A 72,089-nucleotide genomic window follows, 5' to 3' on the forward strand; every position below is an offset into this window, starting at 1 on the left:
AGACATGGTGCTGTCTGACATAGACATGGTGCTGACATAGACATGGTGCTGACACCGACATGGTGCTCTCTGACACAGACATGGTGCTGACACAGACATGGTGCTGTCTGACACCGACATGGTGCTGACACAGACATGGTGCTAACACAGACATGGTGCTGTCTGACACAAACATGGTGCTGTCAAAGACATGGTGCTGACACCAACATGGTGCTGACACCGACATGGTGCTGACATAGACATGGTGCTGACACAGACATGGTGCTGTCTGACACAAACATGGTGCTGTCAAAGATATGGTGCTGACACCAACATGGTGCTGACACCAACATGGTGCTGACATAGACATGGTTCTGTCTGTAAAAGACATGGTGCTGACATAGACATGGTGCTGACACAGACATGGTGCTGTCTGACATAGACATGGTGCTGTCTGACATAGACATGGTGCTGACACCGACATGTTGCTGACACAGACATGGTGCTGACACCGACATGGTGCTGACATAGACATGGTGCTGTCTGACATAGACATGGTCCTGACACCGACATGGTGCAGACACCGACATGGTGCTGACACAGACATGGTACTGTCTGACACAGACATGGTGCTGACATAGACATGGTGCTGACTGACACAGACATGGTGCTGTCTGACACAGACATGGTGCTGACATAGACATGGTGCTGTCTGACCCAGACATGGTGCTGTCTGACATAGACATGGTGCTGACTGACACAGACATGGTGCTGACTGACACAGACATGGTGTTGACATAGACATGGTGCTATCTGATACAGACATGGTGCTGTCTGACACAGACATGGTGCTGACTGACACAGACATGGTGCTGTCGTACACAGACATGGTGCTGACTGACACAGACATGGTGCTGACTGACACAGACATGGTGTTGTCTGACACAGACATGGTGCTGACTGACACAGACATGGTGCTGTCTGACACAGGCATGGTGCTGACTGACACAGACATGGTGCTGACACAGACATGGTGCTGACTGACACAGACATGGTGCAGTCTGACACAGACATGGTTCTGACATAGACATGGTGCTGTCTGACACAGACATGGTGCTGTCTGACACAGACATGGTGCTGACTGACACAGACATGCTGCTGTCTGACACAGACATGGTGCTGACTGACACAGACATGGTGCTGACACAGACATGGTGCTGACACAGACATGGTGCTGACTGACACAGACATGGTGCTGTCTGACACAGACATGGTGCTGACTGACACAGACATGGTCCTGACACAGACATGGTGCTGACTGACACAGACATGGTGCTGTCTGACACAGACATGGTGCTGACTGACACAGACATGGTGCTGACTGACACAGACATGTTGCTGTCTAACACAGACATGGTGCTGACTGACACCAACATGATGCTGACTGACACAGAAATGGTGCTGTCTGACACAGACATGGTGCTGACTGACACAGACATGGTGCTGACTGACACAGACATGGTGCTGATGACACAGACATGGTGCTGAATGACACAGACATGGTGCTGTCTGACACAGACATGGTGCTGACATAGACATGGTGCTGTCTGACACAGACATGGTGCTGACTGACACAGACATGGTGCTGACAAAGACATGGTGCTGACACCAACATGGTGCTCTCTGACACAGACATGGTGCTGACACAGACATGGTGCTGTCTGACACCGACATGGTGCTGACACAGACATGGTGCTGACACAGACATGGTGCTGTCTGACACAAACATGGTGCTGTCAAAGACATGGTGCTGACACAGACATGGTGCTGTCTGACACAGACATAGTGCTGACACAGACATGGTGCTGTCTGACATAGACATGGTGCTGTCTGACATAGACATGGTGCTGTCTGACATAGACATGGTGCTCCCTGACACAGACATGGTGCTGTCTGACACAGACATGGTGCTGACTGACACAGACATGGTGCTGTCTGACACAGACATGGTGCTGACTGACACAAACATGGTGCTGACACCGACATGGTGCTCTCTGACACAGACATGGTGCTGACACAGACATAGTGCTGTCTGACACAGACATGGTGATGACATAGACATGGTGCTGTCACAGACATGGTGCTGTCTGACATAGACATGGTGCTGACATAGACATGGTGCTGTCTGACACAGACATGGTGCTGTCTGAAACAGACATGGTGATGACATAGACATGGTGCTGACATAGACACAGAATTAGTGCTGTCTGACACAGACATGGTGATGACATAGACATGGTGCTGACTGACACAGACATAGTGCTGTCTGACACAGACATGGTGCTGATATAGTCATGGTGCTGACACAGACATGGTGCTGTCTGACATAGACATGGTGCTGTCTGAAACAGACATGGTGCTGTCTGACATAGACATGGTGCTGACTGACACAGACATAGTGCTGTCTGACACAGACATGGTGCTGTCTGACACAGACATGGTGCTGACTGACACAGACATGGTGCTGTCTGACATAGACATGGTGCTGTCTGACACAGACATAGTGCTGTCTGACATAGACATGGTGCTGTCTGACATAGACATGGTGCTGTCTGACACAGACATGGTGCTGTCTGACACCGACATGGTGCTGACACCGACATGGTGCTGTCTGACATAGACATGGTGCTGTCTGACATAGACATGGTGCTGACACCGACATGGTGCTGACACAGACATGGTGCTGTCTGACACAGACATGGTGCTGACATAGACATGGTGCTGTCTGACATAGACATGGTGCTGTCTGACACAGACATGGTGCTGACTGACACAGACATGGTGCTGTCTGACACAGGCATGGTGCTGACTGACACAGACATGGTGCTGTCTGACACAGACATGGTACTGACTGACACAGACATGGTGCTGACTGACACAGACATGGTGCTGACACAGACATGGTGCTGACTGACACAGACATGGTGCTGTCTGACACAGACATGGTGCTGACATAGACATGGTGCTGTCTGACACCGACATGGTGCTGACACAGACATGGTGCTGACACAGACATGGTGCTGACACCGACATGGTGCTCTCTGACACAGACATGGTGCTGACACAGACATGGTGCTGTCTGACACCGACATGGTGCTGACACAGACATGGTGCTAACACAGACATGGTGCTGTCTGACACAAACATGGTGCTGTCAAAGACATGGTGCTGACACCAACATGGTGCTGACACCGACATGGTGCTTACATAGACATGGTGCTCTCTGACACAGACATGGTGCTGACACAGACATGGTGCTGTCTGACACCGACATGGTGCTGACACAGACATGGTGCTGACACAGACATGGTGCTGTCTGACACAAACATGGTGCTGTCAAAGATATGGTGCTGACACCAACATGGTGCTGACACCAACATGGTGCTGACATAGACATGGTTCTGTCTGTAAAAGACATGGTGCTGACATAGACATGGTGCTGACACAGACATGGTGCTGTCTGACATAGACATGGTGCTGTCTGACATAGACATGGTGCTGACACCGACATGGTGCTGACACAGACATGGTGCTGACACCGACATGGTGCTGACATAGACATGGTGCTGTCTGACATAGACATGGTGCTGACACCGACATGGTGCAGACACCGACATGGTGCTGACACAGACATGGTACTGTCTGACACAGACATGGTGCTGACATAGACATGGTGCTGACTGACACAGACATGGTGCTGTCTGACACAGACATGGTGCTGACATAGACATGGTGCTGTCTGACCCAGACATGGTGCTGTCTGACATAGACATGGTGCTGACTGACACAGACATGGTGCTGACTGACACAGACATGGTGTTGACATAGACATGGTGCTATCTGATACAGACATGGTGCTGTCTGACACAGACATGGTGCTGACTGACACAGACATGGTGCTGTCGTACACAGACATGGTGCTGACTGACACAGACATGGTGCTGACTGACACAGACATGGTGTTGTCTGACACAGACATGGTGCTGACACAGACATGGTGCTGTCTGACACAAACATGGTGCTGTCAAAGACATGGTGGTGACACCAACATGGTGCTGACACCGACATGGTGCTGACATAGACATGGTGCTCTCTGACACAGACATGGTGCTGTCTGACACCGACATGGTGCTGACACAGACATGGTGCTGACATAGACATGGTGCTGTCTGACATAGACATGGTGCTGACACCGACATGATGCTGAGACAGACATGGTGCTGACACCGACATGGTGCTGACATAGACATGGTTCTGTCTGACATAGACATGGTGCTGACACCGACATGGTGCTGACACCGACATGGTGCTGACACAGACATGGTACTGTCTGACACAGACATGGTGCTGACATAGACATGGTGCTGACTGACACAGACATGGTGCTGTCTGACACAGACATGGTGCTGTCTGACATAGACATGGTGCTGACTGACACAGACATGGTGCTGACAGACACAGACATGGTGCTGTCTTACACAGACATGGTGCTGACTGACACAGACATGGTGCTGACTGACACAGACATGGTGCTGTCTGACACAGACATGGTGCTGACATAGACATGGTACTGACTGACAGAGACATGGTGCTGACACAGACATGGTGCTGACACCAACATGGTGCTGTCTGACATAGACATGGTGCTGTCTGACATAGACATGGTGCTGACACCGACATGGTGCTGACACCGACATGGTGCTGACACCGACATGTTGCATTCTGACATAGACATGATGCTGACAAAGACATGGTGCTAACACAGACATGGTGCTGTCTGACACAAACATGGTGCTGTCAAAGACATGGTGCTGACACCAACATGGTGCTGACACCGACATGGTGCTGACATAGACATGGTGCTCTCTGACACAGACATGGTGCTGACACAGACATGGTGCTGTCTGACACCGACATGGTGCTGACACAGACATGGTGCTGACATAGACATGGTGCTGTCTGACATAGACATGGTGCTGACACCGACATGATGCTGAGACAGACATGGTGCTGACACCGACATGGTGCTGACATAGACATGGTGCTGTCTGACATAGACATGGTGCTGACACCGACATGGTGCTGACACCGACATGGTGCTGACACAGACATGGTACTGTCTGACACAGACATGGTGCTGACATAGACATAGTGCTGACTGACACAGACATGGTGCTGTCTGACATAGACATGGTGCTGACATAGACATGGTGCTGTCTGACATAGACATGGTGCTGTCTGACACAGACATGGTGCTGTCTGGCATAGACATGGTGTTGTCTGACACAGACATGGTGCTGACAGACACAGACATGGTGCTGTCTGACACAGGCATGGTGCTGACTGACACAGACATGGTGCTGTCTGACACAGACATGGTGCTGACATAGACATGGTACTGACTGACACAGACATTGTACTGACTGACACAGACATGGTGCTGACACAGACATGGTGCTGACTGACACAGACATGGTGCTGTCTGACACAGACATGGTGCTGACATAGACATGGTGCTGTCTGACACCGACATGGTGCTGACACAGACATGGTGCTGACACAGACATGGTGCTGACACCGACATGGTGCTCTCTGACACAGACATGGTGCTGACACAGACATGGTGCTGTCTGACACCGACATGGTGCTGACAAAGACATGGTGCTGACACAGACATGGTGCTGTCTGACACAAACATGGTGCTGTCAAAGACATGGTGCTGACACCAACATGGTGCTGACACCGACATGGTGCTGACATAGACATGGTGCTCTCTGACACAGACATGGTGCTGACACAGACATGGTGCTGTCTGACACAAACATGGTGCTGTCAAAGACATGGTGCTGACACCAACATGGTGCTGCAACCAACATGGTGCTGACATAGACATGGTGCTGTCTGTCAAAGACATGGTGCTGACATAGACATGGTGCTGACACAGACATGGTGCTGTCTGACATAGACATGGTGCTGTCTGACACCAACATGTTGCTGACACAGACTTGGTGCTGACACCGACATGGTGCTGACATAGACATGGTGCTGTCTGACATAGACATGGTGCTGACACCGACATGGTGCTGACACCGACATGGTGCTGACACAGACATGGTACTGACTGACACAGACATGGTGCTGTCTGACACAGACATGGTGCTGACATAGACATGGTGCTGTCTGACACAGACATGGTGCTGTCTGACATAGACATGGTGCTGACTGACACAGACATGGTGCTGACTGACACAGACATGGTGCTGGCACAGACATGGTGCTGACTGACACAGACATGGTGCTGTCTGACACAGACATGGTGCTGACATAGACATGGTGCTGTCTGACACCGACATGGTGCTGACACAGACATGGTGCTGACACAGACATGGTGCTGACACCGACATGGTGCTCTCTGACACAGACATGGTGCTGACACAGACATGGTGCTGTCTGACACCGACATGGTGCTGACACAGACATGGTGCTGACACAGACATGGTGCTGTCTGACACAAACATGGTGCTGTCAAAGACATGGTGCTGACACCAACATGGTGCTGACACCGACATGGTGCTGACATAGACATGGTGCTCTCTGACACAGACATGGTGCTGACACAGACATGGTGCTGTCTGACACAAACATGGTGCTGTCAAAGACATGGTGCTGACACCAACATGGTGCTGACACCAACATGGTGCTGACATAGACATGGTGCTGTCTGTCAAAGACATGGTGCTGACATAGACATGGTGCTGAGACAGACATGGTGCTGTCTGACATAGACATGGTGCTGACACCGACATGGTGCTGACACAGACATGGTGCTGACACCGACATGGTGCTGACATAGACATGGTGCTGTCTGACATAGACATGGTGCTGACACCGACATGGTGCTGACACCGACATGGTGCTGACACAGACATGGTGCTGTCTGACACAGACATGGTGCTGACATAGACATGGTGCTGTCTGACACAGACATGGTGCTGACTGACACAGACATGGTGCTGACTGACACAGACATGGTGCTGTCTGACATAGACATGGTGCTGACTGACACAGACATGGTGCTGACTGACACAGACATGGTGCTGACACAGACATGGTGCTATCTGATACAGACATGGTGCTGTCTGACACAGACATGGTGCTGACTGACACAGACATGGTGCTGTCTTACACAGACATGGTGCTGACTGACACAGACATGGTGCTGACTGACACAGACATGGTGCTGTCTGACACAGACATGGTGCTGACACAGACATGGTGCTGACACCGACATGGTGCTGTCTGACATAGACATGGTGCTGTCTGACATAGACATGGTGCTGACACCGACATGGTGCTGACACCGACATGGTGCTGACACCGACATGTTGCATTCTGGCATAGACATGATGCTGACACAGACATGGTGCTGTCTGACACAAACATGGTGCTGTCAAAGACATGGTGCTGAGACCAACATGGTGCTGACACCGACATGGTGCTGTCTGACATAGACATGGTGCTGACATAGACATGGTGCTGACACCGACATGGTGCTGTCTGACACAGACATAGTGCTGTCTGATACAGACATGGTGCTGTCTGACATAGACATGGTGCTGACTGACACAGACATGGTGCTGTCTGACAAAGACATGGTGCTGACACAGACATGGTGCTGTCTGACACAGACATGGTGCTGTCTGACACAGACATGGTGCTGTCATAGACATGGTGCTGACACAGACATGGTGCTGTCTGACACACACATGGTGCTGTCTGACACAGACATGGTGCTATCTGACACAGACATGGTGCTGTCTGACACAGACATGGTGCTGTCTGACAAAGACATAGTGCTGTCTGATACAGACATGGTGCTGTCTGACACAGACATGGTGCTGTCTGACATAGACATGGTGCTGTCTGACACAGACATGGTGCTGTCTGACACAGACATGGTGCTGACTGACACAAACATGATGCTGACTGACACAGACATGGTGCTGTCTGACACAGACCTGGTGCTGACATAGACATGGTGCTGTCTGACACCGACATGGTCCTGAAGATCAGAATGCCGTGAACCTGTAGATTACATGTTAAATGATAACTAAATGAACATGCACAATATCAACATGTGTCAAATATGTCAATTGAAAACATTGCATGTTAAAAGCACTGTGTGTGTGTATGGTATGTAACCATTTGAAAGGCCATTTTTATTTTAATTCCCCAAATAATAATTTAAAGTTGAATGAACATATGAGACAAGTTGAGTAAACACATCATTTTAAATTGACAGTTTTCTCAAGTTGGAGCCAGACATTTTTCTTAGCTTGAAAAGTTGAATAAACCATAAAAAGATGTGGAACCAGTTACGTAATCATGACTAGCTGAAATGTGTAGATTATTTTTACAGTGTTCCATTACTACACACAAAAAGAGAAAGAGAGACACAAGCAAGCTTGGACAGGACAACTGAGCTGCCCTGCTAATAGAAATATGCTCCTTCAGATTCCAAATTCCACTGCCTGTCTCTGCCCAACCCGCTCCTTACACACACACACACACACACACACACACACACACACACACACACACACACACACACACACACACACACACCACACACACACACACACACACACAATGCCTGAGGATTACTATTTCAGAGGAGGATTCTGCTTCCAGTAAGGGTAGTAATCAAGCTTCATGTTTCATCACTTTTAATGTGGAAAAACAGTGAGCCAGTTGATTGGTGTCTGTCTGTCTGTCTGTCTGTCTGTCTGTCTGTCTGTCTGTCTGTCTGTCTGTCTGTCTGTCTGTCTGTCTGTCTGTCTGTCTGTCTGTCTGTCTGTCTGTCTGTCTGTCTGTCTGTCTGTCTGTCTGTCTGTCTGTCTGTCTGTCTGTCTGTCTGTCTGTCTGTCTGTCTGTCTGTCTGTCTGTGTGTGTGTGTGTGTGTGTGTGTGTGTGTGTGTGTGTGTGTGTGTGAGGATAAAAACTATCACAGGTTATGAGGATAGGATAGGCTTTATAGAGTGAGAGGTTGAGAGAGTCACACACACAGACCCAGGGTCTCTCCTGTACTGAAGCCTGACATTGTGTCTAGAGGTAGATTTATCATAGATCAGTAAATCAAATCAAATCAAATTGTATTTGCCGCATGCGCCGAATACAACAGGTGTAGACCTTACAGTGAAATGCTTACTTACAGCCCTCACCGACAATGATTTAAGAAGTTTTAAGAAAAAAAAGTGATAAATTAAAAATAGATAAGTAAAAAAATAGGAAAGAAAAGTAACAAATAATTAAACAGCAGCAATAAAATAACAATAGGGAGGCTATATACAGGGGGTACCGGTACAGAGTCAATGTGCGGGGGTACCGGTTAGTCAAGGTAATTGAGGTGAGATTTACATGTAGGTAGAATTATTAAAGTGACTATGTATAGAAAATAAACAGAGATTAGCAGCAGCGTAACAGAAGGGTCTGGGTAGCCATTTGATTAGATGTTCAGGAGTCTTATGGCTTGGGGGTAGAAGCTTGCCGTGTGGTAGCAGAGAGAACAGACTATGACTAGGGTTACTGGAGTCTTTGACAATTTTTAGGGCCTTCCTTTGACACCGCCTGGTATAGAGGTCCTGGATGGCAGGAAGCTTGGCCCAAGTGATGTACTGGGCCGTACGCACTACCCTCTGTAGTGCCTTGCGGTCGGAGGCTGAGCAGTTGCCATACCAGCCAGTGATGCAACCAGTCAGGATGCTCTCGATGGTGCAGCTGTAGAACCTTTTGAGGATCTGAGGACACATGCCAAGTCTTTTCAGTCTCCTGAGGAGGACTAGGCTTTGTCGAGCCCTCTTCACAACTGTCTTAGTGTGTTTGGACCATGATAGTTTGTTGGTGGATACCAAGGAACTTGAAGCTCTCAACATGCTCCACTGCAGCCCTGTCGATGAGAATAGGGCATGCTCGGTCCTTCTTTTCCTGTAGTCCACAATCATCTCCTTTGTCTTGATCATGTTGAGGGAGAGGTTGTTGTCCTGGCACCACACGGTCTGGTCTCTGACCTCCTCCCTATTGGCAGTCACCCCTAAGTGAAAATGTCCAAATTGGGCCCAATTAGCCATTTTCCCTCCCCGGTGTCATGTGACTCGTTAGGGTTACAAGGTCTCAGGTGTGAATGGGGAGCAGGTGTGTTAAATTTGGTGTCATCGCTCTCACACTCCCTCATACTGACTGGTCACTGGAAGTTCAACATGGCACCTCATGGCAAAGAACTCTCTGAGGATCTAAAAAAAAGAATTGTTGCTCTATGTAAAGATGGCCTGGGCTATAAGAAGATTGCCAAGACCCTGAAACTGAGCTGCAGCACGGTGGCCAAGACCATGCAACGGTTTAACAGGACAGGTTCCACTCAGAACAGGCCTCGCCATGGTCGACCAAAGAAGTTGAGTGCACGTGCTCAGCGTCATATCCAGAGGTTGTCTTTGGGAAATAGACGTATGAGTGCTGCCAGCATTGCTGCAGAGGTTGAAGGGGTGGGGTTCAGCCTGTCAGTGCTCAGACCATACGCCGCACACTGCATCAAATTGGTCTGCATGGCTGTCGTCCCAGAAGGAAGCCTCTTCTAAAGATGATGCACAAGAAAGCCCGCAAACAGTTTGCTGAAGACAAGCAGACTAAGGACATGGATTACTGGAACCATGTCCTGTGGTCTGATGAGACCAAGATGTGTGTGGCTCAGTTGGTAGAGCATGGTGTTTGCAACGCCAGGGTTGTGGGTTCTATTCCCACGGGGGACCAGTACAAAAAAAAAATGTATGCATTCACTACTGTAAGTTGCTCTGGATAAGAGTGTCTGCTAAATGACTAAAATGTAAAATAAACGTATTTGGTTCAGATGGTGTCAAGCGTGTGTGGCGGCAACCAGGTGAGGAGTACAAAGACAAGTGTGTCTTGCCTACAGTCTAGCATGGTGGTGGGAGTGTCATGGTCTGGGGCTGCATGAGTGCTGCCGGCACTGGGGAGCTACAGTTCATTGAGGGAACCATGAATGCCAAAATGTACTGTGACATACTGAAGCAGAGCATGATCCCCTCCCTTCGGAGACTGGGCCGCAGGGCAGTATTCCAACATGATAACGACCCCAAACACACCTCCAAGACGACCACTGCCTTGCTAAAGAAGCTGAGGGTAAAGGTGATGGACTGGCCAAGCATGTCTCCAGACCTAAACCCTATTGAGCATCTGTGGGGCATCCTCAAACGGAAGGTGGAGGAGTGCAAGGTCTCTAACATCCACCAGCTCCGTGATGTCGTCATGGAGGAGTGGAAGAGGACTCCAGTGGCAACCTGTGAAGCTCTGGTGAACTCCATGCCCAAGAGGGTTAAGGCAGTGCTGTAAAATGATGGTGGCCACACAAAATATTGACACTTTGGGCCCAATTTGGATATTTTCACTTAGGGGTGTACTCACTTTTGTTGCCAGCGGTTTAGACATTAATGGCTGTGTGTTGTGTTATTTTGAGGGGACAGCAAATTTACACTGTTATACAAGCTGTACACTCATTACTTTACATTGTAGCAAAGTGTAATTTCTTCAGTCTTGTCACATGAAAAGATACACTCAAATATTTACAAAAATGTGAGGGGTGTACTCACTTTTGTGATATACTGTACATAGGCCGCCAACCCTAGTCTTACCAGAGGCCGCTTCTTCTATCTTGCCGAAAAAGCTTAAAATCCGCCAGCTGTATGTTATTTATGTCATTGTTCAGCCATGACTCGGTGAAACATAAGATATTACATTTTTTAATGTCCTGTTGGTAGGATATACGTGATCGTAGTTTGTCTATTTTAGTTTCGATTGATTGTACGTTGGCTAATAGGACCGTTGGTAAAGGTAGATTACCCTCTTGGCGACGGATCCTTACAAGGCACCCGGACCGTCGTCCACGATACCTCCGTCTATTTCTCTTGCGAATGACGGGGATGAGGGCCTTGTCAGGCATCGGAAATAAATCATTTCCGTCTGAATCGTTGAAGAAAAGTATTCCTCCAGTCTTTCTCTCCTGCCTTTCATCCCTCTCCCTCCTCTAGTTGTCCTGCCTCTCTCTCTCCTACCTTTCATCTCTCTCTCCTACCTTTCATCTCTCTCTCTCTCTCCTACCTTTCATCTCTCTCTCTCTCCTACCTTTCATCTCTCTCTCTCCTACCTTTCATCCCTTTCTCTCTCCTCTAGTTGTCCTCTCTCTCTCCTACCTTTCATCCCTCTTTCTCCTATCTTTCATTCGTCTCTCTATCCTCTAGTTGTTGTCCCTCTCTCTCTCTCCTACCTTTTATCCCTCTCTCTCTCCTACCTTTCATCCCTCTCTCTCTCTTCCAGTTGTCCTCCCTCTCTCTCCTACCTTTCATCCCTCTCTCTCTTCTTGTTGTCCTCCCTCTCTCTCTCTCCTACCTTTCATCCCTCTCTCTCTTCTAGTTGTCCTCCCTCTCTCTCTCTCCTACCTTTCATCCCTCTCTCTCTCCTACCTTTCATCCCTCTCTCTCTCCTCTAGTTTTCCTCCTCTCCTCCACCTCGGCCGTCTTTCTCCTTCCTCTTGTAACGGAGCTAGTTCCGTGAATAGTATGAATAACCACGCGTTAGAGACATAAAGATTTGAGCTAGCTCCCCCAGTCAATGCCTTGGCTTAAACTCAGTGAACTGAGTCTTCTAACGCCTAGGGCTTTAACTCTGTCTGCTTACATAGTCATGTGGCTTACAGGAGACTTGGGTTCCCTTATATGGGAACAAGATAACCTCTCTAATGTGGCACATCTGTTCTTAACTCAGGATTCACTTCCAGGCTGGCAAACTGGCTAAAGCTGACATTGAGACCTGTGAGATGGTTTTGATTGTTTCTCAATGCTTTCCTAAATGTACACTGATTATTTTTTGGAGCGCATATCATCAAATGTAATACTCTCTCTTTCTCTTCCTCCTCTGTAGATATTTTCCTGTCTGTCTGTCTGTCTGTCTGTCTGTCTGTCTGTCTGTCTGTCTGTCTGTCTGTCTGTCTGTCTGTCTGTCTGTCTGTCTGTCTGTCTGTCTGTCTGTGTATTTCTAAATCTCTAGATATTTCTCTCCCTCCCTCTTTCCCTCTCCTTCCCTCCTTCTCTCACTCACACTAACACCCACAGGCTTCTGTCCCAAATGGCAGCCTATCACTCATAGGGCCCTGGTAAAAAGTAGTGCACTACACTATATTATAGCGTGCATTGGGTCTGGTCAAAAGTAGTGCAAAACACCGGGAATAGGGTGCCATTTTGGATGCAAGCACATAAACATGTTGAGATGTGAGGACCCAGCAGGTACACAGGTGACAAGACACACACACACTTTCCCCCTTTCCCTGCTGTAGACATAGTTCCAAGGTGCCCTACCCTCTTCCCTCAGGTAGGACGTTTTAAACGCGTGTGTGTGTGTGGGTGAGTGCGTGTGTGTGCGTGTGCGTGTGCGTGTGCGTGTGCGTGCATGTGTGTGTGTGTTGTCAATGAAAATGTATAAAAATAAAATACATTTCAATCGATTGAATCAATCCAAATCAATGGTGGACATGCAAGATGCCCCCATGCACTTATGTCTCGTTTGCTAAATTTGTCGTATTGTAGCTTAATCTCATTGTAGACTACTATCTGCATGAGCACAGTTTAGGCCTACATGATCCCAAGACGCTGGCAATATAAAAAAATGGGATAAAGTTGATTGGTAAATTGTGTTGATTGGTTGTTTTGAAACTGTGGTCCCGTAGGCCTAGTTCTAAAACGATGACGTCATATCTGTATTCTGACATCTTTCTAGACATAAACAGAGAGGAAGAGGCAAAGCGAGAGGGTTCACTCTCGTCAAAATCTGTCCACGATAAGCAGATCGCCTGCCTTCCCGCCTTTGGGACAACAACTCCCATTGTTAGGACAGAGACAAGACCATCTAGTCATTATTGAGTTTCTAACATGACTTTCTGTTTTCCTCTGTAATGAGATACCTAGGCCACAAGGGGGCGCCAAACCTCAGTCCTTTCACCACAGCTTCACCACAAGGATCAACCGGAGATACTGTAAGAGGTGTCTGAGCAGTTTTTGTCTAATATAAAGATCTGAAAGTGATTAATAAAAGTGGTCTGAAAAGGTACCAGGTTAAAATTCATTAAAAACATAAGATACATTCAGGTAAAAAAAAAATGCGAGAAAAGCAATGTCTAAATGTTCAACCTAGGTCAACAAATTAATACATTATATTATTAAACAGTAACCCAGGGGCGCAACTTTGGTTTTATAAGTGCGGGGGACATAATTATTATTATTATTTATCCAGTCAGATAAACACTCCAAACAGCCTACCCGACCGCTCGGAGGCAGTATCACATTCCAATGATAAAACTGGGGAGGACAAAATGCAATGTCCCCCCCCTGTCCCCAGCGAAAGTTGCACCCCTGCCTGAGTTACCTAATAGGTATTCTAACCAGGCAGTGATGAGCACAATTTGTTCAAAGATAACGGTTTATTTTATTTAGGTAAGTTTATGTTTTCAGCATTATTACTAATTAGAAAAAGTTGTAGTTAGAAAAAAGGAAAACTACTTTGCTGTAACAATAAAAACAAATATGAATAATTGTATTCGCAATCAGTGTCTCCAAAAATCTTTCATGTTTCATAGCGTAGGCAGCATACTGGTCCCGTGAGGCTCAGTTGGTAGAGCATGGTGTTTGCAACGCCAGGGTTGTGGGTTAAATTCCCATGGGGGACCAGTACGGAAAAAAATGTATGAAATGTAAGCATTCACTACTGTGAGTCGCTCTGGATAAGAGCGTCTGCTAAATGACTAAAAATGTTTAAAAAAAATACTGTTCTGTAAACTCAGGGTGTTTCTCAATACGCATACTACCGTAATCCACACTCTCATGCTACAGTACGTGTGCATTCTCCGATCACATTCTCTTGAGTACATTCTTGTGAGGACGAGAGTGTGGAGAATGCATAAAGCAAAACATCTGAGAAGTACTCGCACACCCCCTACTGTATTACCTCATGCTTCTCCTCCTCATTCACTGAAACTTCCAGCCAGAACAATGGCAACAAAGCAAATGTTTTACTTCATAATTATCAGCTAATTATGTGAATCGTAATAATCTAGCTAGCCAGCTAGTTAAACAGGCAAAACTTACCTAAAATGAATATTATGCAAGATATATTTAAATTCTTCATGGGTAGCTAGCTAACAATTCTTCGTGGCTATCTGGCTAGCTAAGAGTACCAGTAGCTAGCCAGTTAGCCCTATTGACTTAGTGGTAGAAAAAGTACTCAATTGTCATACTTGACAAAAGTAAAGATACCTTAATAGAAAATGACCCAGTAAAGTCACCCAGTAAAATACTACTTGAGTAGAGTAAAAGTCTAAAAGTATTTGGTTTTTAATATACTTAAGTATCAAAAGTAAATGTAATTGCTAAAATATACTTAAGTATCAAAAGTAAAAGTATAAATCATTTTAAATTCCTTATATTAAGCAAACCAGAAGGCACATTTCAAATCAAATCAAATCAAATTGTATTTGTCATGTGCGCCGAATACAATGCTTACTTACAAGCCCATTGTCATGTCCTGACCATAGTAAGTTGTTATTTTCTATGGTAGAGTAGGTCAGGGCGTGACAGGGGGTGTTTGTCTGTTTTTGTATTTCTATGTTCAGTTTCTAGTTTTGTATTTCTATGTTGGTGTTGTTTGGGTTGATCTCCAATTGGAGGCAGCTGATCCTCGTTACCTCTAATTGGAGGTCATATTTATGTTTTCTGTTTGGTGTATGTTCACCTGACGGAACTGTTGTTGGTCGTTTTTGTTGTTTTTGTTACGTGTTTCATTAAAAGTAAATATGAGCACTTCACACGCCGCACCTTGGTCTCCTTTAGACGACCCGCGTGACAGAATCACCCACCAAAAAAGGACCAAGCAGCGTGCCCAGGAGGAGCAGGGATCCTGGGCCAGGGAAAGGAGATAATGGAGGACGTCCTGGACATGGGAGGAGGTAATGGCAGGGGACAAGACCCTGCCATGGAAGCAGATGGAGACAGCGAGGGAGGAACGGCGACATTACGAGGAGCTAGCCCAACGAAGGAAGCACGAGAGGCATCCCCCCCCAAAAAAATGTTGGGGGGGGGGCACACGGGAAGTTTGGCAGAGTCAGGATGGAGACCTGAGCCAACTCCCCGTGCTTACCGTGGGGAGCGAGTAACGGGGAAAGCACCGTGTTATGCGGTGATGCGCACTGTGTCGTCAGGGCGCACTCACAGGCCAGTGCGATCTGTGCCCGCGCCCTGCATTAGTTGAGCTAGGTTGAGCATCCAGCCAGAACGGGTTGTGCCAGCTCTACGCTTGAGATCTCCAGTGCACCTCCACGGCCCAGTATATCCTGTTCCTGCTCCCCGCACACGCCCTGAGGTGCGTGTTAGTAGTCTGGCGCCTCCTATGCCAGCCCCACGCATCAGGCCTCCAGTGCGCCTGCCCAGTCCGGGGTGTCCTGTTCCTGCTCCCCGCACTCGCCCTGAGGTGCGTGTTACTAGTCTGGCACCTCCTATGCCAGCCCCAAGCATCAGGCCTCCAGTGCGCATCCCCAGTCCGGAGCCTCCAGCGACACTCCTCAGTCTGGAGCCTCCAGCGACACTCCTCAGTCCGGAGCCTCCAGCGGCGGTCTGCAGCCCGGAGCCTTCATCGGCGGTCTGCAGCCCGGTTTCATAATTTGTTACATGGTTGCGTCATATTTCGCGTCATACTTTCCATTAAAGCTTGCATCATGCATGCTTCAAAATATGTACAAACGGAGAATGCATTCGAGAAGTGCCCTCCGTGCTCCGTTTCGTATACTTTCATTTGGACTCATACGTCGACTCTTCTGTGCTCCAATTTGCGTGCTTGAAGCAGGGTAGTATACATTTTGAGAAACACCCTTTCTTTATCCACCAGAGTAGCTGTTGTTAGTTTTCCCTTACCAATGATACATAGCCTCGTCCAGATATGGGCAACTTTGATGGGACTGGCCTCCAAAAATCTGAACTCATCATGAGGGCCTGCCATTACCCCCCACCAGTACCCAAGTTATTTTGTTGTAATTCTACACATTTTTCAATGGGGTGTAGAGAAAATGCTGTGAGTTTAAAGCAAGTTTGCTGAAATTCGAAAAACATTTTGCCATAGGATGGAGAGAAATGTTTACAGTTGTTACTGTAATATCTGAGTGAAAATGACTAACAAAATCAATGGGGGAGCCCCCAGGCTGTAATTTGACCATGATTACTACAAGTTTAGATAGCTGGCTGCTACACTCATTTACCAAGCTGAAAAATGTTCGCTGACATTTTCTAATTGAGTGACTATCAGTGACTGAAATAACGAGAAAAACTGCTAATGTTCAACCAAATTTGAAATTGTACCTTGTGTATTCTGTTCAGCCCCTTTGTTTCTACTTCTAACTCGCAGCCGTAAACAACAGACGGGGGGATCCCTGGCCTAGTCATTACTGTTCTACCGAGCTCAACAGATGAGGTGGGGAGGCCACACCAGATGACCAACCGACAGTGAAGCCTACAGGCTAGATCATCTTTGCGCAGGTCTGTGCTGTCCATGTGACTCTGGAGCGCCGTGTGTTTGTGTGCGTGTGTGTTATCCGCTTACATTGGCTCTCAACGCAAAGCCCCTGTGATCTTGCTTGCGCTGCTGCTTGCTCATTCCCGATGTGCCAACTGGAGAGAGAAGAGAAGCGACGTTAGTTGTTTGAACGTTAAGGGGAAAACGTTAGGAGAGCCATGTCGAACCCAGGACAAAAAGTGGTGCTAATCACCGGTTGCTCCTCCGGGATCGGGCTGAGGATGGCGGTGATGCTCGCTAAGGACGAGAAACAGCGCTATCACGGTAAGAGAGTAACCTCCAGGGCCTTCAGGAAGTATTCACACACCCTTTGACTTGTTCCACATTTTGTGTTACGGCCCGCATTTAAAATGTATACAATTTAGACGTTTGGTCACTGGCCTACACACAATATCCCATAGTGTCAAAGTGGAATTATGTATTTTTATATTGTTACAAATTAATACAAAAAATGAAAAGCTGAAGTGTCTTGGGTCAATAAGTATTCACCCCCTTTGTTATGACAAGCCTAAATAAGTTCAGGAGTAAAAATGTGCTTAACAAGTCACATAATAAGTTGCATGGACTCACTGTGTGCAATAATAATGTGTTTTAATAAATTCCTCATTACCTGTAAGGTCCCGCAGTCAAGCAGTGAATTTCAAACACAGACTCAACCACAAATGAATTCACCTTTCAGCAGGACAATAACCAACATCCAAGGCCAAATCTACACTGGATTTGTTTACCAAGAAGACAGCGAATGATCCTGAGTGGCTGAATTACAGTTTCGACTTAAACCTATGGCAAAACCTGAAAATGGTTGCCTAGCAATGATCATAAACCAATTTGACAGCCCTTGAAGAATTTAGAAAAGAATAATGTGCAAATGTTGCACAATCCAGGATTGGAAAGCTCTTAGAGACTTACCCAGAAAGACTCACAGCTGTAATCGCTGCCAAAGATGCTTCTACAAAGTATTGATCAAGGGTGAGAATAATTATGTAAATTAGATGTTTCTGTATTTCATTTTCAATAAATATGCAAACTTTTTCTCAAAACATGTTTTCACTTTGTGATTATGGCGTATTGTGTGTAGATGGGTGAGCGAGAAAAAAAAATATTGAATTAATTTTGAATTCAGACTGTAACACAACAAAATGTGGAATAAGTCAAGGGGTATGAATACTTTCTGAAGGCACTGTATGTGGGAGACAAAGTCTGTGTGTGTGTGTGTGTGTGTGTGTGTGTGTGTGTGTGTGTGTGTGTGTGTGTGTGTGTGTGTGTGTGTGTGTGTGTGTGTGTGTGTGTGTGTGTGTGTGTGTGTGTGTGTGTCTGGTGTACAGCAGCCTAATGGTGACGATGCTGTTAGTAGGTTAAGTCCAAATAGTCAGATATATTGGAGTATATAAACCTGTAGTCTATGATTTATCTCCATAAAAAACATGATTTATGGTCAAAAGTAGTGCACTATGTAGGGAATAGGGTACACTATGTAGGGAATAGGGTGCACTATGTAGGGAATAAGGTACACTATGTAGGGAATAGAGTGCACTATGTAGTGAATAGGGTGCACTATGTAGGGAATAGGGTGCACTATGTAGGTAATAGCGTGCCATGTGACACTTACACAGCAGGTTTCAACACTTACACAGCAGGTTTCAACACTTACACAGCAGGTTTCAGCACTTACACAGCAGTTTTCAACACTTACACAGCAGGTTTCAACACTTACACAACAGGTTTCAACACTTACACAGCAGGTTTCAACACTTACACAGCAGGTTTCAGCACTTACACAGCAGGTTTCTGCACTTACACAGCAGGTTTCTGCACTTACACAGCAGGTTTCTGCACTTACACAGCAGGTTTCAGCACTTACACAGCATGTTTCAACACTTACACAACAGGTTTCAACACTTACACAGCAGGTTTCAACACTTACACAACAGGTTTCAGCACTTACACAGCATGTTTCAACACTTACACAACAGGTTTCAACACTTACACAGCAGGTTTCAACACTTACACAACAGGTTTCAACACTTACACAGCAGGTTTCAACACTTACACAGCAGGTTTCAACACTTACACAGCAGGTTTCTGCACTTACACAGCAGGGTTACATGATTGTCCCTTGTATGTACAGTACCAGTCAACAGTTTGGACATATCTACTCATTCCAGGGTTTTTCTTTATTTTTACAATGTTCTACATTGTAGAATAATAGTGAAGACATCAAAACTATGAAATAACACATATGGAATCATGTAGTAACCAAAAAAGTGTTAAACAAATAAAAATATATTTTATTTTTGAGATTCTTCAAATTAGCCACCCTTTGCCTTGATGACAGCTTTGCACACTCTTAACCTTCTGTAAGTGTCTGTGTGTGGAAACTTGTATTCTGCTTTACTTCAACCCCTGCTAAAGACTCACATGCACAACACACATCAACTACATAGCAGGTTATATCACTGATACACAACATACATCACTTACATAGCAGGTTATATCACTGGTACAGATTGGAGAGAACACTTACATAGCAGGTTATATCACTGGTACACAACATACATCACCTACATAGCAGGTTATATCACTGGTACAGATTGGAGAGAACACCTACATAGCAGGTTATAACACATAGCATGGTTACATGATTGTCTGTCTGCAGTCTGGGCTATGTAAGGCTCTGTGTACGTAAGAGTGTGTATGTAAGTTACACATCATGGTTATTATGGCTCATCCCTGCTTAACCTGAGACCAATCAGTAAGAGTAGTAGCATTACCACTGCTCCCAGTGTCATAATGCCTGGTGGACAATACCTAAACCTCCAGGAGGGGCTCTGCCTTGGCCGCTTACTGCCCCACTTAGAGGCCTCATCCTGGGCCGTGGGCGAGCCAGAGGGTGGGGTGGGATGGGTATTCTTGGTGCTGTCGGGTGAGTGCTAACGCTAAGCTAGCCCCATAATAAGATCAGCCCACAGTGCCAGGGCTAAATCAGACAGCAGACACATGAGGTATAGGTAGTTTAGGGCCGTCTGGCTGCTATCTATAGAACAGTATAAGACAGTGTTTTTTAATCCTGGTTCTGAGGGTTGAAACATTTTTTTGTTTTAATCCTTAACATTATTCAGTTGATTCCGCTAATCAACACATCGTTAAACTTTTCATTAGTGGAATCAGGTGTGCGTTACTCAGAACCATGTGGTATAAGGTAGGGACATATAGATGTATATAGTAGTATAGGATAGTATAGGATACTGTCACGGCTGTCGTAGGAAGGAGAAGCGGACCAAAGTGCAGCGTGTGTGTCATTCCACATTTTATTTACACTGTGAAACTATGCGATACATACACATAAACTAAAGAACAAAACAACAAACTGTGACGCAGAGTTGAAAAATACACTACTCAAAAAACAATCTCCCACAAACCCAGGTGGAAAAATCCCTACTTAAGTATGATCTCCAATTAGAGACAACAAGGACCAGCTGCCTCTAATTGGAGATCATCCCAAACAAAACCCCAACATAGAAATTCAAAACTAGAACCTGACAACATAGAAATAGAAAACAGAAGAAAAAAAACTGTCACGCCCTGACCTACTCTACCATAGAAAATAACATCTTTCTATGGTCAGGACGTGAGAGATACTCAGAACCATGTGGTGGATATATTAACCTGTATATGGTTTATTGTTATTTATATAGTAGTATAGGATACTCAGAACCATATGGTAGATATTAACCTGTATAGGGCTAATTGTTATGTATAGAGTAGTATAGGATAATATAGGATACTCAGAACCATGTGGTATACACAGTTAGATGTAGACCAGCGGTACGCAACCTGTGGTCCGTGGACTGGCGCCGGCCCCTGGGATGATACTGAGCGGTCCATCAGATAGTTAGCTGACAGTGATTTAGTTATACGGGGTGGCAGGTACTGCCAGTTCGAATCCCTGGGTCTAACGGGACCCGGGAGTTGCTGGAATCAAATCCTAGATGCCGTTGCCTGTCGTTGTGCCCTTGAGCAAGGCTCTTAACCCCCCCCCCCCCCCACAACTGCTCCACGGGCACCCAGTGTGGCAGCCCCCTGCTCCAACCTCTCCAACCTGTATACAGGTGTCCTATCTTAATTTGATCACTCTGTTCGCTGAGAATTTTCCTGCACAGCAGAAAATTCTTAATTTGATATTTTTGGGGGGCTTCTAAAGTAAAATCTCTGAATGTATCAACCCCTACAAAAATGTCTATTAATCATAATCCACATAATAATTCAAATTTCCTGTTGCTGCAGGATTATTTGCTGTGAGAAACTAGTCAAATTAAAATGTAACATATTTTTGTGTCTTTCAGAGGGGTTGGGATAAAGTGGAAGTCACATTTCGGTTTGACCTTGTATACAGATGATGAATAAAGTGATCTCAATCTTTTGAAGTAGCTAAACAGTCCATCCTCTTTCCTTCTCTCTAAACTTTAGGCTACCTGCCTATTGTTAGATGTGTGTGTGTGTGTGTGTGTGTGTGTGTGTGTGTGTGTGTGTGTGTGTGTGTGTGTGTGTGTGTGTGTGTGTGTGTGTGTGTGTGTGTGTGTGTGTGTGTGTGTTTCTACCCTGAATAAACTGTCATATGAACAGCATAATGTGCTACAAGAAGAGACCGAGAGAAGGAGAGAGGCAGAGGGGGAGGGAGAAGGTCTCCATTAAGAAGGAGAGAGGGAGAGGGAGAAGAAAGGAGGAGGGAGGGAGAAGGAAGGAGAGGGGGAGGGAGCTGGAAGGAGAGGGGGAGGGAGAAGGAAGGAGAAGGGGGAAGAAGGAAGGAGAGGGGGAGGGAGAAGGAAGGAGAGGGGGAGGGAGAAGGAAGGAGAGGGGGAGGGAGAAGGAAGGAGAGGGGGAGGGAGAAGGAAGGAGAAGGGGGAAGAAGGAAGGAGAGGGGGAGGGAGAAGGAAGGAGAGGGGGAGGGAGAAGGAAGGAGAGGGGGAGGGAGAAGGAAGGAGAAGGGGGAAGAAGGAAGGAGAGGGGGAGGGAGCTGGAAGGAGAGGGGGAGGGAGCTGGAAGGAGAGGGGGAGGGAGCTGGAAGGAGAGGGGGAGGGAGCTGGAAGGAGAGGGGGAGGGAGCTGGAAGGAGAGGGGGAGGGAGCTGGAAGGAGAGGGGGAGGGAGCTGGAAGGAGAGGGGGAGGGAGCTGGAAGGAGAGGAGAGAGGTGAGAAATAGCTACAAAGATCAACGATAGCCAGCTAGAAAGTAAATTCAGTCCTTTGGGGGATATGATTATTATTATTATTATTATTATCATAATGTCTTATAGAATGTGGTTTCCCCCTCCCCCTTTCCTCACCTCTCAACATACACATTTCACACACACACACAAACACACACACACACACACACACACGCACACGATAGAAAATCCCTCCCACCCACACTCACACACACAAATAATATAAACATTCCATACTCAAACATGCACTTACATGCAGGGTTTGTAACTTCTGTCTAACACCAATGTATTACACACACTTACGTGCTCAAACACACACACACACACGCACACACGCACAGTGTAATTTCTGTTTACTCATTATCAGGTTTAATCCAGTGAACTCTGTTTGACCCTATTCTCTCTCTCTCTGTCCCTCTCTCTCTCTCTCTCTCTCTCTCCCACTCTCTCTCTCTCTCTCTCTCTCTCTCTCTCTCTCTCTCTCTCTCTCTCTCACTCACTCTCTCTCACACTGTCTCTCATCTCTCGCTCTCTGTGTACATATCTCTCCATCCCTCTCTTTCATCTCTCTCTCTCTGTACATCTCTCTCCCTCTCTCCCACTGTTTCTTTCTACAAACCTTCCTTTCTCGCTTTGTCACTCCCTCTCTCTTCCCCTTCTCTCTCTCTCTCCCTCCAAATCTCTCTCTCTCCCACCCCCCTCTCGCCCCTCTCTTCTCTCTCTCTACAGTCATTGCCACCATGCGAGACCTGAAGCGTAAAGACAAGCTGGTGGAGGCAGCAGGTGATGCGTATGGGAAGAGCCTCTCTCTAGCTGTGTTGGACGTGTGTACGGACGAGTCAGTCAAACAGTGTATCAACGGAATCAAGGACAGACATGTAGACGTACTCAGTAAGGAACAACCTTTGTGATTTTTGAATATCTATGGACTTCTCTGAAGGGGTACCCTATTCTCTATGTACTCAGGAAGGAACACCTTTGTTTTTATAACACAAGGCAACATTTCTGTCAAAACATAACAGACCATAAGGAACACTTTTATGATTTGAAAATCAAAAAAAATCTATAAACCAGAGCCCATTATCTTAAAAAATAATACAAATAAAATGTATCTTTATTTAGCTAGGCAAGTCAGTTAAGAACAAATTCTTATTTAAAATGACGGCCTACACCCGCCAAACCCAGACGACGCTGGGCAAACTGGGCACCGCCCTATGGGACTCCCAATCATGGCCTGGAATCAAACCAGGGTCTGTAGTGACGCCTCTAGCACTGAGATGCAGTGGCTTCCAGGGTCTGTAGTGACACCTCTAGCACTGAGATGCAGTGCCTTAGACCACTGTGATACAGCCTGGAATAGAACCAGGGTCTGTAGTGACACCTCTAGCACTGAGATGCAGTGCCTTAGACCGCTGAGGTAGAGCCTGAAATAGAACCAGGGTCTGTAGTGACGCCTCTAGCACTGAGATGCAGTGCCTTAGACCGCTGCGCCACTCAGGAGTCCAAAGGGGGTACGTCCCAAATGGGTGCCATTTCCCTGTAGAGTGCACTTAGTTTGACCAGGGCGCATAGGCCCATAGGGCTCTGGTGAAAAGTAGTACACTATGTAGGTATTAGGGTACATCTATTCAAGGTCTAAAAGACTATGTGTTGTTGTACGTTCTCAACTATACATCTCTTACACACATCTATCTTAACCTCCCTCAACCCTGACTTTAACCATTAGGGAAAAACCATGCAAAACTGACCTCAGTTCAGATCATAGTTAATTGAGAGACTGGAGAGGCCACAGTAAAACTGACCTCAGTTCAGGGGTCATATGTATCATGTGTCTCAGACTAGGAGTGCTGATCTAGGATCAGGTCCCACTCCTGTCAATGTAGTCTTATTCATTGTGTTCTAGAAGGCAACATTTATCCTAGATCATTGCTTCTAAGATGCTTGATGTACAGTGAGGGAAAAAAGTATTTGATCCCCTGCTGATTTTGTACATTTGCCCACTGACAAAGAAATTATCAGTCTATAATTTTAATGGTAGGTTTATTTGAACAGTGAGAGACAGAATAACAACAAAGAAATCCAGAAAACGCATGTCAAACATTTTATAAAATGATTAGCATTTTAATGAGGGAAATAAGTATTTGACCCCCTCTGCAAAATATGACTTAGTACTTGGTGGCAAAACCCTTGTTGGCAATCACAGAGGTCAGACATTTCTTGTAGTTGGCCACCAGGTTTGCACACATCTCAGGAGGGATTTTGTCCCACTCCTCTTTGCAGATCTTCTCCAAGTCATTTAGGTTTCGAGGCTGACGTTTGGCAACTCGAACCTTCAGCTCCCTCCACAGATTTTCTATGGGATTAAGGTCTGGAGACTGGCTAGGCCACACAGGATATTCTTGGGGTCATAGGCAGCATTCCTCCTCCTCCAAACACGGCGAGTTGAGTTGATGCCAAAGAACTCCATTTTGGTCTCATCTGACCACAACACTTTCACCCAGTTGTCCTCTGAATCATTCAGATGTTCATTGGCAAACTTCAGACGGGCATGTATATGTGCTTTCTTGAGCAGGGGGACCTTGCGGGCGCTGCAGGATTTCAGTCCTTCACGGCGTAGTGTGTTACCAATTGTTTTCTTGGTGACTATGGTCCCAGCTGCCTTGAGATCATTGACAAGATCCTCTCGTGTAGTTCTGGGCCGATTCCTCACCGTTCTCATGATCATTGCAACTCCACGAGGTGAGATCTTGCATGGAGCCCCAGGCCGAGGGAGATTGACAGTTCTTTTGTGTTTCTTCCATTTGCGAATAATCGCACCAACTGTTGTCACCTTCTCACCAAGCTGCTTGTCAATGGTCTTGTAGCCCATTCCAGCCTTGTGTAGGTCTACAATCTTGTCCCTGACATCCTTGGAGAGCTCTTTGGTCTTGGCCATGGTGGAGAGTTTGGAATGTGATTGATTGCTTCTGTGGACAGGTGTCTTTTATACCGCCTTATCTCAGCTCACTGGTCACCATAGCAACACCCACTCGTAGCATGCATTCCAGCAGGTATATCTCACTGGTCACCCCCAAAGCCAATTCCTCCTTTGGCCGCCTTTCCTTCCAGTTCTCTGCTGCCAATGACTGGAACGAACTGCAAAAATATCTGAAGCTGGAGACTCATATCTCCCTCACTAGCTTTAAGCACCAGCTGTCAGAGCAGCTCACAGATCACTGCACCTGTACATAGCCCATCTGTAAACAGCCCATATATCTACCTACCTCATCCATATACTGTATTTTTTTATTTATCTTGCTCCTTTGCACCCCAGTATCTCTACTTGCACATTCATCTTCTGCACATCTACCATTCCAGTGTTTAGTCCCGTGTGGCTCAGTTGGTAGAGCAAGGTGTTTACAATGCCAGGGTTGTGGGTTCGATTCCCATGGGGGACCAGTACGGAGAAGAAATGTATGCATTCACTACTGTAAGTCGCTCTGGATAAGAGCATCTGCTAAATGACTAAAATGTAATTGCTATATTGTAATTACTTCGCCACCATGGCCTATTTATTGCCTTAATTTACCTCATTTGCACTCACTGTATATAGACTTTTTGTTTTCTTTTGTTCTACTGTATTATTGACTATGTTTTGTTTATTCCATGTGTAACTTTGTGTTGTTGTATGTGTCGAATTGCTACGCTTTATCTTGGCCAGGTTGCAGTTGCAAATGAGAACTTGTTCTCAACTAGCCTACCTGGTTAAATAAAGGTGAAATAAAAAATACAGGTAACAAGCTGAGATTAGGAGCACTCCCTTTAAGAGTGTGCTCCTAATCTCAGCTCGTTACCTGTATAAAAAACACCTGGGAGCCAGAAATCTTTTTGATTGAGAGGGGGTCAAATACTTATTTCCCTCATTAAAATGCTAATCAATTTATAACATTTTTGACATGCGTTTTTCTGGATTTTTTTGTTGTTATTCTGTCTCTCACTGTTCAAATAAACCTACCATTCAAATTATAGACTGATCATTTCTTTGTCAGTGGGCAAATGTACATAATCAGCAGGGGATCAAATACTTTTTTCCCTCACTGTATACCAGGGGTACTCAGCTACTCAGTGGTGTAAAGTACTTAAGTAAAAATACTTTAAAGTACTACTGAAGTCGTTTTTTGGGGTATCTCTACTTTACTTTACTATTCATATTTTTGACAACTTTTACTTCACTACATTCCTAAAGAAAATAATGTACTTTTTGCTCCATACGTTTTCCCTGACACCCAAAAGTACTCGTTACATTTTGAATGCTTAGCAGGACAGGAAAATGGTCTAATTCACCCAGTTATCAAGAGAACATGCCTGGTCATCCCTACTGCTTCGGATCTGGCTGACTCACTAAACACACGTTTCATTTGAGTGTTGGAGTGTGCCCCTGGCTATCTGTAAAGAAAAAATAAATGGTGCCATCTGGTTTGCTTAATATAAGGAATTTTAAATGATTTATACTTTTACGTTTGATACGGAAGTATATTTTAGCAATTACATTTACTTTTGATACTGAAGTATATTTAAAACCAAATACTTTTAGACTTTTACTCAAGTAGTATTTTACTGGGTGACTTTCACTTTTACTTGAGTCATTTTCTATTAAGGTATCTTTACTTTTACTCAAGTATGACAATTGGGCACTTTTTCAACCACTGCAACTACTATTTGAGAAGGTCCGGCCACACGCATTTCCTAGGTTGCAAAGGTCCTAGGTGGCAAAGGTCCTAGATGGCAAAGGTCCTAGGTGGCAAAGGTCCTAGGTGGCAAAGGTCCTAGATGGCAAAGGTCCTAGGTGGCAAAGGTCCTAGATGGCAAAGGTCCTAGGTGGCAAAGGGATATTGTCATTTATCAGCCTTGTGCATTCTACTATTACAACTCTCAACAGCAGTAAGTTGAAAGCCCGACTGTGTTCCTAAAAAGTAGGGACCCACGGTCCGTATTTACCCTTTTCTGGATCCGGATCTGAACCGCGGTCCGCCAGTTGAGAATGGCTGATATATACTATACAGGCCCTGGTCATAGACTGGGCTAAAGCCTGGTTATAACTCAGTGTAGTGAGAGACTGGGCTAAAGCCTTAGGTTATACTGCCACCCTGTGGTGACTACTGGAACACAACTGAAGATACTCGAGTGCTCTGATCACCTATGTGAACAGGGTGTCACTCTTTCCTTCTTGTTTCCCTATTCCTCCCTCTCTCTCCTACCCCCTCGCTTTCTCCCTCCCCCTCTCTACATCTTTTCTCTCTCTCCTCCCCCCTCCTTCTCCCTCTCACCTCTCTCTACCCACCCTTCTCCTTTACACTCGTTCCCATGTCTCTTGCCCCCTCTTTCTCCCTCCCTCATCTCTCTCTCCCCCTCCTTCTCTCTTTCCCTCCCTGCCACCTCTCTCTCCCCCTCCTCTCCCTCCTCCTCCCTCCCACCTCTCCTCTCCCTCCTCCTCCCTCCCACCTCTCCTCTCTTTCCTCCCACCTCTCTCTCCCCCTCCTCTCCCTCCTCCTCCCTCCCTTCAACCTATCCTCTCCTCCTCCTCCTTCCCACCTCTCTCTCCCCCTCCTTCTCCCGTCACTCCTTCCCACCTCTGCTCTCCCTCCTCCTCCCTCCCACCTCTCCTCTCTTCCTCCTTCCTCCCACCTCTCTCTCACCCTCCTTCTCCCATCATCCTCCCTCCCACCTCTCTCTCCCCCTCCTTCTACCATCCTCCTCCCTCCCACCTCTTCCGTCCACTCCCTCCCTCCCTCCCACCTCTCCTCTCCCCCTCCACCCTCCCTCCCTCCCTCCCACCTCTCCTGTCCCTCCTCCTCCCTCCCTTCCACCTCTCCTCTCCTCCTCCCTCCCACCTCTCCCTCCCGCTCCTTCTCCCGTCCGCTCCCTCCCATCTCTCCTCTCCCTCCTGCCTCCCTCCCACCTCTCCTCTCCTCCTCCTCCCTCCCACCTCTCTCTGCCCTTCCTTCTCCCATCCTCCTCCCTCCCACCTCTCCTCTCCCTCCTCCTCCTCTCTCTCTCTAGTTAATAATGCAGGTATAGGTCTGGTGGGACCGGTGGAAAGCATCAGTATAGCTGAGATGAAGAGTGTGTTTGAGACCAACTTCTTCGGTGTGATCCGGATGATCAAGGAGGTGATGCCAGATATGAAGAAGAGGAGGGGAGGACACATCATAGTGGTCAGCAGTGTCATGGGACTACAGGGTACGGAACTATGATTGGTTGATTGATTGATTGATTGCTTGGTTGATTGGCTGATGTGAAAAAGAGGAGGGGACACACATGATAGTGGTCCAAGCGACATGTGGCAAATTTGAGGTGATATGTTCGCTTTTTCATAAAAGCATGAAACTCGGTACACTTGTACAGTTTGAGGCCCTGAACATTTTCGGATATGGAGGCATTGCAAAAACGCCTCCTGGCGGCCGTGGCGGCCATTTTTATATTCTGCCATAGCCGGACAGTGTATTTTCCTGTCCTATCTGCTGAACCAAAGATGAATACACAGAAAGGCGATGTCTACATCTATGTTTTGATGGTGAAGGATGACAATGGTTCCATGTACAACATCATAAACTGTTCAGAATATGATATAATGGTGGACTTTTATGTAATGCTGAAGGCATGTGAAGAAATTCAATGTAAATCGCTGTTTCATAGAATATTATGTCTGTTGTTCATTTGAAAATGGGATGAACTCATTTCTTTATGTTTTTTACATAATGCTTGTCAACAGATGTGGTAGTAGTGGGGATCCTAATGAAATACTGAAGTACTACTCTCTGATCTCAGGTGTCGTGTTTAATGACGTGTATGCTGCCTCTAAGTTTGCCATGGAAGGGTTTTGTGAGTGTCTGGCTGTACAGCTGCTCAAGTTTAACGTCACGTGAGTCTCTCTAACACACCTAGCTATGTTTTCCAAAAAGAATGTCTTTATTTTTATTTTATATGTATATTTTGTCGGGGACGGACCAATTAAAACATATGATTAAAAACATGATCTCTCTTCTGTTCTTCTCCCCCTCTTTCTTTTCTCTCTCCTTCTCCCCCTCTTTCTTTTCTCTCTCCTTCTCCCCCTCTTTCTTTTCTCTCTCCTTCTCCCCCTCTTTCTTTTCTCTCTCCTTCTCCCCCTCTTTCGTTTCTCTCTCCTCTCCCTTCTCCTCCCCCTCCCTCCTCTCCTTCCCTCCTCTCCCTCCTATTCCTCCCCCCTAGTATGTCTATGATAGAGCCAGGCCCAGTCCATACAGAGTTTGAATCTAAGATGATTCAGGACGTCCGTCAGAAAGAATTCCCTGGGGCCGATGCCGATACCGTCAACTACTTTAAAAACGTCTACCTGCCCTCCTCCGTCGACATCTTTGAGACGCTCGGACAGACCCCCGATGACATTGCCAGGGTTAGTCCACCTGTCTGAGTGTGTGTGTGGCCTACTCTGTCTCTACTCTCTCTCTACTCTCTCTCCCTCTGTCTCTCTCTCTCTACTCTCCCCCCCTCGCTCTCTTTTTTCTCTCTCTACTCTCTCTCTACTCTCCCCCCTCTCTCTTTTTTCTCTCTCTACTCTCTCTCTACTCTCTTTCCCTCTGTCTCTCTCTCTCTACTCTCCCCCCCTCGCTCTCTTTTTTCTCTCTCTACTCTCTCTCTACTCTCTCTCCCTCTGTCTCTCTCTCTACTCTCCCCCTCTCTCTTTTTTCTCTCTCTCTACTCTCTCTCTACTCTCTCTCTCTACTCTCTTTCCCTCTGTCTCTCTCTCTACTCTCCCCCCCTCACTCTCTTTTTTCTCTCTCTACTCTCTCTCTACTCTCTCTCCCTCTGTCTCTCTCTCTACTCTCCCCCTCTTTCTCTTTTTTCTCTCTCTCTACTCTCTCTCTACTCTCTCTCTACTCTCTCTCCCTCTGTCTCTCTCTCTACTCTCCCCCTCTCTCTCTTTTTTCTCTCTGTCTACTCTCTCTCTACTCTCTCTCTACTCTCTCTCCATCTGTCTCTCTCTCTCTACTCTCCCCCCTCTCTCTTTTTTCTCTCTCTCTACTCTCTCTCTACTCTCTCTCTACTCTCTTTCCCTCTGTCTCTCTCTCTACTCTCCCCCCTCTCTCTTTTTTCCCTCTCTCTACTCTCTCTCTACTCTCTCTCCCTCCTCTCCCCCTCTCCCCCTCTCTCTCTTTTTTCTCTCTGTCTACTCTCTCTCTACTCTCTCTCTACTCTCTCTCCCTCTGTCTCTCTCTCTCTACTCTACCCCTCTCTCTCTTTTTTTCTCTCTCTCTACTCTCTCTCTACTCTCTCCCTCTGTCTTTCTCTTCCTTTCCTCCCCCAGTAGTGCACTAACTAGTCTCTCTCTCCTTCTCTTCCTCCCCCAGCAGTGCACTAACTAGTCTCTCTCTCCTTCTCTTCCTCCCCAAGCAGTGCACTAACTAGTCTCTCTCTCCTTCTCTTCCTCCCCCAGCAGTACACTAACTAGTCTCTCTCACTCTCCTATAGTGTACTAAGAAGGTGATTGAGCAGGGCAGTTCTGCACGGTTCCGGAACCTTACCAACCCGCTGTACACGCCCATCGTGGCACTGAAGTATGCAGATGAGACGGGCGGCCTGTCGGTGCACGCCTTCTACCATATGTTGTTCAACCTGGGGCCCCTGATGCACGTTAGCATGAAGGCTATGCAGTACCTGACCTGTGGATGTCTACGCTCCAGGACCGTCTCCCCTAACTAGACACGGACACACACACACACACACACACACACACACACACACACACACACACACACACACACACACACACACACACACACACACACACACACACACAGACGGGCATGCAGAGACACACAGACACAGGTACGCAGAGACACACACAGAGACACACGAGCATGCAGACACACAAACACACAAGCACGCAGAGACAAGTGCCAGGCACGCAGAGACACACACTAGTATGCAGTACCTCACCTGTAGATGTCTGCGCTCCAGAAACATCTCACCCAACACACACTCACACGGAGAGTGAAGACACACCTGTAAAGACAAACTCAAAACACCCCCTGCAGTTTTCAAGTGTTCCTCCCTCTGTGAGCTGCCATACTTTTTACTGTTTGTTTTGATAGAAGCAGGAACTACAGAAGTTGAAATGTAACCTCTCTGTCTGTCTAACATAGACTATGTATGTATAGATACTATCTTGTGTGTAATGTATGTCATTTTGAACAGAATGGATCAGCTCTATTTTGACATGAATAGCTCTTTCTACCTTCTTGAGAAGCCTGATTTATATTGGAACAGAAATATGACATTCCATTACTGTTGTCATACTTAATGCTGGGTTGGGGAATCATTCAGGACACCTTAATGCTGGGTTGGGGAATCATTCAGGATACTTTAATGCTGGGTTGGGGAATCATTCAGGATACCTGCTGTCATGGTTCTTAATGCTGGGTTGGGGAATCATTCAGGATACTTTAATGCTGGGTTGGGGAATCATTCAGGATACCTGCTGTCATGGTTCTTAATGCTGGGTTGGGGAATCTTTCAGGATACTTTAATGCTGGGTTGGGGAATCATTCAGGATACCTGCTGTCATGGTTCTTAATGCTGGGTTGGGGAATCATTCAGGATACTTTAATGCTGGGTTGGGGAATCATTCAGGATACCTGCTGTCATGGTTCTTAATGCTGGGTTGGGGAATCATTCAGGATACTTTAATGCTGGGTTGGGGAATCTTTCAGGATACCTGTTTTGGTCCAATAAAGTATAGCATATTGTTATGATTATGCAACTTCAAAGAAAATACACCAGTAATGTTGTGATGAATGCAATATGTGCAGTTGCTCCGTTCAACCACAAGATGGCAGTATCGATACGTAATAAAATATAAAAACAGCTTGAGAAAAGAAGTTGCTTTTTATTTTCTGTAAGTTAAAATGGCGGTGAGGTAGTATGGAAGAACCAGAGCGAAGGCTGGAGAAGCAACAGCTGTGCGATCAATATGGCGGCACCTTTCTGATGATATGGAGCCGGGGGATGAGGGTCAAGGATCTGAATGGGCTGTAGAGGAAAGACATAGAGAGGAGGAGAGATCCTGATACAGAAAGCAGTGGAGCGTCTAGTAAAGGAAACCACGAAGAGGGCCAGGGTAGGAAGCAAGAGTAGTGATGTGCTGGAGTGGAAAGTGGTGATGGTGTTTGATGAGACCACAGGGCCTCACTTAACCAGAGAAGATTCTGAAAATGGAAAAAGCTTAATGGGAGATGAAAAACCATGTCCCTGGCGCTTCTGTTAGGTTGAGGGGAGTCGTCACTGGTGTCCCAATATCTATTTCCACAGATGATATTAAAGATAATGTGAAGGGAGGCAGAGGGATTGAGGCCAGAAGGTTGATCAGTAGGAAAGAGGGTCAAAGAAGTGAAAGCTTATCAGTGATTGAGGTTTGAGAAAGTCTTGCCTGGAAAAATAAAGCTAGGATTCCTTAGTTTCAATGTTAGAGAATTTGTCCCATATTCACTGCAGTGTTTTAAATGCCAAAGAAAGGGACATGTAGCTGCTCAGTGTAAAGGAAAGAAAAGAAGTGCCAAGTGTGGAGAGGAACATCATTATGGTGAATGTGGAAGCAATGTGAAGTTTAAGTGCTGTAATTGTGGGGGAGAACACAGTGCAGCATTTGGTGGATGCCAGGTACAGAGAGAGGATAGAGAGGCTCAGCGATATAGGATCAGTCATGATTTATCATATGCAGAGGCTGTAAAACAAATTGGTAGAACTACAGTGAGGACTGATGGAGCTGACATGGATGTACCTGTAGTAAGTGGACCTACTGTCAGACTGATGGAGCTGACATGGATGTACCTGTAGTAAGTGATGGAGCTGACATGGATGTACCTGTAGTAAGTGGACCTACTGTCAGACTGATGGAGCTGACATGGATGTACCTGTAGTAAGTGATGGATCTGACATGGATGTACCTGTAGTAAGTGATTGAGCTGACATGGATGTACCTGTAGTAAGTGGACCTACTGTCAGACTGATGGAGCTGACATGGATGTACCTGTAGTAAGTGATGGATCTGACATGGATGTACCTGTAGTAAGTGATGGATCTGACATGGATGTATCTGTAGTAAGTGGACATGCTGTCGGGGCTGATTGTGTTTCTGATGGTTTGGAGGTCTGTTCAGAAATCTTGTTCTCATGAAGGTCTGGTGTCCAAGGACACTTTGATAATGAATAAAGTTGACTTCATAGCTTTTATTGTTAAGGTTATCAATACGACTCGGGTTGTGGAAAGCAGAAATGCCAGGTTGAAGGTTATTGTGGAGACGGAAAAAGAGATATTGGGGGTAAGAAATGTTACTGTTGAAATGTGGTTGTTGACATACTGAACAATCCTAAAGGTGGAGTGTTTCAGCATTTGTATTTATTTTACCTTTATTTAACTAGGCAAGTCAGTTAAGAACAAATTCTTATTTTCACCTCGACAACATCTGGTGAAATTGCAGAGCGCCAAATTCAAATTAAATTACTATAAATATTTAACTTTCATAAAATCACAAGTGCAATACATCAAAATAAAGCTTATCTTGTTGTTAATCCAGCCGAGTTGTCAGATTTCAAAAAGGCTTTACGGTGAAAGCATACCATGTGATTATCTGAGGACAGCGCTCAGCACACAAAACATTACAAACAGTAACCAGCCAAGTGGAGGAGTAACAAAAGTCAGAAATAGCGATAAAATTAATCACTTACCTTTGATGATCTTCATATGGTTGCACTCACAAGACTCCCAGTTACCCAATAAATGTTTGTTTTGTTTGATAAAGTCACTCTTTATATCCAAAAACCTCTGTTTTGTTAGCGTGTTTTGTTCAGTAATGCGCGGTCACAGCAGGCAGACAAAAAATCAAAAAATTACCATAAAAGTTCATAGAACATGTCAAATGATGTTTACAATCAATCCTCAGGTTGTTTTTGTCATAAATAATCGATCATATTTCAACCGGACAATAGCTTCGTCAATAGGAAAGGAAAAACAAGAAAGGTGCGCTCCCGGTCACCCGCAGGACTCATGTCTGGAAATTTCCACTGTCCTCTCATTCAAAGTTGTGTTTCTCCCTCATTTTTCAGAGTAAAAGCCTGAAGCAATGCCTAAAGACTGGCCACATGTAGTGGAAGCCATAGGGATCGTGAACTGGGTCATAAGTCTTTGTATGGTGGATAGGCTTTCAATGGAAAAACAGCCATTTCAAAATAATAGCATTTCCTGGATGGATTTTCCTCAGGTTTTCGCCTGCCATTCAGTTCTGTTATACTCACAGACATTATTTTAACAGTTTTGGAAAATTTGGAGTGTTTTCTATCCAAATCTACCAATTATATGCATATCCTAGCTTCTGGGCCTGAGTAGCAGGCAGTTTACTTTGGGCACGCTTTTCATCCAAAATGCTGCCCCATCCCAAAAAAGTTAAGAACAAATTCTTATTTTCAAAGACGGCCTAGGAACAGTGGGTTAACTGCCTTGTTCAGGGGCAGAACGACAGATTTTTACCTTGTCAGCTCGGGGATTCGATCTTGCATCCTTCCGGTTACTAGTCCAACGCTCTAACCACTAGGCTACCGGCCACCCCATAATATAGATAAAGATTAATAGGGTTGGGGGAGGGGGAGGGTGTGGTAGACGTTTGGGATTTATTTGGTTTAAAAAAAAAAAATTAATGGTAGTACAAAATTGGGCAGTCATGAGTGATGTACATTCCAACACAGTAGGTGGCGGCATGCACTTCAACACTTCTTTGCGGACCGCCATGATACCATAGAAGAATAAGAAGTTGCTTTCTTAAAATGGATGGGCCAGGAGGTTGAGGAAGATGGCGGAAGCAGAAGTGTCGTTTGAAGTTGAAAGCACATTGAGTACAGTTAGTGAGTGGACAACAGTGGAGTCAAAGAATGGAGGAAAAGAAGCAAAAATTGTTGTGGAAAATGAGTCTGATGAATCGTTTCTTGTTGGAGTACGTTTTTTGGATAATGATGATAATATTTAGGAAAGTCTTTTGAAGTCACGAGGATGGTGAAGAAGGCTTTGGGAAAAGTGGATGCCGTCAAAGTAACCAGGAGTGGTATGGTGTTGATATCGTGTAGTCATAGTAACCAGGAGTAGTATGGTGTTGATATTGTGTAGTCATAGTAACCAGGAGTGGTATGGTGTTGATATCGTGTAGTCATAGTAACCAGGAGCGGTATGGTGTTGATATCGTGTAGTCATAGTAACCAGAAGTGGTATGGTGTTGATATAGTGTAGTCATAGTAACCAGGAGTGGTATGGTGTTGATATTGTGTAGTCATAGTAACCAGGAGTGGTATGGTGTTGATATTGTGTAGTCATAGTAACCCGGAGTGGTATGGTGTTGATATAGTGTAGTCATAGTAACCAGGAGCGGTATGGTGTTGATATAGTGTAGTCATAGTAACCAGGAGTGGTATGGTGTTGATATTGTGTAGTCATAGTAACCAGGAGTGGTATGGTGTTGATATTGTGTAGTCATAGTAACCAGGAGTGGTATGGTGTTGATATCGTGTGTATCTAAAGAGCTAAAGGAGTGTACATTGTGGCTTGCGGAATTATCGACTCTGGCATCCCGTTGGACATTGATAATCAATATCTTAGCCAACAAATTCCATGAGTAGATCATATTTGATCTGAAAATCATTATTACTTACAAACCAATGGGTAAAAAATAATATCCTATTCATAAAGAGACTTAATTAAGTTGCGCAATGTACGCATCTAACGCAACCACGGCGGTCTTGAGAACTCCCAATATCTATTCTCGCGGCGACAGCACATATCGCGTTCTCATATAGGGGGTTCTCTAGTAAGCTAGCTACATCAAAAACAAGAGCTGTCAACTTTCAAAATCAAGTGTCAAGGTAAGATCAAGCTTTCTAACATATTCTATAATGTTTCCAAATACACAACATAATTTAGTTGTCGGATTATTTGTCCACGTCCACCGGATCAACGTCTCAACAATTAGCTTATTGATCTAGCTAGCTACGTCGTTAGCTTGCTAACTAGCCATTAGAAGCTAACAAGCTATCATAGCAAGTTGGTTGATTTTCAAGACGCTGTATTGTGAATCACCATATTATTTGTTATCATACATTCTCAAATATATGAAGTGTGACTCGTTCATCTTTAAGATGACAAATCCATTGGCAACCCTGATCAGCTAGTAAGTTAGCATGGCTAGCTAAGCCGTTTAGTTAGGTAGACGAGGTGGCTAACTTCATTTCAGAAACCATTGTTAATTTTTTGGCGATTACAAACTAAATGTCGGTTTTAGTTCTCCTTTGTTTTAAAGGGGGCTATCAGCAGTTGCTACATCCATTCTTGGACTTATAAATTAATGATATATACACACACACACACACATTGGTTCTTGAAGAATATAACTTGAAATGTCTCATGAGCTTAGTTCAACAGTTGCATCCCATCAGAACCCAAAATACAAGCTTGTTATACGCCAACGTTTGAAAAAAAATGCTGTATAGCTTCAACATGGTTAAAACTATAATTTTGATATTATGTATGGTCAGTCCTTCCATCCATAGTTCGGGCTATGAATTTGAAAGTGGTGACATTTCTCCAGCCCCACCCCTCAGCTTTTCACTGTACCAGGGGCGTGGAGTCCACTTTCTTATTGTTTCTACTGATTGCCACTTTAAACTATATTGCTCGTAATTTAGCTAGCAGTGGAGCGCAAGTGCTCTGTCTTCATAGACAGCCTAATACTAGCCATACCTCACCAGACCTTCACAAAAGATTCAAGTCAAGTCATTGGGCTCCCGAGTGGCACAGCGGTCTAAGGCACTGCTTCTCAGTGTTATTGGCGTCACTACAGACCCTGGTTCTATTCCAGGCTGTATCACAGCGGTCTAAGGCACTGCATCTCAGTGCTAGAGGTGTCACTACAGACTCTGGTTCTATTCCAGGCTGTACCACAGTGGTCTAAGGCACTGCATCTCAGTGCTAGAGGCGTCACTACAGACCCTGGTTCTACATGGCAATATGAATGTCCAATACGCACAATAGACTGACTGGGGAGGCGATTTCCCACAATTAAAGACCCTCAATTAGAGCTACGATGTTAATATTTGTGTAATTTCTTCAGAATTGTAATCTGTGGGTGTCACCCCATTTCATGGACCCAAGATCCATAGGTAAGGCTGTACATTGCAAGAAAAGTAGGCTATGCCCCCAATGCAATGTTGAAGTCACAGTGTGATTTCAACTGATTTTTTGGGGGGGGGTCAAATTAACAAATTATTGTCTTGTTGAATTTATGTAACAACATTCCAAACTTGTTTAGCATTATTTTGTCCAATGGCATGATCCCACTATTTGCATGTTTGCATCAGTTCCTTTGGGGGACTTTTAATTTGAAGGTGAAACACTGATTCCGCTATTGTTGCTCACTCTGTTGTTCGTGACACACAAGTAGCTATAAAGCTATCATTGCCTTCGCCATGGCAACATTAGCTTGCTAGATATATTTTAAAGCAGAGATTCCTAGTACATGGAATATTTTGCATGGTTTATCCCTTTATTATGGATTTTGTGAAACTCACCTTTCACGTGTTGTGCTTCCTCTTTTGGATCCATCTCTAGCCTTCCATGTCCGAACCCAAGTCCACAGAGTCCCCGGGTTCTGGCTGTGGTGTTCCAGCCCAGAGAAGTTCACAGCAGGGTCCAGAGATGGTGTCATTGAAGCTGGAAGACTGCAGTCAAACACTGGAACTCAATGTGATTGTCAAAGAGGAGGAGGAGAGAGAAGTGAAAGAGGTTGATCAGAGAGCTGTCAAAGATGAAGTGAAGATGGCAGTCAAAGAAGAGCATGAGGAGAGAACAGTCAAAGAAGAAGAAAAAGAAGAGGAGAATATAAGCATCAAAGAAGAGGTGGAGGAAAGAGCAGTGAAAGAAGAAGAGAACAAGGAAGGAGCTGCTCAACGTCTAGGAACTAAAGAAGTAGATAGTATCACTGACCCAGGCAAGTTCAGGTGTGGAGTACGGAGAGAGGGTGGTGCCTTGGTGGCCCCAGGGATTCCAAAACTATTATTGTGCTTTTGCTTGCATCAAGTCTTTTAAAGCCCCCTGTTAGCAGTTGATGTTACTCTTCAATAACACAAGCCCCAAAGCAAATCAGGGGGAGGGCAATAGGTTTATTCTTATTCGAAGAGGACGAACCGTGCGGGAAGGTAGATGTTCATTCTCCCCTGTCCTCAGTGATTCTCTCCACAGAACAAAGGGACAGGATGTACTTTATAACCCAGCCCTAGCCTGTGGTTGACCAATTTAGCCAATGGGCAAATAACAAGTATCCTATTTCAGGTTGGACCAATGACAATGTGCCACGCGTAGCTATGAGTTCAGGACTGACATTCCTAACGGATGTTGAACTGAAAACCAACTATTTCCATTGATAAGTCCCTATTGATCGTTAATGCTCTATTGACTTTGTCCTCTTAACCTTTAGTACTGTATTGACCTCTCGTCCTCTGTCTCTGCGTTTGTGTATTTATCTTCAAAATATTGTTATACCTTTTTTAATGCTCTGTTTCTGATTCTAACCCCATATCTGTCCATATTCCCACAGGAAAGAGCTCCAACCCAGGTTCAGACAGTGAGCCCAGTTCCACAGCATCAGGAAACCATAAACAACACAGACAGAGGAACTCAAGACAGAAACATCACCACTGCATGGACTGCTTCACTAGTTTCTATGAGCCAGAGGAGTTGAGAAGACACACTTGTAGACCCCACCCCTGTTCAGAATGCAGAGACAGTTTTATTTGTCCAATTCACATCAAATCACACCAACAAACTCTCAAAATAAAGAAGATGTACCCATGTGGTCAATGTGGGAAGAGATTTCAGACACCAAGCAACTTGAAGATGCACCAGCTTACTCACACAGGAAAGAAGTCGTACCACTGCTTTCAGTGTAGGAAGACTTTCGGTTGGTCATTCAATTTGAAGAGACACCAGAAAATACACACAGGGGAGAAACCTTTCGACTGCTCCCAGTGTGGAAAGAGCTTCAGTCAGACAGGAGACCTAAAGAAACATCAGAGAATACACACAGGAGAGAAGCCGTACCACTGCTCTGAGTGTGGGAAGAGCTTCAGTATAGAAGCAAATCTAAAGGAGCACAAGAAAATACATACAGGAGAGAAGCCTTTCCACTGCTCCCAATGTGGAAAAAGCTTCAGTCGGTTAAGAGAACAAAAGAAACATCAGAGAATACACACAGGGGAAAAGCCATACAGCTGTGATCAGTGTGGGAAGAGTTTCAGTCAAACAGGAGTCCTAAAGAGACACCAGCTAACTCACACAGGAGAAAAGCCTTTCAACTGCTCCCAGTGTGGGAAGGATTTCAGTCAGTCATCACTTTTGAAGAGACACCAGCTAACTCACACAGGAGAAAAGCCTTTCAACTGCTCCCAGTGTGGGAAGGATTTCAGTCAGTCATCACTTTTGAAGAGACACCAGTTAACTCACACAGGAAAGAAGCCTCACCGCTGCTCTCATTGTGGAAAAAGTTTTAAATTGGAAGGAAGCCTTCAGAGTCATCAGAGAATACACAATGGAGAGAAGCCCCACCACTGCTCACAATGTGGGAAGGCTTTCAGTCAGGCAGTAGACCTAAAGAAACATCAGAGAATACACACAGGGGAGAAGTCTTTCCACTGCTCTCAGTGTGGGAAGACTTTCGGTCGGTCATTATTTTTGAAGCGACACCAGAGAAGACACACAGGGGAGAAGCCTTTCCACTGCTCACAATGTGGGAAGACCTTCAGTGAGAAAGGAAATCTAAAGCAACACCAGAGAAGACACTCAGGAGAGAAACCATACAGCTGTGATCAGTGTGGGATTTGTTTTAAATGGAAACAAAGCCTGAAGGAACATCAGGATGCAAAGCACAGTGCAGTGCCCAACACTGACCTTATAATGGAGTTGCCAAGCTGGGCATCTACATATCTAACTAATATTGACTGACTATTTTTGTAATTATTCTGTTAAACCTTTTTTAAATATATATTTGACCTTTTTAACACTTTTATTTAGACAGACAAAAACACAGGTGGCGACAGGAAATTGGTAGGGTGGACACAGGAATTGAAAACCGGTCTCCAGTGGGGAGGAGAGTACATGCAACTGGCTGGGAGTGTTAACACTATACAACAGGTTATTATTCTGTGACACTTGAAGTTCATTTTTAATATTCTCATATGGAAATGTACTAAAGAGTTATGGCATGTGGATCATATCCTCCAGAAATCCATTCAGTTTCTATCTGCATAAGTCAATACTTTCTGAACTAAACTTCCATTATCTCAATTCCACCAGCAAGACACACCTCTCGGGAACATTTTATGTGCACATTGATGTCATTTCACCAGACTGCACATTTATCTGCTTAATGTAACAGTTTCTCTGGGTGATTTGTGATGTTTTACTTGTGCTTCCCGTGACTGTGTTTTTCTATTTGAATGTGTATATTTATATTGTATTTTACAGGGCACATTTGGAAAAGAGACCTAGGTCTCAATATGTCTTCCCAGGTAAAATAAAGGTAAATACATCACTAATAATAATGACCTGATTAAAAAGTAGAGGACAGACATAAGGGAAGGCTGTTGTCTGTATTAACCAGTGATCTACTATAATGCAGGGTATAATGTAAAGTTAAAATAAAATAATGACAAGATAAGCACGTTTTTATTCACCATGCAGACAATGGGTTCCATCAGCTTGTTGCTATGCACATCCATCCATGTCAATTATATGGCATGCACAGATTCATAAGGTCATCCACCATCAATTGACTGTTGGGATGCCGGGATGACACGGGATTCCCCCCCCCACACACACACACACACACACTAGAGTACCATTACATATGAACCATTTTAGATCTCCTTAACCCATCAGAGTGTAAGGCCTGTGTAAACCAGGGGAGAGGAGGGGGGGTTCTACTCAGGATTATTTAGCTACTTGACTTAGAATTCTAAGAACCCTTGATGTATCAAAGAATTCTATCAAACAATTATTTGATGATAAAGTATTTTTGGCCTTACTGCTGTTAGTCCATACAAACACATTGAATAACAGATAGTCCTGACTGCTGTTAGTCCATACAAACACATTGAATAACAGATAGTCCTGACTGCTGTTAGTCCATACAAACACATTGAATAACAGATAGTCCTGACTGCTGTTAGTCCATACAAACACATTGAATAACTGTTAGTCCATACAAACACATTGAATAACTGTTAGTCCATACAAACACAGTGAATAACTGTTAGTCCATACAAACACATTGAATAACAGATAGTCCTGACTGCTGTTAGTCCATACAAACACATTGAATAACAGATAGTCCTGACTGCTGTTAGTCCATACAAACACATTGAATAACAGATAGTCCTGACTGCTGTTAGTCCATACAAACACATTGAATAACTGTTAGTCCATACAAACACATTGAATAACAGATTCACTACATGGAACAACAGATTTTTGACTAACCACTCCTTTGAATGAGTAGTATTGTGCAATTAAATACATTTGAATTCCTGTTAATTTGTTCAAGATGTCTCTCATACTGTATGTTGCATAAGTATTGCTTCCACAATTATTAAAACCAAATTGTACAATGTTTTTCAAATTTAGAATGATCATTGCACAATTGTTATAATTCACAACAATTATAGAGTATTTCCACAAATGTATTTTATTTTTGAAGCACTTTTGAAATTTTGGCAATATATACTGTTGGTTTCCTGACTAACAAAAGTAGCAGGGACAGCTAGAACACCAGCTAGTCCTTTAATAATGATATATACATGTCAATTATTTCACAATTCAAAAGTTGGTGTTCAGCCAAGCAAGCCTGTTTGTCAACACTGTCTCTGTGTCATTTAGTTTTTTACCACGTGCTTTTTCACAGGAATGTCTTTCCAACAAGGCCGTAGCGATCTGCAGAACTAAAAAAACACAGACTGATGGTATGACACTGGATCCTATTAGCAGAGAGTCTGGGGATTCCAAATCACCTTTATTGGAAACAACTTGTATAGTTCCAGCAGTACGGTAACAAATGGCTGTATAGTGCTGTAATGAAAATACACTTTTGGTAACAGTTGACTTGATTTTTCACACAAAAAAAACTTCATGATAGACACAACCAGATCCTATTGGTCCAGAGTCTGAGGTCCAAATCACCGGTGGTGGACAAAGTACCCAATTGTCATACTTGACTAAAAGTAAAGATACCTTAATAGAAAATGACTTACGTAAAAGTGAAAGTTACCCAGTAAAATACTACTTGAGTAAAAGTCTAAGTATTTGGTTTTTAATATACTTAAGTATCAAAGGTATAAATGGAATTGCTACAATAAATAATTTCAAATTCATTATATTAAGCAAACCAGATGGCACAATTTCCTTTATTTACAGATAGCCAGGGGCACACTCCAACACAGACATCATTTACAAACTCCAACACAGACATAATTTACAAACAAAGTGTGAGTTGGACAATTTTCCTGTCAAACTGTAACGAGTACTTTTGGGTGTCAGGGAAAATGTATGGAGTAAAAAGTACATTATTTTCTTTAGGAATGTAGAGAGAGCATGCCTAAGATCACACTGTACACGGAGATAGGACAGACTGACCCTACTCCCCGGCACATATGCTATTGCAGCATAGATACTGGGGACTGAGACGGGCTGTTAAAAGACAGCGCTGATTTGGCAGTTTCAGCATCCCTTTTCAAGTAGTTTGTTGTACTTGCCCAACACTCCTTATAATGGTACCTACAAGTCACACCACTTTCTCAGCCAATCACGGCTTAGTTATTCCCACATCTCACAGCCCCTCTCCCTTTCTCCTCAGAGTGAGTGAGATCTCCTAGTGAGAAGGAGTACAGCTGATTTGTTTTCCTACAGCTTGACTTGTTGTGTGTGTGTACAAATACCAAACCACACACATACTATCCACAGTTATCCATTAAGGAACCAATACATTGGGAAATAAACCTGTTCTAAAGACATTTGGACTTGTTCTTGCTGAACAGACCTGTGGCGGCTGAACCACATTTCCCTGTTCTACATGTTTTTTTTTTTATTTAACCTTTATTTAACTAGGCAAGTCAAATAAGAACAAATTCAAATTTACAATGATGGCCTACCCCGGACGACACTGGGTCAATTGTGTGTCGCCCTATGGGACTCCCAATCACAGCCGGATGTGATGCAGCCTGGATTCGAACCAGGGACAGCAGTGAGATGCAGTACCTTAGACAGCAGTGAGATGCAGTACCTTAGACCGCAGAGAGATGCAGTACCTTAGACCGCAGTGAGATGCAGTACCTTAGACCGCAGTGAGATGCAGTACCTTAGACAGCAGTGAGATGCAGTACCTTAGACAGCAGTGAGATGCAGTACCTTAGACAGCAGTGAGATGCAGTACCTTAGACCGCAGTGAGATGCAGTACCTTAGACCGCAGTGAGATGCAGTACCTTAGACCGCAGTGAGATGCAGTACCTTAGACCGCAGTGAGATGCAGTACCTTAGACCGCAGTGAGATGCAGTACCTTAGACCGCAGTGAGATGCAGTACCTTAGACCGCAGTGAGATGCAGTACCTTAGACCGCAGTGAGATGCGGATTACTTTATCCTATCCTAGGTATTCCTTAAAGAGGTGGGGTTTCAGGTGTCTCCGGAAGGTGGTGATTGACTCTTCAATCATATATTGTGAGTTTTCAATGCATGTTTAAATCACGTTAAACTATAATCCTTGTGATTTAAAAAAAAAAAAAAAAAAAGAGAAAAGTCCTGTAATAGTAATGTAAGATTTATTTAGGAGGACTTTTATTTTTAAATGTACCCCGTATGATCGCGTGATGTTAATGTCTCTAGGTTCACATTGCCGTAAAAGGGTGTTCTCTAGCTAGCTAAGCGACACCAACAAGAGCTGTCAACGTTCAAAATCAAGTGTCAAGGTAAAAGCAAACTTTCTGACATATTATAGAATGTTTCCAAATACAGAAAGCCTCACTTAGTAGTCGGATTATTTGTCCACCCAATTAACATTGTGTCAACAATTAGCTTGCTAACTAGCCATTAGACGCCAACTAGCTAACATAGCAAGCACGTTTGTTTATCTTCAAGACGCTGTGTGTGTTGTGAATTACCCTATTAGTTATCAAGACAATAATGTCAAATATATGAATTGTTCATCTTTAAGATGACAAATCCATTGGCAACCCGGATCACTGGCTAGTAATTTAGCATGGCTAGCTAGGTCGCTAGCGAGTTAGGTAGCTAAGGAGGCTAGCTAGCTAACTTCATTTCAGTAATAATCAATTCATTAGTCATTTACTGATTACAAAGAAAATGTCCGTTTTAGATCTCGTTTACTGTAAACTATATTCCTCGTAATTTAGCTATCTAACTAGATATTGTCCCATGCTCGTGGGAAAGGTGACAGTAAAATGCGTCAGTAAGCTAAAGCTATAACTCTTCTGTGTAATGTACTGGAACTGAGAGTCATGATCAAGTGCTGGTCAGTAAGCTAAAGCTAAACCAATAATAGCTCCACATGACTATAGTTGTATGGCGTCAAATCCGTTTCAAAAGTCGATCAGGCGTTGAAAGATGAAACACAATTTCACGAGTCGACAGAGAATAACGGTGTAAGCGGAGGGGTCCTGCAAGCACAAATTCAATTTGAGATCTTGCCAGTGTGACTTCGAGCGAGCAGAACTTTGTTTCTGCAGGCAGTAAATTCATTCCAGAGCAGAGATGTGTTCATCTGAAGAAATACGTACCAAATGAAGACTCAGAAATGACTGCACTCTCACAAATAACCCATCTCCCCACATGGACGTCCTTTCTCCCTCACACCAAACGTTTTATTTAACTGTTGTCCAGTTTGCTCTTCCAATAGCAGTTTACTGGAACACAATTGGTCATGTTTTTTTGACCAATTGCGGCTTGACTGCTCTCCAACCAGATTTTTTACAATAGAGATGAAATGGGAAGGTGAAAGTGACGATAATGAGGTAAGTACGATTGTTTTTCAGTAGAGAAACCAGCTAGCTAATCAACAATGATTTCAATGTTGAAATTGAAGTAATTATTTATTTGGTCTTCTCTTATTAAACAGGCTAATGATGAGGCAAGCTAGTTTGTCAGCTTGCTAGGAAGCTAATTAACCATGTAGTTTAACAAAAGCCAAGGTGATTTCATTTTCTGTACAGTCTCTGGTTTAACTAAGAGCATTGTACCTAAGTTAAGGAGGGGGTTTAGTAGAGGAGGAGGACTTGGAAGACCAGCATGACTGGGTGGCAGAAGAGGGGGAGAGGCAAGGGGAGAACAGACAGGCAGACCCTCACTGGGGAAGAGGTCTGTGATTGAGGAGGGGGAGCCAAGAGAGGTCAGGCTCTGAACCAAATAATAGCCAATATTGTAAACCGCTAACTACATACTTTGAGATACAATCTGATTGAAACTTTTACTCTGTCCGTTTTTGTGCAGTTACAATAAATGAGGATGACCTTAAACCATTTCTCTCTCCATCCCTCTTTCCTTGCAGGTCCACTGTCACTAATATGTGATGGTGAAGTTGTTCTCTGCTCAGCTGACAGAGACAGGAGATACAGGAGTCCATTCTGTTCCAAGTAGGTTACCTTGGCTCCCCTGTATGCCCATCACTCTGGAGCCTTCCTGCCGGTAACCATGACATTCACCAATCACCCCCTTAACTTAATCATTGGTGGTACTGAGAGTTCCTCTAATTTCTTTGATGCTGTACGGAGGCATTGTGCATAGGACATTTGTCACGTAGAGAGGATGATGACCAGCTGCTGTCTATTGGTTAGAAAGATGGTTCTATACTGAATGTATGTGATAGTCATTGGTAAACAATATGAGTAGTGTAGGTAAGGGATGAAGTGAAAGCCAATAGGAGGAGGGCTCTCCACGAGGTGGGTTGGGCATGAAAGGACAGCAGGCTGCAGAGGACACCAACTTTGGACCAGTGAGTCACCAACTCCTCTTATGCCTTACACAACTCAGCACATGTGTATCGCTCCACTTTCCTCAAACTCCAGTGCCATACTTTTGACCTTTTTACCAATGTCTAGGGATTGTACAATGATTTTAAGTTGGGACTTGGACGCCATACTAAATCTAATTCCATCTCCTGTATTCTAACCTCTAGAGATGATGCTGATGCCCCACTGTAAGAACCTGGAGATCATCACTGGATCTGAGGGAGGTGACGTGGCCACAAGCAGTGCCTGGGACACCTTGTAATCACTCAAATTCATAGACAGAGCTATGGATGCAAGGACTGACCATCGCGCCTCCTTCTAAAACCCCATTGGAGGAGACGACCCAAGGTTCCTCGCCACAGACCTCCTCCAATGGGTTTAGAGAAGGATGTGAGGAGTTGAGCAGAGATTAATTGGGACAGAGCTCATGTCATTGTTTTAGGTGGAAACTGATGTTGAATGATACATTTATTCTGTTTGCACTGATATCTTTGTTCTACTTGTGCTCTTTCCACAGATGGCTCTGGCTTAATAACATCTGATCTGATGAGACTCCTCCCAATGCGATTTGACTCCTGTATCACTAACTGTATTCAATAAAGCTTCCAATGTCAAATTGAAATAATGTGAGCTTCTGTCATTGATAATGTTAGTTCTCGATCGGACAATTACTGTAAAACTAATCTGTTTTCCTCAGTGCAGTGTTTGGTGAATGCATGGTGTTGTCTTGTCCTCAGTCCTCCTTTTGAATGCTGTGTGTACTGAATAGTTTCTTACCCTGTGATGTGGCCCTCACCAACCGGCCACGATAATCCTCTCATCCATGGACTTGGCACTCTGCGCAACCATCCACAGACTAAACACCTTGCACTATGATCCCAGAACTCCACATTGTCCTTCGCATTCTCTGCACATCTCTTACATGCATCATTTTTTTATGTATCTTAGTGTGCATAGTAGAAATTCTGCATCTATATATTTTTTTGCCTGTATAATCTGTTTACGTCGTCTGTATATTCTGTTTTGGCAGCACCATTTCACTGTCAAATTCATGTACATGCAAATGTATTTCTCAAAAAATGCTGATTCTGACATGTTTTAACCTGAGTAGCTGGTTTATCATATGTCCATCTGCATGATATTATTTGGGACTGGTTATGTACTGGATGAACGGAAGCAGATTCTGTCCTTTGTGTCTTCATATAATGTGCTGTGTGAGTTCTTGGGCTTAATACCCTAAATATTGGCTCCTGCCTGCAATTAGTGCAGTCGTTTTATGGTGTTTGCTAGAGCTGTCTGCTTTTCGTTTTTACAGTCAAACGTTGCTGGCTAGCAAGTAATTACCTAGCTAGTTTTAGCAAGTAGATTCCACTCAACTCAAGGTGTATTATAGCTATTAGAATGTATTTCCAAATTAATTTGGTTATCAAGCTGCTGGGTTTCCCCAAGTCGTTCGGGGTTTGCTGTTTAAGACGGACAGCTAGCTAAACAGACGGCTCTGCAGTGCATCGCAAACAGAAGGCTCGTAATAGCCAATCACAACACTGGACTGGCCAATGGCAGGAATTTGTCATTTTGTCCATCACTCAAATGAAAGTGGCCATTCTAAGACACGCAACCGCCTTTATGCCCACCCCACATCAACCTGAAATCCAAACCCAAAGGTGCCAAGACTTGAGAGCAGGGGTGTAACTTTCAATGGAGATGGGTGGGACATTCTGAAATTGCATTTTTGTCCTCCCCAGTTTTATCATTGGAATGTGATACAAGGCAATGGTGTGCTTTAGGACCATGTGGACGCTTCCGATCGGTCGGGTAGGCTGTTTGGAGTGTTTATCCAACTGGATTTACGACCACTCGGATACAGGCTGTGTGAAGGCAAAGCTTCTGGAAGGCTGGCTGGACCAGCACGGGAAAGTTGAGCATAGTTCAGTGTACGCGTTGTACTCTTTCACCAAGTTGTAAAAGGAACAGAAACTGGCTACTCTTCATTGACTGATATAACTGCTGTTTAACTTAACAGAAAAATAACTAAACCAGTGCTTATTCACAGTGCTTAGCTAGTATTATAACTGACATGTGATGTTAGTGAATGTTTCATCCCCTCTCGACTGAGGTGAATGAATAAGCTACGCTATTGAGTAGCTACCATAGCCAGGTCAGCTCTAGCCTCTAGTTATCTGTCAGATAGCGATATGAGGTGGCTATTATTACTATCTAACAGCAGTTGTTTGTGTGGACATGTTTTGTAGCCTTTGTTTTGTCACGTTTCAGAAGTGAATGAACTTGGCAAACTTTTGCCAGTTGATGTACCGTTGAAGAGAGAGAGAGCGCTGGCCAAAAGTTGGCTAACATTAGCCTCAATCAAACTAGACCTGAATCAAATGATGAAACCATCAATCGTTTGGCCAAAGATTGATATTCTGTTGTTTTTTCAGTGCAATGTGAGTTGTATTAGTCAGTATGTCAATGTAACATTATTAATCTGTCAGTTTCTCAAGCTAATTCCCTACTTTTCACACTGACACAGTAATAAACAGCTCTAATGTTACAGGCATCACTGTCATGGTGCACAGTAGAGGTCTGCGCGGGACCGATTTCTTCATCCCGCTCCCGCCTGCACCTGCTGGCTTTGTCAGACTCCCACCTGCTACCGCAAGAACTGGTCCCAAACCCAACCGCAGTCCCGCAATGTTATTTTAGGCATATGTGACGCAGCTCACTTGCCAGCCATGGTCCCAGCAATTTGGCGCCCTATAAGCAATATCAAATGCTCAAAAATAACTTAAGAAATTAACTCAACAAAAAAAGAAATGTCCTCTCACTGTCAACTGCGTTTATTTTCAGAAGACTTAACGTGTAAATGTTTGTATGTACATAAGATTCAACAACTGAGACAACCTGAACAAGTTCCACAGACATGTGACTAACAGAAATGGAATAATATGTCCCTGAACAAAGGGGGGGTCAAAATCAAAAGTAACAGTCAGTATCTGGTGTGGCACCAGCTGCATTAAGTACTGCTCTGCATCTCCACCTCATGGACTGCACCAGATTTGCCAGTTCTTGCTGTGAGATGTTACCCCACTCTTCCACTAAGGCACATGCAAGTTCCCTGACATTTCTGGGGGGAATGGCCCTAGCCCTCACCCTCCGATCCAACAGGTCCCAGACATGCTTAATGGGATTGAGATCTGGGCTATTCGCTGGCCATGGCAAAACACTGACATTCCTGTCTTGCAGGAAATCATGCACAGAATGAGCAGTATGGCTGGTGGCATTGTCATGTTGGAGGGGCATGTCAGGATGAGCCTGCAGGAAGGGTACCACATGAGGGAGGAGGATGTCTTCCCTGTAACTCACAGTGTTGAGATTGCCTGCACTGACAACAAACTCAGTCCGATGATGCTGTGACACACCGCCCCAGACCATGATGGACCACCTCCAAATCGATCCCGCTCCAGAGTACAGGCCTCGGTGTAACGCTCATTCCTTCGACGATAAACGTGAATCCGACCATCACCCCTGGTGAGACAAAACCGCGACTCGTCGGTGAAGAGCACTTTTTGCCAGTCCTGTCTGGTCCAGCAACGGTGGGTTTGTGCCCATAGGCGACGTTGTTGCCAGTGATGTCTGGTGAGGCGCTGCCTTACAACAGGCCTACAAGCCCTCAGTCCAGCCATCTCAGCCTATTGCGGACAGTCTGAGCACTGATGGAGGGATTGTGCGTTTCTGGTGTAAGTCGGGCAATTGTTGTTGCCATTCTGTACCTGTCCCGCAGGTGTGATGTTCAGATGTACCAATCCTGTGCAGGTGTTGTTACACGTGGTCTGCCACTGCGAGGATGATCAGCTGTCCGTTCTGTCTCCCTGTAGCGCTGTCTTAGGCGTCTCACAGTACGGACATTGCAATTTATTGCCCTGGCCACATCTGCAGTCCTCATGCCTCTTTGCAGCATGCCTAAGGCACGTTAACGCAGATGAGCAGGGACCCTGGGCATCTTTCTTTTGGTATTTTTCAGAGTCAGTAGAAAGGCCTCTTTAGTGTCCTAAGTTTTCGTAACTGTAACCTTAATTGCCTACCGTCTGTAAGCTGTTAGTGTCTTAACGACATTAATTGTTTATGGTTCATTGAACAAGCATGGGAAACAGTGTTTAAACCCTTTACATTGAAGATCTGTGAAGTTATTTGGATTTTTATGAATTATCTTCGAAAGACAGGGTCCTGAAAAAGGGACGTTTCATTTTTTGCTGAGTTTAGTTTAAAATGACCAAAGATTCTCACATGGCCCTTACATTGTATTACTGGGCTATATCGGCCAATATGCTAGATGTAGTTTAAAGAGAGCAGAGTTGGAGAGACTTGCACTTTCTCTTGAGCTATTTTTATAGCCTACCTTTTAGGAGTGGGAAGATTTTCAGACAGAGAAATATGGGTGATCAATATTTAGGCGGTATTTGTAGGTAATGTAGTAAACTATAGCCTAATCATACGTCTATTTAGGAAGTACATTTCCTTGGGACCACACGCGCATCTGATCTCACAAGAATGATGACAGCAACACTTGCTACGTTTTGCATAGTCCTATAGGATATAGCCTACCTTTTAGAAGGACGATTTGCAGACAGAGACAAATAAATGGGTAATCCATACTTATTGAAAATGAAAAAGGCTCAACGCTCGCTCACCATAGGTTAGGTTACTAACACGTTGTGCCTTTTCCTTTTCACTCATGATTACATTTTGTGATTTGCACTTCGACTCACGTTAGTTGAGCGCCCTCCACTTCTTTTCATTATCAATATTTATTTACAGACACTGTAGTAAACTACAGTCTAATCATATTTAAGTTAATTTCATATTATAGTTAACTGCCACGTTTATGTAGGCAGCCTACTCTATTTCAATTCTGAGCGTGCGAATAATGCGAAAAACGTGTTTTTAATACAATAGGTAGGCTAACGCATTGAAAGCAGCAAGAGGACCGTTTCCAAATAATCTGTGGGACAACAAAACTATTTTCATCCCAAAGTCGTCTGTCTGACCACCTGCAGCATCAAAAATGTCGACCACGCCCCAATGGTCTCTGTCAGAACCCGTAGGTCCCGCAGGCATCCAGCGGGAATGCAGCCCTCTAGTGCAGTCAGTACAGAACACTATGCTCATCATGTCTTAGTAGGATGAGATGGTGACATGGGGTTCTAGCAGGGTTAGACAGCCAGAGAAGACCAGTCTACAGAGCTCAGGTGAATGTTGCAGTATATTCAGTGAATGATACAGGTTAATCGCAATCTGGGATCTGGGAATCATGGTCATCTCAACTATTGAACCATTGATTCTATTCTTGGATAATATAATACACTGCTCCAAAAAATAAAGGGAACACTTAAACAACACAATGTAACTCCAAGTCAATCACACTTCTGTGAAATCCAACTGTCCACTTAGGAAGCAACACTGATTGACAAATTTCACATGCTGTTGTGCAAATGGAATAGACAACAGGTGGAAATTATAGGCAATTAGCAAGACACCCCCAATAAAGGAGTGGTTCTGCAGGTGGGCACCACAGACCACTTCTCAGTTCCTATGCTTCCTGGCTGATGTTTTGGTCACTTTTGAATGCTGGCGGTGCTTTCACTCTAGTGGTAGCATGAGATGGAGTCTACAACCCACACAAGTGGCTCAGGTAGTGCAGCTCATCCAGGATGGCACATCAATGCGAGCTGTGGCAAGAGGTCTGGTTTTGGAGGTCTGCTGTACTGTTCTCACACTGTCCTTGGCCTAACACACCTGAAACCAGTATTGAATGTTTCACTGAGATCCTAAAGCTGAGTGTGGTGTGTTCGGTTGGTGGGCTGCATGGCCGTGAACCCCTAGGTGCAGGACGGGGTGACCCTGCTATATTGTGTGCAAGTAAAAAAATCTCTACAGTACTATTAGGCCTATGATATGAATTATATGGAGGTTGTACTGTTTTTGTGTGTTAATATGTAGGCGTATGTGTGTTTTCATTCAACATTTGTTTTCCAAACCTTTCCCTTGATACATAAAACAAAAACATGGAGTTGTGTTGGGGAGAGAGTTTAGTTATTGACTAGACTGGTGGGGGTCGGGCGTGTAGGCGGCTCGGGTTGGTATAGAGCAGGTATCCCCAAACTGGGGTACACCTGGGGCGGCAGGTAGCCTAGTGGTTAGAGGCAGGTAGCCTAGTGGTTAGAGGCAGTTAGCCTAGTGGTTAGAGCGATGGGTAACCGAAAGGTTGCTAGATCGAATCCCCGAGCTGACAAGGTAAAAATCTGCCATTCTGCCTCCGAACAAGGCAGTTAACCCACTGTTCCCCGGTAGGCCGTCATTGTGAATAAGAATTTGTTCTTAACTGACTTGCCTAGTTAAATAAAGGTTAAAAAAAAAATAAAAAAAATACTGTTGGGGGTACGCCAATCAGTCCATTTATATTTTCCAACGAGGCTATACATTTGGGTGAGGTTTTTTTCTCGCCCGAGTAGCCTCGTTACACTGCCAAAAATAAAATTAAACCATCTAGTGTTCAGCGAAATAACAACAATGTCAAATACAGGTAGCCTAGTCAAATAATTAACGTCCAATCACATTAACCGTTACTCTCTCGTGGGAATTACACTAGCAGTCCGTATGTAGCCTAAAGTAGCTGCTGCTCATGTTGGTATCTGTACTGATGGTGCAAAAGCCATGACAGGGAGACAGAGTGGAATGTTAACGCGTGTGCAAGCAGTTGCTCCCGATGCCACTTGTGTACACTGCAGCATCCACCGAGAGGCTCTTGCTGCCAAGGGAATGCCCGACAGCTTGAAATACGTTTTGGACACTGCATTGAAAATGGTTAACTTTGTTAAAGCAAGGCCCCTGAATTCTCGTGTATTTTCTGTACTATGCAATGATATGGGCAGCGACCATGTCACGCTTTTACAACATACAGAGGTGCGCTGGTTATCAAGGGGCAAATATTGACCCGGTTTTTTAAAATTCAGAGACGAGCTTAAAGTTTTATTTACTGACCATAATTTTCACTTGTCTGACCGCTTGCATGATGACGAGTTTCTCACACGACTGTCCTATCTGGGTTATGTCTGTCTAAAGTAATTTTAGTAATAAACTTTCCAATACAACCCAACAATGCGGAGTTACACTACCGTTCGAAGGTTTGGGGTCAAATTTCCTTGTTTTTGAAAGAAAAGCAATTTTTTTTTGTCCATTAAAATAACATCACATTGATCAGAAATACAGTGTAGACATTGTTAATGTTGTAAATGACTATTGTAGCTGGAAATGGCAGATTTTTTATGGAATATCTACATAGGCATACAGAGGCCCATTATCAGCAACCATCACTCCTGTGTTCCAATGGCACGTTGTGTTAGCTAATCCAAGTTTATCATTTTAAAAGGCTAATTGATCATTAGAAAACCCTTTTGCAATTATGTTAGCACAGCTGAAAACTGTTGTTCTGATTAAGGAAGCAATAAAACTGGCCTTCTTTAGACTAGTTGAGTATCTGGAGCATCAGCATTTGTGGGTTCGATTACAGGCTCAAAGAACCTTCTGAAACTAGTCAGTCTATTCTTGTTCTGAGAAATGAAGGCTATTCCATGCGAGAAATTGCCAAGAAACTGAAGATCTCATACAACGCTGTGTACTACTCCCTTTACAGAACAGCACAAACTGGCACTAACCAAAATAGAAAGAGGAGTGGGAGGCCCCGGTGCACAACTGAGCAAGAGGACAAGTACATTAGATTGTCTGGTTTGAGAAACAGATGCCTCACAAGTCCTCAACTGGAAGCTTCATTAAATAGTACCCGCAAAACACCAGTCTCAACGTCAACAGAGGAGAGGCGACTCTGGGATGCTGGCCTTCTAGGCAGAGTTGCAAAGAAAAAGCCATATCTCAGACTGGCAAATAAAAAGAAATGATTAAGATGGGCAAAATAACACAGAGGAACTCATCCCGTAGTCGCCTCTTCACTGTTGACGTTGAGACTGGTGTTTTGCGGGTACTATTTAATGAAGCTCCCAGTTGAGGATTTTCTTTAAAAAACAAGGACATTTCTTAGTGACCACAAACTTTTGAACGGTAGTGTATGTGCATCCTTTCAAGCACACCCGTTGCATTAACCTGTGGTGAGTTATTCACAATTTTCGATGAACAAATAAGGTATTATATGTAAGATGGTTAAATAAAGGGCAAAATTCTTGATTATTATTACATTATTATTTGTGCCCTGGTCCTATAAGAGCTCTTTGTCACTTCCCACGAGCCGGGTTGTAACAAAAACTCACACTCATTCTTATGTTTAATAAATGTATTGCATAGTGTGTGTGGCAGGTTTACAATGATGGCAAAAAACAACATTTGAGAGTGCGCTGACCCTGGTACGCAGCTGGAGGTTGAATGTTTGAAGGGGCACGGGACTATAAAAGGTTTGAGAACCACTGATATAGAGGATGTCTTAAAGACAATCAAAAGTTGTCTTTGTACTTTATTTGTAAGAGTTGTTCATTTGTTAAGTTATTGGTTAAAGGTGCAACACAATATTGATTCATTAATTATCATGGATCTAGTTCAGTCTTATCAATCACTTAAACATATTTTAATAATCTCTTAGCTAGCTTGATGACTGTGGGCATTTTTGCTTACTTTCTGTTGTTCTAAATAGAAACGGCTAGAAAGGCCATGGGTCATATTAGATTGTGTAGAAATGCAGGAAATGTGCTTTAGATGCCCCCAAAAATGGGGGGACCCCCAGACAAGTTGTCACCCTCTGCAAATAGCACTGCTGGGTGATTTAAAAAGTCATAGTCAATTGAACAATAATACCCACAGCACAGTTGGCAAATAGAAAGCAAAGCTGATAGATGGGAGGGGTTGAGTGGAGCTGAAGGATGGGACTAAAAACAACAAGGTAACTTTTGTGAAATATACTATGTCCATAAAATGTATATAGTATGTATAAGCTGGAAGTAGAAGCCTAAGTGTTGTTGTCCATTAGTTTACTATAATTAGGGGAGGGGTGGTAGGGCTAGGGGAAATAATAATAAAAAAATATATGCAGTACCAGTCAAAAGTTTGGACACCTACTCATTCCAGGGTTTTTCTTTATTTGTACTAGTTTCTACATTGTAGAATAATAGGGGATATATCAAAACTGAAATAACACATATATAGAATCAACCAAACAAATGTTAAACAAATCAAAATATATTTTAGATTTGAGATTCTTCAAAGTAGCCACCCTTTGCCTTGATGACAGCTTTGCACACTTGGCACACAGTCACCTGATCAAGGTGTGCCTAAAAGTTCATTTGTGGATTTTTTTCCCCCTTCTTAATGTGTTTCAGCCAATCAGTTCTTTTGTGACAAGGTAGGGGTGGTATACAGAAGATATCCCTATTTGGTAAAATACCAAGTCCATATTATGGCAAGAACAGCTAAAATTAGCAAAGAGAAACGACAGTCCATCATTACTTTAAGACATGAAGGTCAGTCAATCTGGAAAATGTCAAGAACTTTGAAAGTTTCTTCAAGTGCCGTAGCAAAAACCATCAAGTGCAATAATGAAACTGGCTCTCATGTGGACCACCACAGGAAAGGAAGACCCAGAGTTACCTCTGCTGCAGAGGATAAGTTCATTAGAGTTACCAGCCTCAGAAATTGCAAGCCAAATAAATGCTTCAGAGTTCAAGTAACAGCCACATCTGGAGACTGCGTGAATCACGTCTTCATGGTCAAATTGCTGCAAAGAAACCACTACTAAAGGACATCAATAAGAAGAAGAGACTTGCTTGGGTCAAGAAACATGAGCAATGGACATTAGACCGGTGGAAATCTGTTCTTTGGTCTGATGAGTCCATATTTCAGATTTTTGTTTCCAACCGCTGTGTCTTTGTGAGACACAGAGTAGGTTAACGGATGATCTCCGCATGTGTGGTTCCCACCGTGAAGCATGGAGGAGGAGGTGTGATGGTGTGGGGGTGATTTGCTGGTGACACTGTCCGTGATTTATTTAGAAGCCACATTTAACCAGCACGGCTACCAGAGCATTCTGCGGCGATACGCCATCCCATCTGGTTTGCGCTTAGTGGGACTATAACTTGTTTTTCAACAGGATAATGACCCAACACACCTCCAGGCCATGTAAGGGCTATTTGACCAAGAAGGAAAGTGATGAGTGCTGAAACAGATGACCTGGCCTCCACAATCCCCCGACCTCAACCCAATTGAGATAGTTTGGGATGAGTTGGACCGTAGAGTGAAGGAAAAACAGCCAACAAGTGCTCAGCATATGTGGGAATTCCTTCAAGACTGTTTCAGGTGAAGCTGGTTGAGAGAATGCCAAGAGTGTGCAAAGCTTTCATCAAGGCAAAGGGTGGCTACTTTGAAGAATCAAAAATATATTTTGTGTTGTTTAACTTTTTTTTTTACTCCATGATTGTAGTTTATGTCTTCACTATTATTCTACAATGTAGATAATAGTAAAAATAAAGACAAATTCTGGAATGAGTTGGTGTGTCCAAACTTTAGACTGGTACTGTATATATATTTAGCTTTATTATTTTCCCCCAACCCTACCACCCCTCCCCTAATTGGAGTAAACTAATGGACAACAACACTTGGGCTTCTACTTTCAGCTTATACATACTATATACATTTTATGGACACAATGTATTTTACAGTAGTTATCTTTTGTTTGTTTTTAATACCATCCTTCAGCTACCATCAACCCCTCCCATCTATCTCTGATCCCATCCATCCACTCAGTGTTTGCTCACGCAAGCCATCTCGTGCGTGTTCGACTTTTGAATCAGACTTGACACCGTATCGTTGCCATCGCCACAGCAACGTGAGCTAGCAAGTTGAATTTATTAGCAGAGATTCCTAGTGCATGGAATATTTTGCATGGTCTAACTATCCTCTTACTAGCTAAGCTGCTCCAGTATTTAGTGAAACTCACCTTTCACGTGATGTGCTTCCTCTTTTGGATCCATCTTTAGACTTCCATGTCTGAACAGAAGTCCACAGAGTCCCCAGGTTCTGGCTGTGGTGTTCCAGCCCAGAGAAGCTCACAGTGGGGTCCAGAGATGATGTCAGTGAAGCTGGAGGGCTGCAGTCAAACACTGGAACTTAATGTGATTGTCAAAGAGGAATGGGAGGAGAGAGAAATCAAGGAGGAGATAGAAGTAAAAGAGGTGGATCAGAGAGCAGTCAACGAGGAAGTAGAGATGGCAGTCAAAGAAGAGCAGGAGGAGAGAACAGTCAAAGGGGAAGTGGAGAAGAGAGAAGTCAAAGAAGAGGTGGGGGAGAGAGCAGTCAAAGAGGAAGTAGAGATGGCAGTCAAAGAAGAAGAGGAGGAGATAGAATTCAAAGAAGAGGAGGAGAACAGTGAAGTGGCTGCTCCAGATCTAAGGGAAGAGGAGGCAGCAGTAGATAGTATCAGTGACCCAGGTAAGTTCAGGTGTGGAGTACGGAGAGAGGTTGGTGCCTTGGTGGCCACAGGGGATTCCCAAACTATTGTAGGGCTTCTGCTTGCATCAAAAGTTTTTTTAAGCCCCTTTCAATGTTCCCTTTCGAAATCTAACCCCATATCTGTCCATATTCCCAAAGGAGAGAGCTACAACCCAGGTTCAGACAGTGAGCCCAGTTTCACAGCATCAGGAAAACATAAACAACACAGACAGAGGAACTCAAGACAGAAACATCACCACTGCATGGACTGCTTCACTAGTTTCTATGAGCCAGAGGAGTTGAGAAGACACACTTGTAGACCCCACCCCTGTTCAGATTGCAGAGGCAGTTTTATTTGTCCAATTCACCTCATTCCACACCAACAGACTCTCAAAAGAAAGAAAATGAACCCGAGTGGTCAATGTGGGAAGAGATTTCAGACACCTTGGAGCTTGAAGACGTACCAGCTTACTCACACAGGAAAGAAGTCGTACCACTGCTCCCAGTGTGGGAAGACCTTTGGTTCGTCATTCAATTTGAAGCGACACCAGAAAATACACACAGGGGAGAAGCCTTTCCACTGCTCCCATTGTGGGAAGAGCTTCAGTGATGAAGAAAGTCGAAATAAACACCAAAGAATACACACAAGAGATAAGACTTTCCACTGCTCTGAGTGTGGAAAGAGCTTCAGTAAGGGAGGAAATCTAAAGGAACATCAGAAAATACACACAGGGGAGAAGCCATATAGCTGTGATCAGTGTGGGAAGAGTTTCAGTCAAACAGGAGTCCTAAAGAGACACCACCTAACTCACACAGGTGAAAAACCTTTCAACTGCTCCCAGTGTGGGGAGGGTTTCAGTCAGTCATCACTTCTGAAGGGACACCAGCTAACGCACACAGGAAAGAAGCCTCACCACTGCTCTCATTGTGGAAAGAGTTTTAAATTGGAAGGAAGCCTTCAGAGTCATCAGAGAATACACAGTGGAGAGAAGCCCCACCACTGCTCCCAATGTGGGAAGAGCTTCAGTTGGGTAAGAGACCTAAAGAAACATCAGAGAGTACACAAAGAGGAGAAGCCTTTCCACTGCTCCCAATGTGGGAAGCGCTTCAATGAGAAAGGAAATCTAAAGCAACACCAGAGAAGACACTCAGGAGAGAAACCGTACAGCTGTGATCAGTGTGGGAATTGTTTTAAATGGAAACAAAGCCTGAAGGAACATCAGAAGGCAAAGCACAGTGCAGTGCCTGACAATGGCCTTATAATTGTGTTGCCAAGCTGGGCATCTACATATATAATTAATATTGACACTAACCAGATTTCCATCGAACCTTTTTAGGCAAGTAAGTAAAAAAAATGTTAGATTTTTATCAAAACTTAAATGGAAAAGTTGCTTTTATGTACTCTCTGTCATCATGCACTGTTTTTAATCTGTCTGTTTGGTGGAAACACCACTGGTGGGAAACATTTTATTGATGTGGGTTTTAGAATATTCACATGAAAATCTGTCTTCAATTGGATGGAAATCTAGCTCGTGTTGCACATTTGTTAGGCTAAATAGATGTAACAATATGATGAATTATGGAAAAGAGAGAGACTTCTGACAACTAAGTCACAACAGGTGGAGTCCATGTCCGAGTCGAGTCACGAGTCATGAAAATCATGAGTCCTGGTCTCGAGTACTACAACACTGACAGCTACTCTCCTTTTGGGAACGTTTTATTTGTGCAAATTGATTCCATTACCTTACTTTTCTTGCTTGTTAGTGCTAAGTTTTGGCATCATTCAGGATACCTGGTTGTATTGCCACCACCTAACTAACCTGATTGAAGAGAGGTCAGTGAAGTTGATGAATGCAGTGGGTGTAGTAGCTCCATTCAACTACAAGATGAAACTATCGACCCTTAATAAAAACAGCTCGAGTAAAAAGTTGCTTTCTTCCGTCCAGTGGAACCGCGATGAACTGCTAAAACGGTCAAACCACTTCACATATTATTTGAGCAACACATCACCATTGCTTCCAAACAAAACGGTATGAAGATATAAGATAAATACGATTCATAAAGAAGAATTATGTGAATTTGCTCAATGCGTGCATGTAGTCCCGCACTAAGAGCCATGTACAGTCTACAGAGTTGTTCTGTGGGTGTCACTGAGTAGGCTGATACCCCATTTCATGGGTGCACACTCCATAGGTAAGGCTGTACAGTGCAATACAAATGTTCAATACACATTATAGGCTGAATAGTGAGGTGAATTCCCAGTCAAAGTCCCGCAATAAGAGCTATGACGCGAATATTTGTGTACACTCTTTAGAATTGTAATCTGTGGGTGTCACTGAGTAGGCTGATAACCCGTTTCATTGATCCACAATCCATAGGTAAGGCTGTACAGTGCAGTATGCCCCCTTGAAATGTAATACATCCGCAGATTTTTTTATAAATGTTTAATTAAATTAACTAATAGCGGTTCCAAGCATAGAGATCCTATTAAATGAATTGAGGGGCTAAGTCATAAACCCTACAAAATTCCAGAATGGTCCGAAAATGGCAGCCTTTTGGTTCAGGGAGAATCCAACCCAGTCTAATTAGGGCTCCCGAGTGGCGCAGTGGTCTAAGGCACTGCATCTCATTGCTAGAGGCCTCACTACAGACCTTGGTTTGATTCCATGCTGTATCACAACCGGCCGTGATTGGGAGTCCCATAGGGCGGCGCACAATTGGCCCAGCATCGTCCAGGTTAAGGTTTGGCCATCGTAAATAATAAATTGTTCTTAACTGACTTGCACAGTCAAATAAAGGTTAAATAAAAATTGAATTATTGGTATGAATGGCAGTAGAGGCATAGGTGATGCATTTCCTGCTTTTACTTATACAGGAAAATACAATTAAGGCATGTGATATCAGAAATTGTGTAATAGAATTGTCAACCTAAAATATTTTCATAGAATTATATAAACAGTACATATGGGTTTTATAAAAAAAAATATAGCCTCTAAAATAAATGTAAACAGACCATAAATGTCTCAATTTGTGTCCTATCATCAACACATTTCAGTCAGTGTATGGCTGTGGATTGACTGTATTGTTTGAATGGAATGTTGGCATATTGGTAGTTATTTAGAAACATTTATGGAATCCTTCCTCTGAAAGTGTCTGGCTAGCTAGCTAACAAACAGTGCAGATGATCGTCAAATTCATTGTTTTACACTATATCTTATCACAGCACTGGCAAACCATGGTTGACCAAAATGGGCTGACCATTTATACCATCATAAGAAGGTTAATTAACTTCTAGTATTCCAATTCCTAATTCTATGGTTCCAAGCCCTTTCTATGGATTCTATTTCTATGGTATTATTCCTCAGGTTCTCTACCTTCCAGGTGGTGTGATAGGTTGGTTTATCATTGTGTGGGGCTGCTTTGGCATGAATCTGAATGGGAACTGTCTGTCTGACATTGACCTTATCATATCATCTCGCCATCACGGTTGACAACTCCCTTGTGTCCTCCTCCCAGAGTGCTAAGAACCTTGGCGTGATCCTGGACAACACCCTGTCGTTCTCCACTAACATCAAGGCGGTGACCCGATCCTGTAGGTTCATGCTCTACAACATTCGCAGAGTACGACCCTGCCTCACACAGGAAGCGGCGCAGGTCCTAATCCAGGCACTTGTCATCTCCCGTCTGGATTACTGCAACTCGCTGTTGGCTGGGCTCCCTGCCTGTGCCATTAAACCCCTACAACTCATCCAGAACGCCGCAGCCCGTCTGGTGTTCAACCTTCCCAAGTTCTCTCACGTCACCCCGCTCCTCCGCTCTCTCCACTGGCTTCCAGTTGAAGCTCGCATCCGCTACAAGACCATGGTGATTGCCTACGGAGCTGTGAAGGGAACGGCACCTCCATACCTTCAGGCTCTGATCAGGCCCTACACCCAAACAAGGGCACTGCGTTCATCCACCACTGGCCTGCTGGCCCCCCTACCTCTGAGGAAGCACAGTTCCCGCTCAGCCCAGTCAAAACTGTTCGCTGCTCTGGCACCCCAATGGTGGAACAAGCTCCCTCACGACGCCAGGACAGCGGAGTCAATCACCACCTTCCGGAGACACCTGAAACCCCACCTCTTTAAGGAATACCTAGGATAGGATAAAGTAATCCTTCTAACCCCCCCCCTTAAAAGATTTAGATGCACTATTGTAAAGTGGTTGTTCCACTGGATATCATAAGGTGAATGCACCATTTTGTAAGTCGCTCTGGATAAGAGCGTCTGCTAAATGACTTAAATTTAATGTAATGTAATGATATCACTGTACAGTGCATTCGGGAAGTATTCAGACCGCTTTACTTTTTCCACATTTTGTTACGTTACAGCCTTATTCTAAAATTGATAAAATAAAATACTCAAATCTACATACAATACTCCATAATGACAAAGCGAAAAACTGTTTTTTTAATTCATTTTATCCATTTTTTTTTACATTTTACATTTTTAGTCATTTAGCAGACGCTCTTATCCAGAGCGACTTACAGTAGTGAATGCATACATTTCATTAAAAAAAATTGTACTGGCCCCCCGTGGGAATCGAACCCACAACCCTGGCGTTGCACACACCATGCTGGCGTTGCAAACACCATGCTCTACAAACTGAGCCACAGGGAAGACCCTGTATGTATTAAAAATAGTAAACAGATACCTTATTTACATAAGTATTCAAACCCTTTGCTATGAGACTCAATTGAGCTCAGGTGCATTCTGTTTCCATTGATCATTCTTGAGATGTTTCTACAACTGGATTGGAGGAGTCCACTTGTAGTAAATTCAATAGTTTGGACATGATTTGGAAAGGCACACACCTGTCTATATAAGATCCCACAGTTGACAGTGCATGTCAGAGAAAAAACCAAGCCATAAGGTCGAAGGAATTGTCCGTAGAGCTCCGAGACAGGATTGTGTCGAGGCACCGATCTGGAGAAGGGCACCAAAACATTTCTGCAGCATTGAAGGTCCCCAAGAACACAGTGGCCTCCATCATTCTTAAATGGAAGAAATTTGGAACCACCAAGACTCTTCCTAGAGCTGGTCGCTTGGGCCAAACTGTGCAATCGGGGAAGAAGGGCCTTGGTCAGGGAGGTGACCAAGAACCCGATGGTCATGCTGACAAAGCTCCAGAGTTCCTCTGTGGAGATTGGAGAACCTTCCAGAAGGACAACGATCTCTGCAGCACTCCACCAATCAGGCCTTTATGGTAGCGTGACCAGACGGAAGCCACTCCTCAGTAAAAGTCACATGACAGTCCGCTTGGAGTTTGCCAAAAAGTACCTAAATACTCTCATATCATCAGAAACAAGATTCTCTGGTCTGATGAAACCAATAATCAACTTTGGTCAGAATGCCAAGCGTCACTTCTGGAGGAAACCTGGTACCATCCCTATGGTGAAGCATGGTGGTGGCAGCATCATGCTGTGGGGATGTTTTTCAGCGGCAGGGACTGGGAGACTAGTCGGGATCGAGGGAAAGATGAGCAGTGCAAAGTACAGAGAGATCCTTGGTGAAAACCTGCTCCAGAGCACTTAGGACCTCAGACTGGGGTGAAGGTTCACTTTCCAACAGGACAAATCAGGAGTGGCTTCGGGACAAGTCTCTGAATGTCCTTGAGTGGCCCAGCCAGAGCCCGTATTTGAACCCTATCAAACATCTCTGGAGAGACCTGAAAATAGATGTGCAGCGATGTTCCCCATCAAACCTGACAGAGCTTGAGAGGATCTACAGAGAATAATGGGAGAAACTCCCCAAATACAGGTGTACCAAGCTTGTAGAGTCATACCCAATAAGACTAGAGGCTGTAATCGCTGTAAGGTGCTGTAAAGTGCTTCAACAAAGTACTGAGTAAAGGGTCTGAATATTTATGTAAATGTGATATTTCAGGTTTTTCTATGGGGTATTGTGATCAATCTACACACATTGATGAGGAAAAAAACGACAATTTCATGAATAATTGGAATACGGCTGTATTGTGTAACAAAATGTGGAAAAAGTGAAGGGGTCTGAATGCTTTCCGAATGCACTGTATATTTTATTTATTTCACCTTTATTTAACCAGGTAGGCTAGTTGAGAACAAGTTCTCATTTGCAACTGCGACCTGGCCAAGATAAAGCATAGCAATTCGACACATACAACAACACAGTTACACATGGAATAAACAAAACATACAGTCAATAATACAGTACAAAAAAGAAAACAAAAAGTATATATACAGTGAGTGCAAATGAGGTAAGTTAAGGCAATAAATAGGCCATGGTGGCGAAGTAATTACAATATAGCAATTAAACACTTGAATGGTAGATGTGCAGAAGATGAGTGTGCAAGTAGAGATACTGGGGTGCAAAGGAGTATATGACGAGGGTGATAACCCCTGATTTATAACATGTAGACCTGTGGGCCAGGCAAGACCAGGTGTGAAAAAATCAATCTTTACAAATAATTAACAGGACACCTGGAGATTATTATTACCAACTACAGAAGACGACTCCTTTTTTCCCTCAAAGTCAGAAAAGCTTTTGAAGAATTGGCTACATTTTTATTTCCCAAAATGCACTCAACAATAAACTGGATTCACAAAAGTATGATATGTGTTCTTTAAAAATGTACTCTCTGAAATGTTCAATCTCTCCCTAGCTCAGGCCTCTATACCCACCTGCTTCCAGATGTCCACTGTGCCCAAGAAAGGGAAGGTAACTGAACTGAATGACTTCCGACCAGTAGCACTCCCTTCCGTCATCATGAAGTGCTTTAAGAGGCCAAGTCAAAGACCATATCACCTCCTCCCTCCCCGACACACTCCACCCTCTCCAATTTACCTACCGCCCTGACAGATCCACGGACGACGCAATCGTTATTGCACTGTACACTGCCCTCACCCACCTGGCAAAAAGGAATGCATATGTGAGGATGCTGTTCATCTCGACTACAGCTCAGCCTTCAATACCATAGTGCCCCATAAGCTCTTTACAAAGCTCACAGCCCTGGGTCTGAACTCCTCCCTATGCAACTGGGTCCTGGACTTCCTGACAGTCCACTCCCAGGTGGTGAAGGTAGGCAACATTACCTCCTCGACACTGATCCTCAACACAGGGGCCCCACAAGGGTGCATCCTCATTCCCCTCCTGTATTCCCATGACTGCATGGCCTCAGTTCCAACTGCATCATCAAGTTCTGACAACATGACAGTAGTAAGCCTGATCACCAACAACGACACTACCGCCTACAGAGAGGAGGTAGGCACTCTGACAGCGTGGTGCCAAGTAAACAACCTCTCCCTCAACGTAAGCAAAACAAAGGAGCTGATTGTGGACTTCGGGAGGAACCAGGCTGGACACGCCCCCGTCCTCATCAATGGGGCTGCCATAGAGACGTCATTAACTTCAAATTCTTCGGCGTACACATCTCAGATAAGCTGAAACCATACATACATCGTGATGAAGAAGGCACGACAGGGACTCTTCAACCTCAGGATGCTGAAGAAATATGGAGCCTACTGTCAGGTTGCATCACGGCCTGGTAAGGCCACTCCACTGCCGCGGACCGCAAGGCTATTCAGAGGGTGATACATGGAGCCAAACGCACCATTGGGTGCCCACTGCCTGCCCTACAGGACACCTACAACACCAGGCCAAGAAGATCATCAGGGACCCCAGCCACACAAGCCATGTCCTGTTCTCCCCGCTTCAATCACTCACAGACACGGGCAGTACAGGAGCATCAAAGACGGGCCAATAGTTTCTACCCTCAGACCATCAAGCTGCTGAATAGCCACCACTAGTCAACTACCTGCTCCGCTACCCCCCCACTCCCCCTAATGACATTCCACCCCCCCATTTATATTGTTGTTTTTTTAATGACCATTTTCATTATTTGATTTCACTTAGTCCTGTATGTTGGAGCTCGAAGCCTAAGATTTTCACTGTACACTGCAATCACACTTGCAACCCTATACATGTGACAATTAAACACTGAATCTGATAGTAATATGGGATCATTCTATGGTAACATGCTTAATTACATCAATAGAAAATACATTTATTAATTTGGAGAATGAACAGAGCGCATCTGCTGGACCCCGAATTTTACAAATGTAGACAAGAGGATGGAGAACAGCTGAGCCCCGATATAATTTGGGATGCCTTTTAAGTGTACATTAGGCAAATGATAATCTCATCCTCGGCAAAACTTACATCTGATTTAGATATTAAACAAAAATAAATCACTATCTTAGAAAAAGCCCATGCAAAATCTTTACAAGGTAAAGATTCTAAATTTAAGCAGGAATACGATATTTTGCTTCTGAAAAGAGAGAACAACTACAGGTTAATTAAGTGACAATGCCAGAGAAGCCAGTGTTTGGAGGATATAATGGCACGGTTGTTAGAAATTTAGCCACGTCAAAAAGTGCTGCCAGAATAACAGCAAAGTAGCCGCATTTGTTAAAGCTGTTTTCCAGTGACATTTATTTTGATACATCCATTACAATGAGCTAATGAGGCGCGATTTCCCTGGCATGGAAACTTTGTTCACGCGTCAACACTGTTGTTCAGAGGAGCTAGCCAACAGCACAGCTAACACAATCACTTCAAACTGAAGCTGGAAAGACTGCAAACTAGCTGCACTTCGTTTCGGTTAACCTTTTTTCAGTTGACATTTCTTTGCATATATCCATACAAATTATGCCAGCTGATTCCTGATTTCAACTGGCTGAGAAAAGCTGTCTGCCTGTCCGTCTCATCCCGACACATTCATTACTATGGGACAGCTGGAGATCAAATTTGAATATTGAAACAATGTTGCAAATGTCGGAGAGACAGACAGCTAGGTTTATACAAATCTCAGCTGTTGAAAACTAAAGGTTAGTCTGAACGACATGTGAGATCATGTCTAGATGCTTTTTATAGTGGAGATTAATTGTATAACTAACTGGCTGGGCTGATGAGACAGTGGATTGCGCAGTCAGATGGAACAGAGTAAATAGGCATTTTAGCATCATAGATTGAGCCAGTAGTAATTTGTAGAATAGACACCGGCTGGAATACGGTTTTAACATCAGAATTTAGGATTAGACCCACCCGTTGTATAAAGTCAATTATGAACTGTGTGGTTCCAGCCCTGAGTACGGATTGGCTGACAGACCGTATACTGCGGGTATGACAAAAAAACATTTATTTGTACTGCTCTAATTTTGTTGGTAACCAGTTTATAGTAGCAATAAGGCACCTCAGGGGTTTGTGATATATGGCCAGTATACCACAGCTACGGGCTGTGTCCAGGCACTCAGCGTTGCGTCTAAGTACAGCCGTTAGCCATGGTTTATTGGCCATATACCACATCCCTCTGGGTGGTTCGAGCCCTGAATGCTGACTGGCTGACAGCCGTGGTATATCAGACCGTATACCATGGGTATGACAAAACATTTGTTTTTACTAATCTAATTACGTTGGTAACCAGTTTATAATAGCAATAAGGCACCTTGGGGGTTTGTGGTATATGGCCAATATACCACAGCTAAGGGCTGAGTCCAGGCACTCCGCATTGCGTCTAAGAACAGCCCTTAGCCATGGTGGATATCATAAGGTGAATGCACCAATTTGTAAGTTGCTCTGGATAAGAGCGTCTGCTAAATGACGTAAATGTAAAATGTATATTGGCCATATACCACACCCCCTCGTGTCTTATTGCAGAAATAAAGCATACAACTTAAAATGGGTGTACCCCGCTCCAGACCAGAAATGGGTGCCACCTCCCCCTTTAGACCAATTTATAATGGCTAAAATTGATTAAATGGAACTGAGTCAAACATGTAGCTTCCATATGTTTGATACTGTTCCATTTATCCCATTCCAGACATTACAATACGCCCGTTCTCCTATAGCTCCTCCCACCAGCCTCCTTTGGTTTGTTTATGTAGTAGAAGGACCTACCGAAGTTGAAATGTAACTTCTCTAATATCTAACTTAGAGTATGAATGTATAGATACGCTATCTTGTGTATAATGTATGTACAGTGGCAAGAAAAAGTATGTGAACCCTTTGGAATAACCTGGATTTCTGCATAAATTGGTCATAAAATGTGATCTTCATCTAAGTCACAACAATAGACAAACAGTATATATTTAATGGCGTTGCGCAATGTGAGTATCTAGCGCAGCCATGACTGTCTTGAGAATGCAGATCTGTATTCTCGAGGTAGAGCACATCTCGTTCTGGTAAAAGAGGGCTACAACAACAATACCTGTTAACATTCAAAACCAAGTGTCAAGGTAAAAATCAAGCTTTCTAACATATTCTAGAACGTTTCCAAATACAGAAAGCAGTCGGATTTTTTGTCCACGTGCCTCCGATCAACGTGTCAACAATTAGCCTATTCAATGATCTGGCTAGCTAGCTAGCTTGCTAACGAGCTATATATCTAACTAGCTGCCATATCAAGCAAGTTTCTCCTCCTGAATTCGGTGCGTGAATACACAACACTTTACGGTATGTTTTCTAGTAGGGAAACTGAATCGGATGCACTGATAGACTACAGCTACAAATCATTCCAAGCAGACAGTTTGAAACACACGTATTCAATAATACAACTCACGGCCACCGGATGCCATTGTTTTCAATGAGCACGACGGTAAATGCCGCCATTCAACCGGATGTTGATTTGCACCGTTTGTTTACTGAAATCACCATAACAACGCATACCTTGTGCTGATTTGCTTTGCCATCCTCCTCTTTCTTGCTTTCTTCTCCCCCTGCAGAGTACCACAGTATGAGGGGAAATGGTTCGTCGTTTGTCCATCATACTTTTTTTTCCCATAGGGGATTTTTTAGAAACTAAGGGCTAATTCGTGCAGGCTTACACAGGCGTGACGTTTTGATAACCGTGTAAATCTCTCTAGGACTGTTGGCATGTGGACTAATATGTTGTTGAATTGTGTTCTTACACTGGTACAGTCATGCCCTATGAGAGATGTATGACTGCGCATGTGCGAAAATAAATAAAGTGCATTTTCCCCCGTTCTGGTTAAAACACCAATGATGAACATGTGTGTTTATTCCTCCGTTAAGTAAACCGGTATTCCTGTCCTGAAGATGTCAGAACCAACAGGTTATGGGCCCAGGAGGGAACATGGAAGCCGATGGAATAGATTATATTTCGACGGAGATGAAAAAAACTACGAGTTATGGGAGACAAAGTTTTTGGGGCACTTGCGTTTGCTTGGGCTAAAGGCCGCCATATTGAGCGTGGATGAAGATGAAGAAGACGGAGAGAAAAATGAAGAAGCCTACGCCGAATTGATACAGCTTTTGGATGATAAAAGTCTTTCCCTGATAATGAGAGAAGCAGCAGATGATGGGAGAAAAGCGTTGAAGATATTGAGGGAACATTATGCAGGTAAAGGGAAGCCACGTGTGATTAGCCTCTACACTGAACTAACTTCTCTTCAGAAAGCCGCTGACGAAAGTGTTACGGACTATATCATTCGTGCTGAGACGGCTATTACAGCACTGAGAAATGCTGAAGAGACTTTAAGTGATGGGCTGTTGATTGCAATGATTCTGAAAGGTTTGCCCGAATCATTTAAGCCGTTTGCCATCCACATTACGCAGAGTGACGAGCCGACAACTTTTGGCAAGTTCAAAACCAAGTTGAGGAGCTATGAAAGCACCGAGAAGTTTAGCGCCATTTCCACTGACGACAACGTGATGAAGGCAAGTAACATTAAAGTTAGCTGGCCAAGAGGGAGAGATAAAGGGACCGAGATAACCTGCTTCAACTGTGGCCAGAAAGGGCACAAGGCCCGGGAATGTACCGTTACTGGAGAGCGCAAAGAACGGAGACAGTGGTGTAGTTTTTGCAAGAGATCCACTCATACTGACGCAAATTGCAGACGAAAAAGAAGAGACAATGTGAAACAAGCAACAGATGCTGAAAGCCACACATTTGCATTCAGAATAAGTGACTGTCAGGTTAGTGGACTGAAACAGAAAGGGCTGATGGTTGATACGGGAGCAACGTCACATATAGTCACGGACATCGGGAAGTTTAAGGAGTTTGACGAGACTTTCAAACCGGAAAAACATTCCGTGGAGCTGGCTGACGGAACAAGAACGAATGGTGTCGCGGAGAGGAGAGGTGCAGCGGAGGTTTACCTGAGAGACAACACGGGTCGTCGGGTAAAAACAACGCTGACGAAGGCGCTGTACGTGCCGTCGTTTCCACAGGACATTTTCTCTGTTAAAGCAGCGACAGCCAACGGAGCTTCAGTCAACTTTCGACAGGGGTGTAACAAGCTCATCCACAAGAACGGTACCACTTTTGACATCAAGGAGTACGATAGACTTTACTATCTTAACACTGTAAGTGATGAAAATGATGATGGATGTCATGGGTGCTATGATATTCACACATGGCACAAAATTCTTGGCCACTGTAATTTTGAGGATGTGTCAAAGTTAGAAAATGTGACCGAGGGAATGAAAATCACAGGTAAGATTGACAAATCTACCCTCAACTGTGAAATCTGCACTCAGGGAAAATTTATTCAGAGCAGAAACAGAGAGCCTGATGAAAAGGTAAAAGCGGCTCTTGAGCTTGTGCACACTGATTTGGCTGGCCCTATTGAGCCAGAGGCAAAAGATGGGTTCAGATATACTCTAGCATTTACGGATGATTATTCAGGGGCAGTTTTTGTGTATTTCCTAAAAGCAAAGAGTGATACTGTAAAAGCTACTGAGAAGTTTATTGCTGATGTGGCCCCTTATGGGAAAATAAAGTGTGTCAGGTCAGATAATGGCACAGAATTCACAGCCAAAGAGTTCCAGTCACTGCTCAGTAAGAACGCCATAAGACATGAAACTTCAGCCCCTTACTCACCCCATCAAAATGGGACCGCTGAGAGAAATTGGAGAACACTGTTCGAAATGGCAAGATGCATGCTACTTGAAAGCAACCTACCAAAGAACTTGTGGACATATGCTGTAATGACTGCTGCAGTAATTCGCAATAGGTGTTACAATAAGCGTGTAGGACAGACTCCACACTACATGTTTACTGGGAGAAAGCCTGATCTTTCAAAGATGAAAGAATTTGGATCTGTTTGCTATGCATATAGACAGAACAAGAAAAAGTTAGACTCAAGATGTGAAAAGGGTATTTTTGTCGGGTATGATAAAAATAGTCCAGCATACCTAGTCTACTACCCAGACACTGGGAAAGTTCTTAAAAACAGATTAGTCAAGTGTGTTACAAAAGGTGTAGTCGAACACCAAACTCAGACAGATTTGGAAAACAGTGATGATCTTCATGGGGAGAGATTTGAAAACCCCATGCCGAAAGCCAAGATGGCAGATCAAAACTCAGAAGAGACACAAGATGTGCAAATTGAGACTTCAGATGGTCAGAGTCCACGCTATCCAGACAGAGCGAGGAAGAAACCCCAGTACTTAAAAGACTATGAGTGTAAAGTGAAATGTGATGACCAGATACCACCTAGTGTTGACTACTGCTACAGAGTAATGTGCAATGCACCACAA

The 72,089-nt window shown here is 44.2% G+C and overlaps 3 protein-coding genes across 3 annotated transcripts; all 3 read left to right on the forward strand.

The window, feature by feature from the left end:
- Positions 1-17,713: 17,713 nt before the first annotated feature.
- LOC106564171 (retinol dehydrogenase 8) lies at positions 17,714-32,797 on the forward strand. The gene is made up of 6 exons (XM_045692085.2): positions 17,714-17,979; positions 23,650-23,811; positions 28,960-29,139; positions 29,728-29,821; positions 30,148-30,331; positions 31,408-32,797. The coding sequence occupies exons 1-6, from the start codon at positions 17,874-17,876 to the stop codon at positions 31,636-31,638; spliced, it is 957 nt and encodes a 318-aa protein (XP_045548041.1). The 5' UTR covers positions 17,714-17,873; the 3' UTR covers positions 31,639-32,797.
- A 3,413-nt stretch (positions 32,798-36,210) lies between these two features.
- Positions 36,211-42,636, forward strand: LOC123723745 (uncharacterized). The gene is made up of 3 exons (XM_014130178.3): positions 36,211-36,839; positions 38,581-38,959; positions 39,566-42,636. Exons 2-3 carry the CDS (start codon positions 38,587-38,589, stop codon positions 40,966-40,968), a joined length of 1,776 nt encoding a protein of 591 aa, XP_013985653.2. The 5' UTR covers positions 36,211-36,839; positions 38,581-38,586; the 3' UTR covers positions 40,969-42,636.
- Positions 42,637-57,837: 15,201 nt separating this feature from the next.
- On the forward strand, positions 57,838-62,361 carry LOC106564160 (uncharacterized). The gene is made up of 2 exons (XM_014130180.3): positions 57,838-58,518; positions 58,678-62,361. Exons 1-2 carry the CDS (start codon positions 58,074-58,076, stop codon positions 59,853-59,855), a joined length of 1,623 nt encoding a protein of 540 aa, XP_013985655.3. The 5' UTR covers positions 57,838-58,073; the 3' UTR covers positions 59,856-62,361.
- The last annotated feature ends 9,728 nt before the right edge of the window (positions 62,362-72,089 follow it).

Source organism: Salmo salar, chromosome 12 (genome assembly GCF_965601325.2).
Source record: "Salmo salar chromosome 12, fSalSal1, whole genome shotgun sequence".
NCBI classification, from domain to species: Eukaryota; Metazoa; Chordata; class Actinopteri; order Salmoniformes; family Salmonidae; genus Salmo; species Salmo salar.

Excerpts from the sequence above, each read along its gene's own strand:
- LOC106564171 (XM_045692085.2), top strand. The coding sequence starts at position 17,874 with ATGTCGAACCCAGGACAAAAAGTGGTGCTAATCACCGGTTGCTCCTCC. Across the intron at positions 17,980-23,649 it reads CGAGAAACAGCGCTATCACG|TCATTGCCACCATGCGAGAC; the intron begins GTAAGAGAGTAA and ends CTCTCTCTACAG. Across the intron at positions 29,140-29,727 it reads CAGTGTCATGGGACTACAGG|GTGTCGTGTTTAATGACGTG; the intron begins GTACGGAACTAT and ends CTCTGATCTCAG.
- LOC123723745 (XM_014130178.3), top strand. The coding sequence starts at position 38,587 with ATGTCCGAACCCAAGTCCACAGAGTCCCCGGGTTCTGGCTGTGGTGTT. Across the intron at positions 38,960-39,565 it reads AGATAGTATCACTGACCCAG|GAAAGAGCTCCAACCCAGGT; the intron begins GCAAGTTCAGGT and ends ATATTCCCACAG.
- LOC106564160 (XM_014130180.3), top strand. The coding sequence starts at position 58,074 with ATGTCTGAACAGAAGTCCACAGAGTCCCCAGGTTCTGGCTGTGGTGTT. Across the intron at positions 58,519-58,677 it reads AGATAGTATCAGTGACCCAG|GAGAGAGCTACAACCCAGGT; the intron begins GTAAGTTCAGGT and ends ATATTCCCAAAG.